We start from the raw sequence: 71,466 nt of genomic DNA, 5'->3' as shown, positions 1-71,466 counted from the left end.
TGCTTGACCATTGGACTGTGGGTGTGCCACTGATGAAACGTCGAGCCGGATGTGCTCTGTTCGCAGAACTCCTTCATGGCACCTTTGGACAAATTGGTACCATTATCTGTGATGATACTGTGTGGAAAGCCAAACCGGAAAATCACTTTTTTAATGAACTGAACCGCCGTGGCCGCATCACATTTGCTAACAGGTTCTGCCTCCACCCACTTTGTAAACTTGTCAACTGCCACCAGGAGGTGGGTCTTCTTATCTTTGGACCTTTTGAAAGGCCCCACCATATCCAGCCCCCAAGTCGCAAACGGCCAAGTAATTGGAATCATTCTCAATTCTTGAGCTGGTACATCAGCACGTCTTGAGAACTTTTGGCAACCATCACATCGTCTGACCAGATCCTCTGCATCAGCATGAGCAGTTAACCAATAGAAACCATGGCGAAATGCTTTAGCCACCAGAGATTTGGAACCGGCGTGGTGACCACAATCCCCTGTGTGGATCTCACGCAAAATTTCACGGCCTTCTTCAGGAGACACACAGCATTGAAATGCCCCTGATACACTGCAATGATGCAACTCGCCGTTGATAATAGTCATGGACTTGGATCGCCGGATTATCTGTCTGGCCAGAGTCTCATCCTCTGGTAACTCGCCCCGGTTCTTGTGCGCCAAGTAGGGAAGCGTCCAATCCGGAATAACATGAAGAGCTGCCACCAATTGAGCTTCCGGATCAGGAATAGCCAAATCCGCTTCACCAGGGATCTTGACCGACGGGTTGTGCAGCACATCCAGAAAAACATTGGGCGGAACCGGTTTGCGCTGAGAGCCCAGCCGGCTTAAAGCGTCTGCCACTTCATTTTTTCGCCGGTCCACGTGGTCCACCTGATAGCCTTTGAAATGACCTGCAACAATATCCACCTCACGGTGATATGCTGCCATGAGTGGATCCTTGGAGTCCCAAGTGCCAGACACTTGCTGAGCCACGAGGTCCGAGTCACCGAAGCACTTAACTCGACCTAAATTCATCTCCTTAGCCATCCGGAGACCATGGAGCAAGGCTTCATACTCAGCTGCATTGTTAGTACAAGGGAACATTAAGCGGAGAACATAACAAAACTTGTCACCTCGTGGGGAAGTTAATACGACTCCAGCCCCCGAACCTTCCAATTGCCTGGATCCGTCAAAATGGATGGTCCAATATGTGTGATCCGGCTTTTCTTCAGGTGCTTGCATTTCCGTCCAATCATTGATAAAATCAACCGGTGCTTGAGACTTAATCACCGTCCGAGGCACATACTTCAAACCATGCGGCCCAAACTCTATAGCCCACTTGGCAATCCGGCCAGTTGCTTCTCGGTTCTGGATGATATCTCCCAAAGGAGCAGAACTGACCACCATAATTGGATGCCCTTGGAAGTATTGTTTAAGCTTCCGGCTTGCCATAAAGACTCCATACACCAGCTTCTGCCAATGCGGATACCTTTGCTTGGACTCAATGAGCACCTCGCTGATATAATACACCGGACGTTGAACCGGATGCTCCTTACCTGCCTCCTTTCGCTCCACCACAATAGCCACGCTGACCGCCCGAGCATTAGCAGCAACATATAGCAGTAATGACTCCTTATCAATGGGAGCGGCGAGCACAGGCGGATTGGCCAATTGCCGCTTTAAGTCCTCAAATGCTTCATCAGCAGCAGAACTCCAGACAAACTGATCCGTCTTTTTCAACATCTGATACAAAGGGATTGCCTTCTCACCAAGGCGACTGATAAACCGGCTTAGCGCGGCAATCCGGCCTGCCAGGCGCTGAACATCATTGATACACTTCGGTTTAGCGAGGGAGGTGATGGCTGTGATCTTCTCTGGATTAGCCTCAATTCCCCTATTGGACACCAAGAAGCCTAATAACTTGCCCACCAGTACACCAAAGACGCATTTGTTAGGATTAAGCATCATCTTGTATGTCCTCAGGTTATCAAAAGTTTCCTTTAAATCACCAACCAGAGTCTCCTTCTCCCTGGATTTAACCACGATATCATCCACGTAGGCGTGTACATTACGGCCAATCTGTTTATGTAGACAATTTTGCACACAACGTTGATAAGTTGCCTGGGCACTCTTGAGCCCAAAGGGCATAGACACATAGCAGAAGGCTCCAAAGGGAGTTATGAATGCCGTTTTCTCCTGGTCCTTAACTGCCATTTTGATCTGATGATAGCCAAAATATGCACCCAAAAAACTTAAACGCTCACAACCCGCCGTAGCATCAATAATTTGATCAATACAGGGGAGGGCAAAAGGATCTGCTGGACAAGCTTTATTAAGATCTGTGTAATCCACACACATGCGCCAAGTACCGTTTTTCTTAAGGACCAGCACCGGATTGGCAAGCCACTCAGGGTGAAAAACTTCAACAATAAAGCCAGCTGCTAAGAGCCTGGCTACCTCTTCTCCAATTGCCTTGCGTCTTTCTTCGTTAAACCGGCGGAGGAACTGTTTCACCGGTTTGTATTTAGGATCCACATTAAGGGTGTGCTCAGCGAGTTGCCTCGGTACACCTGGCATGTCAGAGGGCTTCCATGCAAAAATGTCCCGATTCTCACGGATGAACTCGATGAGCGTGCTTTCCTATTTCGGATCCAAATTAGCACTGATGCTGAACTGCTTGGACGAATCACCAGGTACAAAGTCAACAAGCTTAGTTTCTGCTGCCGATTTGAACTTCAGGGCCGGATCATGCTCCGTAGTTGGCTTCTTTAATGGAGTCATGTCTGCCGGATCAACATTGTCCTTATAATACTTCAGCTCCTCGGTGGCACAAACCGACTCTGCATAGGCCGCATCACCTTCCTCGCACTCCAAAGCAATTTTGCGACTTCCATGAACCGTTATTGTCCCCTTGTGACCCGGCATCTTGAGCTGCAAATACACATAACAGGGCCGTGCCAGAAACTTGGCGTTGGCTGGTCGCCCAAATAGGGCGTGATACGGACTTTGGATTTTCACCACTTCAAACATCAATGTCTCCGACCTGGAATCATGATCATCCCCAAAGGCCACTTCCAGAGCTATCTTGCCAACAGGATATGCTGATCTGCCAGGTACTACACCATGGAACACCGTATTAGACGGTTTAAGATTTTTATCTGTCAGTCCCATACGACGGAAGGTCTCATAGTACAAGATATTAATGCTGCTACCTCCATCCATGAGAACCTTGGTGAACTTATAACCTCCCACCTGAGGCGCCACCACCAGAGCCAACTGACCCGGATTATCGACCTGGGGTGGGTGATCCTCTCTGCTCCATATGATTGGCTGTTCAGACCAACATAGATAACGGGGTATGGCCGGTTCAACAGAGTTGACCGCCTGCCTCTGAACCTTCCGGTCTCGCTTGTCCAAGCTAGTGGTGAAAACATGGTACTGCCCACTGCTCAACTGCTTTGGGTTGCTCTGGTAACCTGACTGTTGTTGTTGTTGGTTGTAACCACCCTGGTTGTTCTGACTATTTTGACCATTATGTCCGCCCGGATTACCATTAAATCCTGGACCGGAACTTCCTCCACCGTAACCCGGCCCGGATCCCGAGCCACCGCCAGATTTGTGATCATACCAGAAATTATTAGAAGTCTTGAACTCCTGCATAATAAAGCAATCCTTCCAAAGGTGGTTTGCTGGCGATTCCTTCGTCCCATGTCTTGGACAGGGCTGGCTTAGCAGATAGTTTAGGCGTCCTGGGTTAGGATTGGGTGCCCCATTACGATTTTTCGGTTTACCCCTGCGTCGCTGGCCATTGTCCTGTGCGTTAGTATTAGCCACAAAGTCCATGTTACCATCCGCTTTACGCTTGCCTCCACCACCATTGCCTGCCCAGTGATGTTGCTGACCCTTGGAGTTGCTGTTCCTCTTTCCCTTCCCTATCTTGTCATCATCAGATTCGGGATCCTTGGTATTATCAGAATCAGCATATTTCACCAAAGCGGCCATGAGGGTCCCCATGTCAGTACAATGACGCTTCATCCGTCCCAACTTCAGCTTCAGGGGCCCAAACCGGCAGTTGCCTTCTAGGGTTAATACTGCGGTGTCAGCGTTGATGCGGCCTGATGAGTGCAACACTTGTGAAACCCGGCGCACCCAATGAGTTGTTGACTCTCCTTCCTCCTGGACGCATGCAGCTAAGTCCACTATCGACATAGGCTGTTTACATGTATCCTTGAAATTGCTGATAAACCGGGCTCGTAATTGGGCCCATGAACTGATAGAATTAGCCGGCAAGCTTTTTAACCAAGTACGGGCCGTTCCTTCAAGCATCATGGTGAAGTATTTCGCACACGCCGCGTCATCCACATCAAGCATCTCCATGGCCATCTCATAGCTCTCCACCCATGTCTCCGGAGGCTGATCCGCCGTGTAATTTGGTACCTTGCGCGGGCCCTTGAAATCCTTGGGCAGGCGCACATTGCGTAAAGTGGGGATAAGGCAAGGCACCCCCAAAGAACTAGAAGTAACACCAGGTTCGATCGAGATGGTTGGACGAACCGGTGTGAGATGCCGAGCCTGATGCTGTGCGGCTAACTCGGCCTCCCTGCGCGCTCGGGCCCGGTTCACCACTTCCTGAGCGTCATTAGCACCACCCATCGGATTGTTGCCACGGGGTGCTCCACGTCGTTCGTTACTCGACACTGTCGGTTCATCCATATGTCTGCTATAGCTCCGGCTTGGACGGGGGGTCGAGTGGATCCGGTCGCGGCTGTACAAGTATGCTTCCTGTAGGACCAAGGCCGTCCTCAGAAGTTCCTTGACCCGTCGCGTCTCTACTGCCTGCGGTGAATCACCTTCAATTGGAATGGCCTCCAGCCGTGCCGCAGCGGCAACGAGATTGTCCATCGGGTTGGAGTAGTGACCCAGAGGTGTTAAAACAGCTTGAGGTATAACGGTGTTTTGACGAGGCGGGTCCATCTGACGAGGCTGAACCGGTGCGCCGGCCCCGGGAGCTTCAGCCCGGTTTCCCTCCATCGGATTGCCGGTCCCTACTCCTGGAGTGTTGAAAAGGTCTCTGGCCTCAAAAACTGGAGGCAAACGGGATCGGTACTTCCTCCTCATGACTTCCTACGACGCACTCTGGTCCAACATGAGCCTGTAGGCTTGTGCGTCTAAAGCGGCCCGCTCCGTGGCCATCCTGGTGTCCTCGGCTGCCAGATCTGCTTTGGCCTGGGTGATTTGTTCCTTCACTTTTGCAATCTTGGCGTTGTGAACGCCCTGATCCGCCGGATTAGCCTCCGCCATAAGCACAGCCAATGCATCAAATAACTCTGATAGAACTTGAGCCGGCGGGCGCACAGGGCCTCCTGCCCCAGCAGCCGTTGCCGCTGCTGAACCGGAGGTCGTTGCCGCAGTGGTCGAAGAATGAAGCGCTGCTTGTGTGCCAGTCATGAATATTCCAACCTGGTTGGGCAGATCAGAGGGGTCCGGAATACTGTCGCCATCGGAACAGCCCCCAATCCGGCCGTCTTGTAGCTGATAAAGAGATTCGGTTTCTCCAGTCGATGACTCGTCATCGAAACAAATGACGGTATTGCCGCGAGATTCCGATCCATCCTCATAACTTCCTCCATGGATGACTCCCACGAAGGCATGCTTCATGGCCGGTTTAACCCGGGCGGATCGCGCACGCTGAGCCGTCTCGACGAGGTCGGTGCAGATGTCCAGCTCGGGGTCCGATTCACTGATCTTGCCAATGAAAACGTGAATGCCACCAAAGGGGACCCGGTACCCGTACTCAATTGAGCCGTCCTCGGGGCCCCAGCCCGCGTCGTCGATGTAGAGCTTGCCGTGACGACTCTTAGTCATCCGGCCTACGGCGTAGCCCTCGAGTCCTTCAAAGCGGCCCTCTAAGAACTTGAAACCATCGTGCGATAGCCCCATGGTGGGCGCCAACTGTCGTGGTTTTGTCACAGCAGATGTCCTAGAGAAAGGACTTAGTCGTGGAGCCATCGCGACGGGTTAGCTTGAAGGGGCTAAAGCGGACACAGGGACGCAAGAGAGTTTATACTAGTTCGGCCCCTTCGATGAAGGTAAAAGCCTACGTCTAGTTGTGATGGAATTGATGGGGGTTTCGATGACTAGGGAGCAAACAAGCTTTGCCTATGTCTCGAGTTGTTGTCTGTTATCTTTGAACCGCCGCCGGGTCGTCCCCTTATATACATGGGTGACTCCCGTCGGCTTACGGAGTCCCAATACCGGCTCATAGATGTGTTCGGTTTGGTCTCTACTTATTCCTAACTTACAATACAAGTTAACTGCTAACGCCGGTTTACGGCTACAGGCCTTGAACCGACCATGGGCCTTGAGCCCTCCTCTGTCTTCTTGGGCTTTAACATACTTAACTACTGACGAAGTTAACCCGGCCCAGATAGGCCGGTTTACGCCCAGTAGTAATATCCCCAACAGTTTGCATGTGCATATGATGTGGTATAGCAGTGCTCATAATAATTTGATTATGTATGAGATGACTATATGATGTAAATTGATTAAACATGACCTATGTCTCATGATCCGGCATGATGGCTGGAGCCATATGATTGCACTTTAATGACCTGCGAGTCAACCTTAAGTAATGCACTTATTTTATTAGCTATAGAGATAGCAATATTATCTGGTGCATCGACAAGGTGGTGGCAATCTTCATGAAGGTAAATACCGACGTGAACGCCGAAAGACGAAGAAATACAAGACTTCTCTGTCAGAAAGGGCTATACCATATCATGCTAATTATGAATTGCCTGAGATGTTTATCCCTTACGATGCACCCTTCTTGATTGCGCGGTAGTCGCTTTTATTAGGATGATCTCTCACAAAAATATCAAGTAGTTAGTGTTCTCCTGAGTGTAGCACCGTCACGGCACCTAACTTTTCGGGGTATCGCAGGATCTCCCTGGGTACGAACGATTAGGGAAGAGTGATGCGGGTGAGTTGAGACCTCGCAGCAAGATCACTTGGTTGTCTTGACGTTTTGGAAGGATCTCCCTGAGCTCGGAACACACCCATCGAAAGATGAACAAGAGTCACATAGAGATGTGATCAGCAAGTTTGCCTACCGATTGAATTTTGCGCCATCAGTGTTCATCTCGTTCAATGGCGTTGAATGGATATGCGGGTCTTGTGTCACTCATAATCAGTTTTGAGAGATATTTATTTGAGTGGGAGCGCACTGTTGAATTAACATGTTTAATTCTCAGTGCAATTAATTATGAACACTGTCTAAGTGTTTCTTGCAAAATAGTTGTAGAATAATGTCCCGCGTTTCCACCTTCCCTGTTAAAATTGAATAGCTATTAAATATCTGGTTAAAACTTTGCGATTGGTAACGTAATGTGAGGATTGTCCTCAAAAGTGCCGAGAAGGACTTTGTCCTATCGCATGGTTTCTGTATCCTCCCGCTAATGCTATGGATCATGTGACTCTCGTCCTTCGATCCAAAAGCTATAATTCTTTTACGGTCAAGTGGAATATGTTTGCTTCGATGAAACCCAAACTTCAAAAGTTGGGATAGTTATATGATATTCATGGAACTGAAAATTATTTTCAGATACAAACAAAGCAATGTTAGTTTGCAAGTATTAGTAAAAGTGTTTACTATGCATTTGACTGTTGGGAAAGGGGTCCAGAAGAACGCTTGTCATATAATGAAAGGTGAATAAAACAACAACTTAAAGAGAAAGGAAGTGTCCAAAGGGTGTTAGTATGACTTACATGCCTAGGAAGTCTGGGGCTAACGCCACTCTTAAGTTGGGTGCTTCTTTTGCGAGTAGGAGAAATACTAAAAGTTAAACTGTTAGAAGTATAAAGGCAGAAAGAAAGATGACTGGAATATCCAGCTCATGTATGAATGTCATACAAGTTTTTGATGTATAGTAGGCTGGTCAAAGATATAGTTCTTGGGAATTATGGTTAAACATGTTAATCACTAATTCTTGGGTATTGTGAGTTAATCACAAAGATACCCGCTCGATTGCATTCTGTTGCGAATCAATGTAAGAGCTACTATGGCCTAAAAAGACTAGCCAGGAATGAGGTTTTAATACGTGTTGGGAACATAGTAAAAGTTATTATACCTTCCATCGGTGTATTACCTATGTATTTTCTTTCATAATTCATTTTAGAGTTTCTTACACTCTAGCCCTTTGCATAAGGTATCTTGCAAGAAGGTTGTTCATAAGAGAACGTTGATGTTCAGTATTATGAATAAACATAAGGGCCATACTTTCATTGTGAATGAGATGTATGTTATGAATAATGATATTAATATATTACCTCTGTGTTTACTTTCATAATTCATTTTAGAGTTTCTTACACTCTAGCCCATTGCACAATGTTTATTGCAAAACAGTTGTTCATAAAAGAACAATTGTTGTTCAGTATTATGAATAACATGAAGGGCCATGCTTCCATCCAAGATGGGATGTATGTTATGGACATTGATGGTAAAATGATACATCCATAATGCTGACACTAAATGTCGCAAGACTATGAGAATACCACACATGTGTGGCACTGCATTTGGTCACATTGGAGAAACCCGCATGGAAAAATTCCATTATGATGGATTTTGAAGTCGGTTGATTTTAAATCACCTGACACTTGCAACTTTCCTCCGAAAAGTGAAGTGACTGAAATACCGTTCACATGCCATAAGGAACGAGCAACAAACTTATTGGTGATCATACATTTTGATGTGTGTAGTTCAATAAATGTTGTTGCAAGTGGTGGATTTATTTATCTTCAGAAATGACTCAAGTAGATATATGGATATTTACTTGATGAGACGTAAGTCTGGATCTTTTGAAATCATTCGAAAGGTTTTCAAAAATGAAGTAGAAGTTATTGTAACAAGAAAATTATGTTTCTGCAATTTGATTGCACAAAGGAATATTTGAGTTACATGTTTAGCGAATGTCTGATGAGTTGTGAAAGGGGTTTCATAACTTGCACCTCCCGGAACACCACTGCAAGTGGAAAGTCCGTGGAGATGTAATCTAACCATTTATGACATGGTAAGGTCAAAGATGACATAAATAAATTTGCCATTATCCCTTTTAAAGTGATGCTTTAGAGACTGCGACTTTTTCACTGAAAAGAGCTACATCGGGTCTGTTGAAATGAAGCCATGGTATGGTACGCCCAACCATGTTATATATTTTCTTAACATTTGGAATATGGGGCTTGTGTAAAAGGTTACAAACCTATTCCAAATCAGACAAGTGCTACTTTGTAGGTTATACCAAAATGTTGGGTATTCCTCCCTCACTATACCGAGGCAAATAGTTTTGCCGCGACACGGTGTGCTTTTAAAGAGAATGGTTCTTTCAAAAAGGTGAGTGGGAGAATAGTGCAACTCGACGAGATAAACAGTATCTTCGTCATCAGATCAAAGGAAAGAGACCTTGGAAGTAATTTCAGAGTTTCCTACTGCGACTGATACGGAAGTCTCTACAATAAAGTGTATGAACTTCGGTCAAACTTGCAGCTGAACCACGTAGGCAAGGCTCGTGCAAACCTCTCAGGTGCGCAAACGAGATATTGTTGTTAGACAACATTATACCTATGATACACAAGGAAGCGTTGATGGGCCCTGACTCCGGAATTGGCTAAATGCCAATACAACCCGAGTTAGTTTCCACATAAGTGATTCAAGATTAAAACCTTGATACACCTTTCGGAAGACTTAGAGTCTAACGAATATTTATGGAACTTAAAACTGATACGTATAAAAATGTTTTATCCATAAAGCTCGACTTGTTGAAATAACAAGTTCAAGAGTTGACTACGATGAGGTTGTTTTCATCATAGCGATGTTTAAAGTCGGTTCGGGTTGAACTAGCAATTAATACATATTTCAATCATGAGATATGAAACATGGATGACAATAGGATTTCCATCTGATGGAAATGAAACCAAGGACTTGCATGTGTTACAGTCCAAGGCATTTTGTCTATCCAGAGGATGCTAGTAAGGGTGCAAACTTCAGAGTTCCAGCGATGGACAGAAGAGAGCAAAATGGAGTTGGAATCTTCATGCTTTGATGAAATGATCAAAGGGGTTTGACTTCATCAATGGGTAACGGAGATGCTTGTAATTCAAGAAAGTAAGTGGGAGCGTAATAATATTTCTAAAAACCTTGTGTGCTTGACACATTGTTAATTGGAAATAAATTTCTTGACACAAATTAGGACTTCATTTGAAAATAGTTTTTTGATGAAGTGGTTAGGCTAAATAGCCTCAATATTAGGCATAATGATCTATGGAGATAGATTTACCTAATAGGGCTAAGCAATGAATACATATTGACAAGGTGCTAAAACCTTTTAACATTTAAAACCGCCAAGGAGTGATTCTTGCTGGAGTCACATGGAATATTTTTTGCAAGACTCGGTGTCCCAAAACACTGATGAGAAAAATACATGATGCAGATTCCACACACTTTTGTGTTTGAATTAATCATGTATTCCATGGTATGTAAAACAACCAGATATGTCCAATACTCCCAAGGTGTTGCGAGTATGGATACTAAAGTGATCAAAGTACTGATCGTGGGACAACAGTGAAAGATGGCATTGAGTACTAGAGTAAGTACTGATGATATGTTTTCTCGCAAGTGGAGATCATGAAGAGTTTGTTGTAAAATGTTACATCGATACAGTCTTCATCTTTTCTCCATGCGATTTTCGATTTAAGTTAAGGGTTTTGTGTAATACACAATATGATGGCACGGTAGTTGGAAATTGTTCCCAACAGGATACTGTGGCGAATTCTATAACAAATGACTAAGTATGTTGACGCTTTAGAAGCGACAAACAAGTTGTTGAATCATATAGTTCATTCATGAACTTAGTATGGTTCCAAGATGGCTTTTGTCAATGGGACACTACTGCAGGTAGTTTCTCCATAACTCAGTCTGAGGAATCCAGGTTCGACTTGTGATTCACATACATAAAAGCCAAGTCCACACAAAATATGAATTTTGTGAAAGCGTGAAAATGCGAGGATATGCAAAGATACACACGGAGCTGAAGTCGTCAGATCCATTGGACATCAGGCTATACCACAAGCGGAGCATTTTTACACCAGAATGCCATAGGTGTAAACTGCATTAGCACTGACTAGATTATTGACTCTAGTGCAAGTGAGAGTCTGTAGGAGATATGCCCTAGAGGCAATAATAAATGTTATTGATTATCTCCCTGTTCATAATTAGGTTTATGTTCCATGCTATAACTGCTATGGTTCTCGAGTCTGAAATAAAACGAGGCTTGGAGGAAGACTCATATGCACGTGTGGAATAATAAACGATAAAATGTATTCCTAGTCTGGCATCTAAGACTAGCTCAAGTGTTGCATGATGGTTCTGTTTTCCTGATCATGGGCATGTCTATGCCAGAAATTTTGAGGGCACAATGTTAGAGGAACATTTGTGTTGAATCGACCCGAATTGATGTTATGCTATGAGATACATTCGTCACAAGTTAATGGTTAATAACACAAGAAGTTTATATTTGCATAATTCCTTAGACCATGAGAGTATCGAGTTTCTTCATGCTTGCTTCATGAACTTTGGGGTTTGTTAAACGTCATCCGTAAATGGGTGGCTATTACGGCGGCTTACGGGTTCATGGAAAAGTATGTTAAGTAACTTGATAGCTCAAGATTGGGATTTGCTCCTCCGTCGATGGAGAGATATCTCTGGGCCCTCTCAGTGTTACGGTATCCATCATCGTCTGGCCAGACACAGGGTGATTTGATCACGGGGATGTCGGAACACGGAACGTGAAAAGAGAACAATATCGGTAACGAGGTAACTGGCATAGTGGACAAGGAGTTGATCCACAGGGATGCCAACATGTCTCACCTCGGGTATTTGTAACATATCGCGAAGCAACAGGAATAGCACACAACAACTGAAGGTTCACTCAGATATTCATTCGTGTGGGTATAGGGGTCAATATGGGTGTCCACGGCTCCGATGTTGATCATTGATCGGAAGGGGTTCCGGGTCATGTTTATACTTCACTAAACCTATAGGGTCACACGCTTAAGGGTCATCTATCTGTTGAATACTAGACAGGGAGTCTGAGAGAAAGTTTTCGGAAAAGGTTTTTCGGAGACATCAGAAAAGTTCTGAAAAGAGAGGTCACCGGATGAGTTCTGGTGAAACCGAAAAAGTTGTTTCGGGGTATGGCATTAAGTCAAAATGGTTTCGGCACATGCCTGATAATTCTTGGAGGGTGCCAAAATCATTCTGGAAACTTTTTGGAATTTTCAGAAATAAAAACCGGAAATGTTTCGGAGCTGCCGGAACCGGTTAAGATGCTTTTCACAGATGAAAATCACTAAACTGGAATTGTTCCAGAACGCATTGAAAATCATTATGGTGGGTACTAGAAATTTTCTAAGCCGACATGAATATTTTCAGTTCGAACGGACGCCGAAAAATGTCGTCATGAATAGTGAAAGTGCTTTTTGGAATATTTTATTGAAAGCCACTATTTTGGGCTTTGTCCCAAGATTTTTTGGGATGACATGGATGGATAGGAAGGTGGTAGAGCCACCCAAGAGGGCTGCCAATTTCGTTGGTGCCATTGGGGGGGCCCCCATGAGGCTTCCTTCCACCATTTGGTGCTCCACCTGCCTCCCCATTTTGCCCTTATGTATGACATAAAGCGTGGGCACTTTGGGTATTTGTGGAGGCATACTATCCCTTGGTTTTCCTATAAATAGGAGGTGAGGGGTTGCCCAAACCATCATCCCTTCTCACATACAAGTGCCATGCATGATCTGGCTTCTCTCTCCCTCCCAGCGAAATAGGTTCGTAGAGCCGAAAGGTTGTCTGGGTTCCGGTGGGAAGTAGTTCTGGACGGCGAAGCCTTGCCGGATAGATGACACCGTATGTGTGCAACCCCGTAGAGAGGTCGTAGTTTCGATCCTTTTGCCCGAGGAGCTGTTTTGAGAGTGCCTCCCGAAGGGCTGTCCAAATGACGGTCCGAGTTCTGTGAATCCTCCCGAAGGGCTGTCCGAGTGACCGTCCGAGTTTTGAGGGTCCTCCCGAAGGGCTGTCCGCGACACCGTCCGAGGGACTATCCGACCGCCTCCCGGAGGGCTGTCCGTGGGGCGGATGAGGGTATACATCCTCGCGGTTGGGAGGTTGTAAATCCTAGTTGCGGGAATCTGCACCATCATTCGTCATCGACTCTACTTCCACTGCGCTACGAGTCGGTAACGAAAAAGATCAAACCATGTATGCAGTCTCCATAGTGGTCCTGGGCTGGTGCGTAGGTCGGAATTTTTTTGTTTTCTGCTGCGTTCCCTTACATCGTCGTCCTCGATGACAGCGACGACGACGACGCGCCGCCGCCGCCACCAGTCCGCCATGGCGACGCCGGGCAGGGGTCCACCAGGGACGGCCGCGTCAAGGAGGAGAAGGCTGATGATGACGACGGCGGTGAGGATGGCGGCGATGACGGCGACTACTCCGCGTTCAACGAGTTCTTGTTTTAGATATATTTGCTATGTATAAGCCGTGAACATGTCTAATATATGCCAAAGTTTGCCAAAATTTAGACGTGTTTAGCCGAACTTCGCCGAACGTTTTTTTTTTAAAAAAAATTAGACGCGTCTGGAGGCGGCCTTGGACCGGCGGCTGGGGACCAACTCGCTCCCAGGCTTTTTTTTTGCGTTGGCTCACCTCCAGACGGCGATTTTAGACGCCCCCTCAGGGGCCAACTGCTGGAGATGCTCTTATGAACTGATTAACAGCTAGATCTTCTTATTAAGTTGCAGTATCTTTGAATCTGAGATGGAGCGCGTCCGTCCACCCCAATTAATCCATCTCGTTCGTCACATGCCATGCGCATAGCTGCTTTCCAATGCCTCGCCTGTTTGTTGAAATGGAATCTCGTCAAGTAGCAGCTAGCTAGTTGCATCACTGCAGGACTGATCCACGCATGCATCACGCGCTTAACCGCGGTACTTAGTTCACTACTCAACTACTTCAACAGAAGCTTGTCATGTGAGTAGTGAACTAATGGAAGCATTTAACTCAACACGTATATAAAAAAACTCAACACCTATATACTGGAAGCTTTTAACTCAACACCTATATATTTCAACTACTGGAACAGGGGCGGAGCCAGGATTTGGATATAGGGGGGGCGAAGAAGCAAGGATCAAGTCTCACACTCACGAACATACATTTTTGAGTAACATCACATGTATAATTTGTCTTAGTTATACAAGTCGCAACAATAAATGTTGTGTATTTCGCAAAAAAAATAAAAATAAATGTTGTTAGACTGTTTGTTTAAATTTAGCTATGCACACATTTATCTATAAGATTATAAAAGTTACTCCCTCAGTCCCATATTAAGTGTGGAGAGAGTAATAATCTGCATTATTCTTAATTCCTCTCAAGGTTAAACTAGATAATATTTTATAGCTAAATGAAAGAACAGATAAATTAGATCTATATCTCATCTCAATAGATGTAGTAATTAACTATTCTTATGAATTAAGTTATTTAAAATTGGAGCATCAAAGAGTAGATTAGCTGTATGTATGTACCTTAAGAAACGATAGCCAGAGAATTCGCTTAACGGCGCCATCTGCGTGGGGAATGCCGGCGACGGCAAAAAGAGGCCGCCGTTGCAGGACTACTAAGTGGACAGATTAGAATACATAGATGCTCACAGCAGGTCTTCAATCTCTTGGCGTCCCTCCGTCTCCGTGTGCTCGTATGTGATTGTGGACGGCGGCGAGGCGAACGGCGGCAAGTGGCCACGGGAAGTGCACTAGACCTAGACTCCCATATAGCAGCGAGACGCAGATACACGGTCGATCTGATCGGATGCCGATCTGATGATTCTGATTGATGGCAGGGCAAAACAAACGGCACAGGGCAAAGCCACGATGTCACATGGGCTGGGCTTTTAGTTCTGTGCGTTGATCAAGCTTGGGCCAATTAAGTTAATTATTACTCCTGGCCATTAGCACAGCAACAGTACGTACGTAGATAGTACCACACTGCTCGCTGAAAGTTGTTGGGGGTGTCTAGCCCCTGCTCGCACCCCCCTGTCTCCGCCCCTACACGTATATATTTCAATTACTGGAAGCTTTTAACTCGCGTGACAGTTTTCATGTGACAGTTTTAGCTAAATCACAACACGAGAGCTGTGCAGCTGGTTAGGCGGCTCGCACATATGCGAGAACTCTGGGGTTCGAATTTCCGCTCATGCATAATTTTATTTTTGCTCTGCTTATGCCTTCCACTCGCTGACAGGCGCATAATTTTATTTTTGCTCTGCTTATTCCTTCCACTCGCTGACAGGTAGGACCCACATAGGCAGAGAGAGAGAGAGAGAATGAGCTGGCAAGATTGTTTGACCGGTCAAATAGATGAAATACGGAGTTATACGATTTGGCAGTGACCGTATAATCACCTCAACACGTATACAGTGACCATATTGACTGTATTCCTGAGTACAGTGACCAAAGTGAGCGTATATGATAAGTCCAATGACCGCCAATGCATTTTACTCTTGTGAACAACATCTACATGGCATACACTTCTCAACCCAGTCTGGTTGAGCAAAAACAGGCCCTAATGCGGCATCTACAAGTTGTTTGGTTGCCTGCATCTAGGATCCCTGCATTAGGTAATACGCAAGTGCACTTTGTTTGGTTGCCTGCATTGGCCCAGGCGGCACATGGACATGGTGTTTGGTTGCACCCATGAGGTATGATTAAGAGCTAGCACTTGCACTTAGCACACAGGGTTACGAGCTAGCAGAGGAAGGGGAGAAGAAATGCGGTGTGCACCGGACCATGGCGACTGCGGTGGATAGTGGCCATGGCGTCGTGTCCGACATGACGAGCATGGAGTCATGGGCAAGTGACACCGCCGGCGAACTAGTTGTGGTGCTCGTGCAAAGACAGTCGACATAGGAGGAGAATGCAGTGCTCGCGTCATGGTATCATCAGTGAAGTGGATGAGAGAGGAGGCCGATATGATCGACGCCGGAAACGACTTCAGTGTAGTAGGGCGAGAAAGAGGAGGCCAAGATGATCGACCTTGTCGGCGGTGCGGTGAACTGAAGTGTGCACAGAGGCAGATGACACAAGAAAGTAGTGTGCGCGCCATTGTAGCGTCAGTGCAGTAGAAGGACGACAGAGAGTAGGCCGAGACGAGCGACGCCGGAAACGACTCTAGTATAGTAGGACGTGGTCAAGGAGATCAAGCGGAAGGGATTTGGCATCAAGAGGGACGAATAGGAGGGCTCTGAGCAGAGGACAGAGGAGCTCGACATGGCGGCGTTAGTGAAGTAGACTGCTGTTCAAACAGAGATGAGCTACGATCGTCGAAACAAAAAACTTACAACATGAATGTTGTGAGGAACTGCGAGATTAGGCTGCTGGTCAAAGGAAATTTCAAATGATCGATCATGCGCGACGAATCTGACAAAATTCGTCCAGAATAGCTCCAAACGGGAACACGAAATTAAGAACTTACAACCGACGAAACTACGAACCGATCGCCTGATGAAACCGTAACATCGAGGTGCATCTTTTTTGTGTAGAACTTACCTCGAATCAAAGCACCGTTGTTTAGATCAGAGGGACAAGGAAGAGAGGAGATTAGATAGAAGCTTACTAGAGGTTGAAGAAGACCTCACATAATCACCTCGCATCCCTCCCGTCTCCACTCGTGCAAGGGCCCGCTAGCTTGCGCTCGCCTGGGTCTGGCTCGCAAGAAACTGCAGATCTAAGCGTTTCCAGCGAGCCAGGCCCAAAGGTGCTTTAAGTTCCATGCTATACATGCCCAACAGTGTATACATGCAACCAAACAGGCCGGATTCTTCCTGCACGAGCCTGGTCGAGGTGTATACAGGCAACCAAACACGTCCCTATTTTTTCGATTCGACATGAATTTCCTTAGAAACGAGTACAAAAACAACACTCACAGACGCATTCATGCAACTTTGACAGAAAACATGTATGTTGTGCTGGACCGGTTGATGATATTGAAGAACAATTTTGCTAAGTCTTGGTCGACTTAGACTTCATTATGTCTCAGTCGATGCTATATTTCTTTGATCTTGCATGTAGATTCATACAAAAAAATATTTTCAGTTTTTTTCTTCCTATATACTATATGCTTGACTGAGACTTGGTTAAGTCTCCCTCGAGTAAGACCTAGACACACCCATCAAAGAAGGCTCACTTGGGAGGTACCGGGTCATGGTCAAGAAGATTAAGGAATGATCATCATTTTTTCTCGATGCTCTTCCTTCCTTCTTCTTTTTTTCTTGAATATGCATGATGTGCATATCATATATTAAAGAAGAAAGCCAAAAGAATGCCTTCACCATAGTTACAAGTACAACGATATATGCTACTCATGATTTTCCCACCTCGCTACCATACTGAAGAAGGGGTTTACATTCTCTTTCAGCAGGCCGGACGACGACCACACCAAACCCTCGGACCTAACTTTACGTAACAACAACTCGGTCGACAGTCGTGCACCACCAAAGACAATGGCATTCCTGTGCTTCCACATCTCCCAAATTGTTAGCCCGAAGATGGTGTGCAGGTCCTTCATGCTCACATTGCTCATCCAAGAAGCAAGAGAGTCATGTTGGGATGGCGCCCACTCTGGCCGACCCAACGCCTCGCAAATCGATGACCACGCCATCCTGGCAAACATGCATGTGAGTAGTAGATGGTTAATCGTTCCCTACTCCTAGTCGCAAAATGGGCACGCGTCCTGATGCGTTAGTCCTCGCCATGCCAGGCGATCCAAAGTCCAACATCTATTCTGTAGAGCCAGTCAAGTAAAGAATCTGCATTGCGAAGGAGCCCGCGACTTCCAGGTGAGATCTGCCGTAGGTATCACTTCCCTACCCCAAAATCTAACCGCATATGCCGATCGTACCGAGAACTGTCCGTTGGCCTCCCAGGACCAAGCAATTTCATCTGGCACATCCTCGGTTGGCTCCCAAGTGACAACTCTCTGCCAGAGCAAGAGGAACTCCTGTAGTGCCTCCAGTTCTAAGTTCAGTCCAATATCCAACGCCTAAGATCCATCCTCCATAGCTCTTCCTTCCTTCTCCTCAAACGCAAAAATTACATGAAAGTCTCTTATCAACACCTAAGGATGGGTTGCTAGTTCATGCAGATTCTGGATATACTGCCATGAGATGTGTATTTGGTCCATCCTAGGCACCATAAAATCTAGTAAACTTCATCTCCCATCAAAACCATATTTATAAAATTTTCAGTTTTATAGTTCAAAAATAACTTTATTTGACAAAATGTGGAAAAAAAACAAGACCATTGTACCTTTCATTACTAGCATAAACACAAGCTTCCTCAAAACCTAATTGTGGCAAAGGAAGCTCCAGTGGTCTGACAGTGGCGGCCAGTCTCTGATGAACGTCGACCAGCAAGGGCGACGAGTGGCGCCGTCGGTGTGCAATGCATAGATAAGTGCCCCTTACCTGTTTGTTGAAATGCCCAGTGAGAAAAAGAAAAAAAATGGAAAAAACATGAACACTCGAGTCATTGACAGGTGGGATCTGGTCCACCACGGTGTAGTCCACCTTCCTCTTGCTGAGCTTGAAGCCCAAGAGCCTCCCAGACCGGAGCGCAGGCGCACAAGCCCCATGAGTGGAAGAAGGGGCAACAGCAGGGCCGGAAGTGGCCCCAGGCGGCGCCGGAACAGAAGCAGCATCCCGGGGGATCAGCGCCGATCGGCCCCTCGTCGGGATTGCCGACGCCTCTCCCTCCTCCTGGCGAGCCCACCTAAACATGCCACATCAGCTAGAAAAGGCGGGCCCCACCTGTCGATTTTGCTATTTTCACGACTAAATTCCAGCATCGGTGCTCCGTGTTATGCATTAGGCGCATTTCTGTTGAGTTTTTGTGCCCTGGCTTGAATATGATACCAAGTTGTTATCCTACTCCCAAGTGTGGTAGTTTTGGGTAAATAACTCCACTCGGATGCATGAAGGCGTGCGCCATCTAAGGCGACGCCCGGTTCGTTGTGCCGTGGCGAAGCGTGCCCATGACGCTATCCTGCGACATCTCCTCCAGCATCTCTTTGTCGTCATCGCTCGACGACCGACTGGAGACGAAGGCGACTGCGGTGAGCGCGTCAACATCAAACATGTCAGGCAAAAACGACCAATCTAACCTGTGGATGAAAAGAATTCACAAAATGAATTGTTGATGAAAAAATTTCATCCAACTAACCCTTTTGTGTAGTGCCCGACAGCTAGACGCCACACTGCACACACGCCTGACGAGCGTTGTATCCTGAACTGTTCAAAAATTGCTAAGTGAGTGTATAACGGCTAAAAACTAGACACTACACTATGTGTAGCGTCCGCTGCACTAGTGTCCAGTGCAGTGTGCGACGCGACGCGCTAGCATAGTAGGATTTGCCGCGAAATGCCCATGGCCGTGGGGGGGGGGCAAAATTTTGTGTTTTGACCCTTTTGTGGTATAAAATCGAGATCTGACCCCCGTTTGAATTTTTTTTGAGGTCTGACCCTTTTGCTACCGCCAAAGGGATCGGCGGTAGGGTCACGCCACCTACCGCCAGAGGTTCTGGCGGTGGCATGGACGGCACCCTACCATTACCTAACGGCCAGCGCAACACCCTACCGCCGTAGGCATTGGCGGTAGGTTACCTGACATTACCGCTAGGATGCGTGGCGGTAGGGTCCTGTGGTTTTGGGTTTTTACAAGTTTTAATGATTGTTTTTTAGTTTTATCACAGGTTTAACATAGTTTCACAAATAGCAAAATATGAGCTCACATATTAATAAAGGTGTTCCACATAGTTTCACAAATAGCAAATATCAAACAGTTTCACAAGTAGCAAATAGCAAACTTGTCCACATAGTTTGACAACCCCAACTAACGCAAGTAGTTTCGCAAAAGCAAAGCCAACAACCGGTGCAACAAGTTCTTAAGACAAGTTTACAGAGCGGGGTGACATCTTCAGACAAGTTTAGAGAGCAAAACTAAACCTAGGGTTCATCAACTAGGTTCATCATGATGCAATCACCTAGGTTCATCATATTAACTAGGGTTCATCATATCAACTAGGGATCCTCATGATTTTGAACATGAACATGAACATGAATGGACCTTTTTTAGGCTACAAAAAAGCGGATTGATTTGACTCAAAGTAATTGGGGGATGGGAGGAGCTTACTTTCCTCTTTCCGGAGCCATCTCGATCCGCAAAATCCGTGAAGAAACGAAGAAGATCGGAGGGGGGAAGTGGAGGAGATGATAAAAGGGGCGAGAGGAAGAAGAAGGCGGCTGGGTGGGTGGGTGTCGGTGTCAAAACCGGCGGATCTCGGGTAGGGGGTCCCGAACTGTGTGTCTAGGCGGATGGTAACAGGAGACAAGGGACACGATGTTTTTACCCAGGTTCGGGCCCTCTCGATGGAGGTAAAACCCTACTCCTACTTGATTAATATTGATGATATGGGTAGTACAAGAGTAGATCTACCACGAGATCAAGGAGGCTAAACCCTAGAAGCTAGCCTATGGTATGAATGTTAGATGTCCTACGGACTAAAACCCTCCGGTTTATATAGACACCGGAGAGGGTTAGGGTTACACAGAGTCGGTTACAATGGTAGGAGATCTACATATCCGTATCGCCAAGCTTGCCTTCCATGCCAAGGAAAGTCCCATCCGGACACGGGACGAAGTCTTCAATCTTGTATCTTCATAGTCCAGGAGTCCGGCTGAAGGTATAGTCCGGCTATCCGGACACCCCCTAATCCAGGACTCCCTCAGTAGCCCCTGAACCAGGCTTCAATGACGACGAGTCCGACGCGCAGATTATCTTCGGCATTGCAAGGCGGGTTCCTCCTCCAAGTACTCCATAGAAGATTTTGAACACAAAGGATAGTGTCCGGCTCTGCAAAATAAGTTTCCACATATTGCCATAGAGAGAATAATATTTACACAAATCTAATCTGCTGACGTATTCCGTAGCGTGACATCACACTACGGCCAAGCTTTTATTCGAATTGTTTTTACTCCCCCACCTCAGCGTGTTTCGCGAGGCGGTTCCTTGGCACGTCTTGTCAAAGCAGAGATCGTGTCCCCTTTATTTACGGGATTCTCATCAATACGGACATGGGTAACCCAACCGCGCCATTGATTACGGTGCTTGTAAGATAAGCGAGTTTTATCAGACTGGTGGGGACGCATAGCCGCATCCGTCCATATAAGGGGATAAGGATCCACCTTTTCACCTACACCTTCTTCCTCCTTTGCCTATCCATTTTCCGCGCACTCGAGCTCCAGCGCCCAAGTCCGTACTTCCCACCTCGACCTTCTCCAGCCATGTCCGGAGCGGGAGGCAAGTGGATGGTCTCCTCCGTCACGGAGGGACACATAAAAAAACTGAGGAAGGCCGGATACTTGTCTGACGACATCGCGCACTGGCTTCCCGAAGAGGGGCATCTCCTCCCCATCCCAAGGCCCCATGAGAGGGTAGTGTTCCTTCCCCACTTCCTCCGCGGACTAAGCTTTCCTCTCCACCCATTCGTCCGGGGGCTCATGTTCTACTATGGCCTGGATTTCCACGATCTGGCCCCGAACTTCATCCTCAACATCTCAGCGTTTATCGTCGTGTGCGAGGCTTTCCTCAGCATCCGCCCCCATTTTAGCTTATGGCTCAAGACTTTCAATGTCAAGCCAAAGGTGGTGCGTGGCAACCAGGCGGAATGCGGAGGTGCCATGGCGTGTAAGATGGCCAACGTCCTATGGCTCGAGGGCTCCTTTGTGGAGACCCTGAAGGGGTGGCAATCGGGGTGGTTTTACATCACCGAGCCGCGCGACCCTAAGTGGGTCGCAGCCCCTGAGTTCCGGTCCGGACCCCCTACGCGGCTCACGTCTTGGAAAGAGACGGGCCTGTTGTGGGGCAACAAAGGAGAGGTGACTGGACTGCAAACATGCATCCAAACCCTGGTGAACAAGCAGCTCAAGCTTGTCAACATAGTCCAGGTTATGCTCATCCGCTGGATCCTCTCGTGTCAACAACGGGCCTTTAACCTGTGGGAGTTCGACCCGGCGCAGCACCGAACTCTGAGCAGGCTCTTCGACACGACGTACGAAGATGCCTGGAAGGTGCTATTCAAGGGCGTCGAGGCTCCCGCATCCGCTTCCGAGGACCGCGGATTCAGCACGCAGCGTTACGCTAGTGCGGTAAGCTATTTTTACCTTTTACAGGGTATTAGTTTTTCATAGTTTGACTCTATGCGGGATCTAAGCTCCCTCACCTTTGACAGGATTGACAGGCAAAGTCCGGACAGATCAACTGTCCGGCTCCTTTGCCCGAAGACCCAGCCGATGCTCACTTGGCGAAGCTGCTAGTTCCGGCACCCTATGTGGTGCCGGAGAAGAAGGCCACGAAGAAGGCCATGGGGACTCGAAAGAGTGCCCGGCGCCTGGTGGTGTCAGATTCATCATCCGACGACTCCGAGACGCACTCCTCCTGTGAAGACGAGGAGGAGGAAGAAGAAGCCTCTCCCCCTCCAGTGGGGGGAGGAAAGAAAAGGAAGGCCGCCCCAACTGGGGGGGCCAAGGGGTCCAAGAAGGGGAAGACCCTTCCTCCGGACTACTCCACCGACGCCGACGACGGCGAAGAGGAGTGGCCGCACAGGGCCAAGCGCCCGGAGAAATCGTAAGTATTCGGATACCAGAGTAATTCATAGTATTCCTTTAGGGCACAACCTTTCCTTATGTCGAATATGATTATGCAGTCTGCCCTAGGCCGGGCTCGACGAGTCGTCGAGCGGCTCCCTGGATTCGTCGGATGTGAATTCACTTCTGACGGCTACCTCCCCCGCCCTACGGACGACACCGAGGTGGCGTCCCAACAGGTTCCAAGCCAGGAGAGGGTGGTCCTGGAGGAGCCGCGAGGCAACCTCCCGGACTCCAGGAGTAAAGGGGATAGATCCCCCCAGGGCTCCAAGTCCGGCTTTGAGCCGGACACCACGCCGGAACCTTCATCGGTTCCGGACTCCGATAGGCAGCCTCCTTCCAAGAGGAGCAAGCCTACCGAGCCGGTGACCTCCGTCCAACCGGAGGCACCGGACAATTTGCTGGAGGTGCTTAATGGCGCCTCCATCGACGAGGAGCACCGCACTATTATGAGTGCGGTGATCCAGAAGGTTCAGTCCGCCAAGAGCGGACTGACTGAAGCCTATGCCAGCCTTTTAACAGGCTTTGAGGTAAGTAAAGAATATGTAAAAATATTACCGCATAGACAGTAGCCCCTAATGCTCTGTTTGGCGTTCGGAAAGAAAAGCCGAATAGATGATCTAATATAATTCGCAGGAGTCTAACAAAAAATGAGTCAATATGCGTATGCAGGCTTCGCTGCTAGCGACCGCCGCACTGACTGCGGAGGTAGGCACTGAGGGAGTCCTGGATTAGGGGGTGTTCGGGTAGCCGGACTATACCTTCAGTCGGACTCCAGGACTATGAAGATACAAGATTGAAGACTTCGTCCCGTGTCCGGATGGGACTTTCCTTGGCGTGGAAGGCAAGTTTGGTGATGCGGATCTCCTACCATTGTAACCGACTCTATGTAACCCTAACCCTATCTGGTGTCTATATAAACCGGAGGGTTGTAGTCCGTAGGCAATCAACTCCATATACAACAATCATACCGTAGGCTAGCTAGGGTTTAGCCTCCTTGATCTCGTGGTAGATCTACTCTTGTACTACCCATATCATCAATATTAATCAAGCAGGACGTAGGGTTTTACCTCCATCAAGAGGGCCCGAACCTGGGTAAAACATCGTGTGCCCTGCCTCCTGTTACCATCCGGCCTAGGCGCACAGTTCGGGATCCCCTACCCGAGATCCACCGGTTTTGACACCGACATTGATGCTTTCATTGAGAGTTCCTCTGTGCCGTCACAATCAGGAAGGATGCCTCCTCCCATCTTTAAAGACGGCGCCGTTGCTAAGGGAGCCTTGGCTGTCGGCCAAACCCTCCGGCTAGGTGGTTTCCTCATGACCGCCTGTTCGGCTGTTGCGCCGACGGTGACCTCTCGGGTCATCAAAAGCAACCTACACGTCAGCTCGGAGCTCGTCGAGCAGTTAGATCCAATGAAGCTCTCTTCCGTAAACGAGCTCTTGGATCGCATCGCCGCCCTGGGGGTCGCTACGGATTACGACCAGGTTGGGCTTAAACCCGATCTAAGAGAAATTAACTCTCCCCAAGTCACCCACCACGTTGCCATGGTAGAGACGCTGTGCGGCGACCCTTCATCTATTTTAAGGACTAGTTACGTCCGAATTCCCGACCCCTCCAAGCCGGATACCCGCGGAGGGGGAGATATAACTCAAGACCTGAGCTTAGGATCAAGCAACGGGCCAGATTCACTGGACAACATCCAAGAATCCGAACTTCAGAGTTCGGAAACTCTTCGGCCTCCGAATCTTGGATTGGGTGAGGTTTCAGATTCAACGACACCCGCCCACCCAATCATAAGCGATCTCTCCCAAATTAGGCAGAGGCCCGAGGAAACAGTACATCATTACTGGGCCAGATTCCTCCTGGTTATGAACAGGATAAATGATTGCCACGAGGAAGACGCAATCTCAATTTTTTGCGGTAATTGCACGGACAAGGGAATCCTTAACGCCGTAAGTCGTCGTGATATCACACGCTTCGCTGACTTGGCGTCCATAGTACAAAAATACTGTGCGATGGAAAGCGCCTGGAAAACCGAAATAATTTTTTGAGATAATCCGGCCTTGAATAGTAATCCCGTCCGAACTAAGAGGGTGCATCATCACAGGACACCCGGGATAAACACCAAAAAGCCAAAACCCTCTACAGGGCATGGAACCGTACTGGAAAGATGGCTTGATGGACCCTGTAGAATTCACAGTACAGAGGACGCCACACCAACTCACAGCCTTAGAGCATGTTGGATACTCCGGCAGGTGGCCAAAATCGGCGAGGACCTCTTAATTCCGGAGGCCGCAGAAAGCCAGCCCAAGGACACCAGTACTGTTCTCACAGTCTTCGAGACTTTCGCATCAAACAATGTGCGAAAAAGAACACTCCGCAGCCTCGCCGAAGTCTATCAAGTTGCAACAATAAATTCATGGAGCGACACTGCCATTACCTTCAATGCAAGTGATGAACCTAGATTCCGAACAGCCCGAGCACCAGTCGCATTGGTCCCCAGTCCCATAGTGGACGGCTTTCGCCTCACCAAGGTGCTCATGGATGGAGGCAGCGGACTGAACCTCATTTATGAGGAAACCCTTCAAAAAATGGAAATAGACTGGAACCGCGTCGAGCGAAGCAGCACAACCTTTAGAGGAATAATCCCCAGTCGGGAAGCGCGCTGCACAGGAAAAATCACACTAGATGTGGTGTTCGGCACGCCGGATAATTACAGGTTCGAAGAAGTCACGTTTCAGGTGGCCCCGTTTAAGAGCAGATATCACGCTTTACTAGGGCGGGAAGTATTCACAATCTTCCAAGCAATACCCCATTATGGGTACATGAAGCTTAAGATGTCTGGGCCGAATGGAATCATCACTCTAGCTAGTGATCCGGATATAGCACTCCGCGCCGAAAACAAGACGGCCGCATTAGCCCTTGAGGCGCTATCCGAAGCCTTATTGAAATTTTATCCGATGGCCGAGGTTGATCGGGTAAATATCCAATGACCCACAGCGATTTGGGTCGAGATCCGATGGTCTGTGTCACAATGAGATTCCGATCTGACAGCTGAAAATCCAAAGCGCCGAGGAGGCTCCATTTTGATTCGGTCTCTAACAATAACAATGGGATTCCTTCACGAGATTCCTTTCCGATACAACGTCGAATCATTTTTTTTCTGAGGGGTGGTACAACGTCGAGTCGTATATCTGGTCTCCATCCACTGTATGTCACGAGACAGTCGAGCAATCCGAGCCGTCAAAACCCATCTCCTGCGGCCAGGCGGACTCCTCCCCGGTCACCGTACCGTGCCTGACCTAAAAAAGATCCAATCCCGACCCAACCCTTGCGGCTCTAAAATCTCTCCCCCGTAGCCTCGCCACCGATGTGCCCTAGCGGCTAGAGCTCCCGCCGCGCCCGCCGTCGCCGTCGCCGCCCACCCCCAAACCCCCACGCCTCTCCCTCGCCGCCGACGCCGAAGCCTCACCCCCCAAACCCCGCAAACCCCGCTGCACTCACGCCCCCCAAACCCTCGCGCCTCACCGCGCGCGTCGCCGCAGGCGCGTCTCGTCGCTGCCATCGCCGTCGGGGCTCCACCTCATCGCTGCTCCCCTGGCCTGCCGTCTCCACGGCTGGGGTTTTGAGGTACGAACGAGCTTGTACTCATCCACTGTTTATTGATTTCCTGGCTGTTTAATCCCGAACTAACCCTGGCAAAATTTCGGGCGTGCGCCGTCTAGATCCGCCGCTGGCCATGGCGGGAGCAGAGGCTGCCGCGGATTCATCGGGCCCGCGGTTCGCCCCTGACGACCCGACGCTCCCTGCGCCTTGGAAAGCACTAATCGACGGCGAGACGCTCTACTACTGGAACCCTGAGACCAACCTCACTCAGTATGACAAGCCGGGTGCGGCCGCGCCTCCCTTGCCCGCGGCTGCGCCCACGCCAGCGCCCGGGGCTTTTGCGCAGCCTGGCATGCAGCAGCAACAGCCCCCGCAGCAGCAGCAGCAGCCGCAACAGACGGCACAGCAACCGCCGTTTCAGTATCAAGGTCAGCAAGCACAGCAACCGCCGTTTCAGTATCAAGGTCAGCAAGCACAGCAACCGCTGTTTCAGTATCAACAGCAGCAAGAACAGATGCCGAACCAGCAAGGGTCACAACAGCCAGTAGCTCCTCAGTACCCAAACGCTCATCAGCAGCCAATGCCATATCAGCACGGTCATTATATGCAACCCCAGCAGCAATATTCATATCAGGTGGGCCAGCAGCCACAAATGCCGCAAACTCAGTATAATCAAGGCCAGCAGATGCCAATCCCGCAAGCTGCCAATCAAGGTCAGCAGCCAACGATGCCACCAGGAGCTTACAATCAAGGTCAGCGTCCACCGATGCCGCAAGCTGCCTACAGTCATGGCCAGCGCCCCCCTATGCCACAATCTGCCTACAATCAAGGCCAGCAGCCACAAATGCCGCATGCTTCTTACAATCAAGGTCAGCAGTTGCAGGGAACAAGGATGCCTCAGACTCAAGTGCAACACACACAACAATCACCAGGCTTTCATCAACCTGCCCAGGCTTCACAAGGCTTGCAAGCTTCACAGCCTCAAGTACCTCAAATGTCCCCCCAACAGGGCCAACTCCAGCATGGCTTCCAGTTCACCCCTCAACAGGGAAAACAACCACATCATGGTCATCTTGTCTCCCAACATGGGCAACAAAATACCACGGTGAAGGTTGATGCAGGAGCTCATCATGAAGGAAAGCAGACTGGCTTTTCCTTACCGCTTAGTCAGCAGCATGGCCAAGTTCCTCTTCCAAACCAGACGTTGCCTTCAAGTCATCAACGTCCTGAAGCCCATAATCAACTAAATATTCATGGAGTCGGAGGGCCACCATATCCTGCAAAGCATCATCTTGGTGGATCATCCCCAGGTGAAACTAATAACGTTAGTTTCTTGAGCGCGCCTGCTCAAACACATCAAGGCGGAGTGGATACTAACTACCGGCAACAACTGGCTAGTAGCCATGTAGTTCCCAATCATATTGCTCCTTCACCGGGTCGACCTCCAATAGGTTTCAAGAGGGGCAATAGTGAAGATCAATTTGAAAAAAATGAGGCTCTCTCCTCTGGGAGGTTTGATGGAATAAATGCTCTCCATCAGCAGCCAAAACCTGCCGCTCTTCCACCCCCACAAAATCACCTGGTAATATACTATACAATCCTGTTTTGTCAGGTGTTAATGAGATCAGCATTCCTTATTTTGTTACTAAATTAATCTGCCAAAACATCTTACATTTGTGGACAGAGAGAGTAGTACATTGTGAAGTTCCTTCGTTTGTTATATCTTGTTTCATGAAATATATTTTCTATCAGAATATTATGATTGGTATGGAGATTTTTTGTAATGAAATATAAAAAGTCTCACAACTGTGTTTTTTCTTCTGCATACAATTACATTCTTTATGGTTTGAATTCTTTCTATCAGTTCTATACAACAATCTCTCTGTTTATGAAATTGACACCACTAACTCTATTATTCATAATCTTGTACAGCAGGATATGAGGAATGGCCCACCTTATTCCCAGCCAGATAATTTTGGGGGTTATAACATGGCACCTCCACATTTGGTACAAAACCCACTTAACAATGGTCCATTTCCTATCGGAGCTTTAGCGAGGCCACCATCCGGAACATTTTCTCCTCCTGATTTCCCAAGTGTCGCTTCAGTAGATGCATATCGTCAACACCATGAAGTAACTGCAGTGGTAATGACTCAATTGCATGGCAATATTATCTTAAAATAACTGAAACATGGTTCACAGCTTAACATAATCTCCATATAATGATGATTCTCCTTTTCTCTGTCCTGTTGTCTTCTGAACTATAGTTGAAACGCTATTCCAAACGCAACTTAACAGATATTCAGTAATTTGACCCGATTGTAGGAAGATAATATTTTTGTAGAATACATAATTCTGTCATTTATGTGATGCATATATCTCCCACCAAATAATACAGGAAACAGATAGATGGAATATTTCTAAAATCCTATCTGGATATGCTAGTATTTTCATGTGCAAATACATTCTGTTTGAAATACTATGATGGGAACGAATGCCTTGTTTGTTTGGCAAGGTAACTCATGATATCTGCAGTTGGCCATAAATTGATGTGATATGTTGTTTTATGTACTATTCAGTAAAATTTACAGACAAGGAGCTTCAAATCCTTGTGGGGCTTACAAATGCATGCGCTTTACTGCCACGACATCACCTGTTGATTTCTAGTTGAATAACCAATCTCTTATGTTTTGTTTTCATTTACTATAAAGCTTTGTCACATGTTATCCCGTTTCTTAAAAATATTCAGGGTGAGAATGTTCCTCCTCCATTTATGACATTTGAGGCTACTGGATTCCCCCCAGAGATCCTGAGCGAGGTATGCTTTCTCTTGAGTTGTATTTTAGTATTGGTGCTTGGAATATTATGATGTTTGTTTCTTATATTTCCTTGTCTGTAACTTGTTAGCATGGGCCACAACAAAGACTCCTTAGAAGTCAAAACTAGAATTTTCGGTAGTAAACACATTGCATGTCATATGCTGTCATGCTGGATACCCTAATTTAACTAGTGCCGTCATCTGGGCAGTGTAGTGACATACTTGTTGCTATTTTCTGCTGACAACTATCGGAAGAATTGATGTTCTTTCAGAATATAAAATGTGGCTGAGGTTTCCTGCTTCTTGTCTCTGCCTCTGAATCTACAAAGAGCCCCTTCTTCATGCCTTGAGCTGCTTAAGTAAGCAGCCATATTCATTTAGGGTAGCAATTAGCTTTTCTTTCTCATCGTAGATAGTGTCTTTCTGCAGATGCATATGTGCTTATGATTCTTCATTTTGCCACTCAGGTTCATGCTGCTGGCTTCTTAAACCCCACCCCAATTCAGGCTCAAACATGGCCTGTTGCACTTCAAAGCAGGGACATAGTAGCCATTGCCAAGACGGGATCAGGGAAGACACTGGGGTACCTTATTCCTGCTTTTGTACATCTGAGGAGATGCCAAAACAATCCAATGTCGGGCCCTACAGTGTTGGTTTTGGCCCCTACTCGTGAGCTTGCTTCACAAATACAAGATGAAGCAATTAAGTTTGGTCGATCATCTAGAGTATCATGCACAGTAAGTTTGGACCTTTACTATGCTATATGAATGCACATGGTTTCATTTATATTGAGATACACTGGATGACATCTGATCATAATCATGGGGATTACATATAAGTGTTGCCTCATAGGAATATGCATATAATTGTTAAATGCAATGTAGACAGTTGATTCTCAATAAAAGATACTGTTAATGTAGAAACTGAGCCTTGTCTTGGAATGGTCTTCTATGAACCCGTATGCCTTGTCCTTTTTGCCTTTTAGGAAAGCATATAATTGTTAAATGCAATGTAGACAGTTGATTCTCAATAAAAGATACTGTTAATGTAGAAACTGAGCCTTGTCTTGGAATGGTCTTCTATGAACCCGTATGCCTTGTCCTTTTTGCCTTTTAGGAAAGCATATAATTGTTAAATGCAATGTAGACAGTTGATTCTCAATAAAAGATACTGTTAATGTAGAAACTGAGCCTTGTCTTGGAATGGTCTTCTATGAACCCGTATGCCTTGTCCTTTTTGCCTTTTAGGAAAGCATATAATTGTTAAATGCAATGTAGACAGTTGATTCTCAATAAAAGATACTGTTAATGTAGAAACTGAGCCTTGTCTTGGAATGGTCTTCTATGAACCCGTATGCCTTGTCCTTTTTGCCTTTAAGAAATGTGCTGTATTTCATGGGTTCTGTTGCTGGAGTGCGTGTTGCAATCTTTAATATATGTTCATTTTTTTGTTTATTTTTTCAGTGCCTGTATGGTGGAGCTCCAAAGGGACCTCAGCTCAGAGAACTTGAGCGTGGAGCAGATATTGTGGTAGCTACACCTGGACGACTCAATGATATCCTGGAAATGAGGAAGATTAGCCTCCATCAGATTTCATTACTTGTGCTTGATGAAGCTGACCGCATGCTTGACATGGGCTTTGAGCCACAAATACGGAAGATTGTTGACGAGATTCCTCGTAATAGACAAACTCTGATGTACACTGCCACTTGGCCAAAGGAGGTTACAAAAATAGCTGGGGATTTATTGAGAAATCCTGTCCAGATCAATATTGGTAGCATTGATGAACTTGTTGCCAACAAATCCATCACACAGGTATTCATATGGCTTCATATATGGCCATGCTTTTGTTTGTTTGCCATACTGGATGTTTGATATATCATATTTAGCCATTTTTATGGATTGTCTATTTCTAAGGTTCACCCCTTGTGTATGGTGTAGTATGTAGAGATGGTTCCACCCATGGATAAGCAACGTCGCTTGGAGCAGATTCTTAGAGCGGAAGAAAGGGGCTCAAAGATCATCATATTTTGCTCAACCAAGAAAATGTGCGATCAGCTTGCTCGTAGCATTGGTCGTAGTTTTGGTGCTGCAAGCATTCACGGCGACAAATCACAGGGTGAAAGGGATCATATTCTGGGTCAGTTTCGGACTGGTATTGTGCCAGTATTAGTGGCCACAGATGTTGCTGCTCGTGGACTTGACATCAAAGACATCAGGTGAGTTTTTTTGGTTGTCCCATGTTAAAATCTTCTGGTATTAAATATCGTTTCATTTCAAGCCTAGTGATGTTTGTTGATTGTTCTGCCATTTCTCAATATTGTCGCATGTTTTGTTTAAAGAGTGGTGATCAATTATGACTTCCCAACTGGGATCGAAGACTATGTGCATCGCATAGGGCGTACAGGAAGGGCTGGGGCTACTGGAGTTGCATACACTTTCTTCTCTGAGCAAGATTGGAAATATGCTGCTGATTTGGTGAAAGTTTTGGATGGTACTGGTCAGCAGGTACCTCCAGAGCTGCAACAGATGGCTGCACGGGGTGCATCTGGTGCTCCAAGAAACCAGGCTGGTGGCATGAGCCGTTGGGATAGTCCTGGTGGCGGTAGTCGTTTTGAATCTGCTGTTGGCGGCCCTGGTGGTTATGGTGGAATTAGGGAGGGCCCTGGAGGCTTTGGTGGTCGAGATGGGCCAGGTGGATTTATTGATCGGGATGGCCCGGGCAGATTTGGTGATCGAGATGGCCCCGGCCGCTTTGGTGGTCGAGAGACTCCTGACGGCTTTGGTGGTCGGGATGGCCCTGGTGGCTTCGATGGACGGATGGGCCCTGGTCCTGGTGGATTTGGTGGAAGGGAGGGGCCTGGTGGATTTGGTGGAAGGGAGGGTCCTGGACCCAGTGGCTTCAGCGGGAGAGGGGGGCGTGGGTCTGATGGCTTTGGCAGGAGAGGTGGAGCGAGCCCTGGTAGATTTGGTGGTCACGGTGGCAGGGGTGATTCTCCTGGTTTTGGTGGTCGTGGTAGGGGTGATTCTTCTGGTTTTGGTGGACGAGGCCGGGGTGATTTCTCTGGTGGACGTGGTGGAAGAGGGCGTGGATTTGGAGGACGGGGACGTTCTGACCGAGGTCCACATGATCGTTTTATCTCAGATGGACGTGGAAGGTATGATGGCCGTCGAGGATTTGACAAGGGTCGAGGCAGGAGCTACAGCCGTAGCCCAGATAGAAGCCGCTCGCGAGGCTATGACAGAAGAAGTGATAGCAGGAGCCTAAGTAGTAGGAGCAGAAGCCGTAGCAGAAGCTGGTCACGCAGCAGGAGCCGCAGCAGGAGTTGGTCACGGAGCCGCAGCCGTAGTCGCAGCAGGAGCAGAAGCCGTGATCAGGGTCCAGTAGAACGCAGGCCGCGGGTAAGATCTGGTTTTGATGTGCTGCCACCTGCAACTGAAGCTGGAGCTGCTGTAACTGGGCCACTTCCTGTACCACTACCTGGTTCAGTGTCTGATGGTACTGCACCCATACCTAGACAATCGCTGGCGGACGCATCTGATATGTCACCTATGTCGCCTGGTGGCTTGGTCCATGTCCAGGAGGGTGCACCGTTCATGGGTGGGAACGATGCCAACATTAGCAGCAGACAGGCTGACCAGCCTTCCCAAGCGACTGATCTAGCAATACCACTGAGCTTCTCTGCAACTGCAAATTTTCCAGGGCCGGCAGTTCAGCAGGATGCCCCATGATGTAACCTGGTAAGAATCTATTCAATTTTGCATTTTACGAGTTTGTTCTGTCCATTATGTACTATTTTCATACCCAAAACAATTTAAGCTTATCGCTGCTAAGTTCTACCGTCGGATGATCGTACTTTCCTAGATTTTACTAAACTTTTAGATGGTGTACTGAACATAATCCAACCAAGTACAGGTTGAACGAACTGCAATGCCATGTACAAGTCACACTACTTTGTCATTTTACTTGCTATCCATGATGAAGCATGGGCGGTAGTTTACAGGACATTTGTCAAAGCTACTTGGTCTGTCTGTTCTTTCTACATGGAAGACAATAAGCTGGACAGAGCAAATTGTCAATCCATTTGAAATTTGAAACGCATAAATGGTGATTATGTGGGTACAGATTGTTGAAGTAGCTCAGGTACAGGGAAGTGCGTACTTATGCTACTGCATCTGCACTGAAATATTGAAATCCTCATGTTTTTTTCCGCAAATCTTGTTCTGTATACTATATAATATATGAGTTGTTTGTAGCAACGAGGAAGAGTAAGAGTTGGGCGTTTTCTGTTGAGTAGCTGTACCTTTACCTTTCAAGTTCTAGATAGCGAATATAATGGTCATGTACTAGGTTATGGTATAACGAGAAGAGTTGGGTATGTTCTGTGCCCATTCAATCTAGAATATCATGGTTCTTGTGCATGATGCTCGTATACAATTTCTTTACTGCGTCAGGTGGTGCGCAGAGGTGGACGAGTTGGTGCCTATGGCGGGATAAGACGCGGTGGCGCCTATGGTCCGTGACAACGGGCCATGCTGAAAACACTGATATAATTACAAAGGTTGCCAATCCGCGGAACCAGCTGTATTCCTGTTTTCCAAGACTTGCACTCATGCAGGTGCCTGATTATGCTGCACTCATGTTCCATTGTCACACACCCATGTTGGTCGGATGTTTGTTTGCTTGTCCAGTAGTGGTGATTTGTTCTATGATGTGTAAATTTCCCCCTAAAGGCAGATGCATAATTGCTGTTACATTTGGTTTGTTGTGAACCTGCAACTGCTGCCTGTATGGTCTATAGCTCACTATCTACGCGTATAATATTTCATTTGACATTTTTTAAACCTCTTTCAAAGAACACAAAAGAACACATCAACTGTCATTCGTGTAAAATTCAAGTTAAGTAACTATTTGATGAACATGTGTGGTTGTACGCTTGCACCGACACTGATAAAAACACCGGTTCAAAGAGAAAACAAATATGAGATGTTTCAGATCACTACTACAAACGGAGTAATCACTATCTTTTTCCCCCTGGGTTCTTTTTATTGGAAATATGTGTACAAGATAAAACCATGTGATACATGTGGTAAGGAATCCAAACTATTTTTAAAAAATGTGTACAAGAAAAACACAATATACTGGTAGCAGTAGTTGGTGTTGCCTGATCCAATCGAACTAACGTATTCGAAGATCAGAAGATCAATATAAAGTCACTAGCTTTTCCATTTGCATAGGGTGGCGCAATGTATGCATCTAAGTTTGTGGGTGCAGGTTTGAGTGTTCTCATTATTTCTAAGTTATTCATGCGACATCAAGCTTTAACAGTAAAACAAGTGCAATTCTGTTGTGCTAGTTGTTTGCTATTAGCATCTGAAGTTCATCCTTTCCAACTTTAACAATGAAGAAAAAACTCATTTGCGCGGCATGATCATCCCGCAGGCAGCCAGATTGCAGTAGTGTGCAAGAGAAAAACTTGAACCAAATTGAGATCAAGCTGAGGTGATCAGCCACTACCTAGCCCACCATTCGCCCTGGCACCGAACCGCCGCGTACCAACCAACACCTCCAAGAAGGAATGCGACGCTGCTGCCCGGACAAGTTCTAGAGTTTCCCCCGGCATGCGGAGGGGAGCGGGGGATGGGTAGCACCGACGCCCTTCGGGAAGGAATGGCGGCACCCACTGGCGTCACCGCGTCGGAGCCGGATGAACCGGCAGGGATTTCTCCCGCACCCCCATGCCCCGACACCCACTAGAACGGAACCATCCCACCATCTTGCCACCCGCAAGCACGCGCCACCACGGTCTTGGACCCATCCACGTCGTCCCACTGCGAACACCACCATGAGGTCTAAGAGAGCAGAGGCAAGAAGAGCACAGATGGTGCGGGTGGAAGCACTGGAGCCGAACGGGAGGGAACCGCCTCCACCACCGTCGCGTTGGAGGCCTCTGCCTCCAGCACCGACGCGAATTGCTGACCGGACGCCGCATACGAGGCAAACCAGGCCACCCGGGCCTGGCCGGGCCCATATTGGGATCGCAAAGCCCCGGCCACCGCGCTGTTGCACGCAGGCAACCGAGCCACCAGCCCAACGCACCGCCACTGCCTCCCGAGAGCCACGCGGACACCACGCCTTCCGCTGGCCCGTCCAAACCCACATGGGGCCCGAAGTCCGCCCCCGCCTGCGCCAGGAACCCCTCCCCCCTCCCCCCCCCCCCCCCCCCCCGCTGCCGCTTGAAGGCACCACCTGGAGCCGCTCCATCCCGCGCCGGAGAAACCCTAGAAGGGAAAGGGCCGGAGGCTAGCGTCGCCCGGACCAGGCCCGCGGCGGGGAGGTGGAGGAGAGAGGGGGCGCGCTCGCGGAGGAAGAGGGGAGGCACGGCCGGTCGCCCGCGGGGGAGGCGCTACCGGTCGCCCATGGGGGCGATGCGGTCGCGGTTGAGAGAGTGTTTGTTGCTTTCTTAAGGAGTCTAGTTGGTTGTGGTTGGAAGAATCTGTGATCAGGGCCGATCCTAGCATTATGGAGGCCCTAGATCGATTGAGGCACAATAAACCTTATAATAGAGTTATATCTCTCTCTCTCTCTCTCTCTATATATATATATATATATACTCTTAATAATATATCATATATCATGAAAAATATAAAGGCATAAACATAAAAAAATGTAATTTTAGTTAGCAAATAAAGTCTCAATACACCAACTATATGTGATTATAATGTATTCAATTATAAATAACTATTGAATAGATACAACACGATGAAGTGCGCCGAGGAGGGGGAAGGGGGGCATATGCCCCCTGTCCATGTTGATTTTATGTTGGCAAATCAATTTTTTTTATAATTTTATTTAAGTATGCAGATATATTAGACCCTTATTTAAGATGGGCCTAGGCCGCCACACCTTTTGCCATGGCCTAGGGCTGGCCCTGTCAGTGATGTCAAAGGTGGCAACTAGTGTCTCCATGCAACGGATTCCCATGATTATCATGCTGCGCAGATGAGTTTTGTTTACTGTTAATAAAGCTAGCTTCTTACCACCAGCATGCAGGAGCGAGCCTATCTGTACATGTTCAGAAAACAATGCATGTGCTTCAGAGGCTAATCGCACACACATAGTGATATAGTAGTATAACAGAACTAATAGACCAAGCTAAAACAGGGATTTATAGCTGTTTTCAGTGTTATATGAAGGTTGCTGCCACACAGATACCGTAACTTGGAAACGATGGGAGCACTCAGACCTGAAAGGACATGGCCCAAATCGTTTTCTGGACTCGTTTTTGTCTGAAGGAGCACTTGCACTAGTTGGTTATATGCCTAGTGGAAGGAACCGGAGAGAACCGACGACGACGGCGGCGACACCACCACCACCACCTGCTTCTTCTTCTTCTTCCCCCTTCCTGATCCGTGGGGCTGACAAGCAATCACGCACACATGGGTGAATGCTGAGTTTTGCTGAGTATGTTATGAATTACTACTAGAGGAAAACGGAAGCTGCAGCGAGCTAGCTCTACATGAATCGTAAGGAGTATGGAACGATCCGTGGTTTGCACCATCTTGTCAGTAACAAGGACGCCATTAAGTCAACAAGTGGGGTGGTGGCGCAGTTGGCTAGCGCGTAGGTCTCATAGCTGAATTTGCGAGTGATCCTGAGGTCGAGAGTTCGAGCCTCTCTCACCCCACCCAAAAAATGACCATCGTTGTGATGAAACCGCTCAGTGGCAACTTGGGTCGCCGCATGTACACACACCTGATTCATCAGGTGAAACCGAGCAAATCTGAACTTGGTCTACTTTTTACGTTTTTTGCTGTTACGTTTGATGCCTCTCCTGCCTTGGCGTGTAACCTCATCTTGCTCTCTGATGCTTCTGTTGCATGTAGCAAAATGCTTGCTTTTTCAACGAAGTAGACCACAGCTCCGGAGAGCAAGGCCTCTGGGTCCATTCAAAGATGTCACTAGCAAAGACTTCTGGAACCACAACTCTGCACTGCAACTCAAATATCCAACGGCAAGCACAATTTCTGCAAGGCTAGTAAGCACAGAATTTTTATCAGAAAAAAGAAAACCCCGTAAATGTTCAGAAAACATAAAGAAAATGCGGTGGAAATGGGAGCTTTATTAATTAAGTAACAGGATTACAATCGGTAACCAGCAGGCTAATCAGAGCATTTGGGGCATCCTGCAACCACAAGTCGGTCGGGTGCTCCGCTCTCGACAAATAGGCTAAGCGATCTGCAGCCCTCTTCTGCATGCTGTCAATCTTGCTCAAAACAAGCCCCCTCTCTCCTAACATCTCCCTGATCTCATTAATTAGATGGCTTCATAATCCTCTGAGGCCTCATTGGTGCTTCAGATTCAGGGACTGATGCCGCATGCAGTTTGCGGCCCCGGTTCTCTTGTTCGTGGAGAAAGAAGGATTTCTAGTAGGACATAATGCAGAAGCCACAGCGTAGGCTTCGCTTTCTTCTTGGATGGCATCTTCTTCTTTTGCGCTGTTGGTTTTTGCAACCTTCCAGACTTTATCCCGACTGTTCGCATGTTTTGAACCATCTTCAAGAGCAAGCAAGAATAAGACTGTGAGCACAAGATTGAAGAATAATTATCCCTTTTTCCCCTGAAGTTTATTTCAGTCTTACAGAAGTGGAATATTGAAGAATGATTGTTCTTTTTAATTTCAAAATGTTTATTCCAGTTATATATATAGAGCCAAACATCCAATCATCGACCAGAAGCATGCTAAAATGGATACAAGTGTCGTACAGACCCGACAGGTGCAAAAACAGTTTTGCATATATAGTGCGAGTTTCGTGCCAGATTAAGATCAAACCATTGCATCACGATTTTCCAGAGTTACAGTAAACACCAGTTCATCAAAATCAGATCCATGGAGGGAAAACAGCGCTGTAGCTCCGATTTTACAGCATAGTTAAGTAGATGTCTAATTGTTTGGTAAAGTAGAAGTATCAGCCATGTTAACATTATGCAATTTCTGAGAAGGCGAAGCATATCATATGAAAACGCAGGTGAAGATAGACTCATCATGCCAGCATGATCCTGGACACAACAAATGATTTAATTGTCCATCAACAGTTGACAACACTCTTGTAGATTCACATGACGGCAACCACACCAAACGGGAGCTGCTGCTGCTGTTTCTGTCAGAGAGTTGTTAACTAGGGAATGCAACTCTGAATCTATGTTATCTCTTGCTGCTATGAAGCCTCCAAGCTTCTCCCTTGCTTTCCTCACTACGTGTAATAACTTACAAAACCTGTGTTTTATACTTGTGGCATGACCTCCGAAATTGCTTTTTGCTATAGCTTCATCCTGGTCTGTTATGGTTGCTCTTGGCATTTCCCCTCCCATTCCCTTCTATTTTTTGTTTCGAATGACACACAAGATAAAATGCCGCGCCAAGATTTCATTTTCGTGTGAACATGAAAACCGCCTCGCACTAAACTACGCAAAGCTACACTGGCACAAGGCATGTTTCTTCTCCGGTGAAAATTTCACCATGAACCGAAAAAACAAACTAAACTGGCAAAATCTCTTCCAAAGATGCGCATACATTTTCATCTTCTCTTGCTCTTCAGTTTACTCTTTACTTCAAATCTCCTGCCTCCTGTCTTTCCTCCTCTCTGCTTGAGTTTCTTCTGCTCCTTGCTGCGCCTCTCCTTCCCTTTGCCCTTGCCGGCCGCGTCCCCGTCCGAGCCTTCACCGTCTGAGCCTCCAAACCCAGTGAGCTTCTCGTACTCGTCTTCATCGATCACTCCACGCTTCAGCTTCTTCAGGAGGCGGTACTCGTTTGTCAGCTCATCCATGTCCTCCTTTGTCTGGATTGTCTGGCGCTGCTTGCCCGTCTGCTTGCGCTTCGGCTTATCGGGCCTCTCCCGAGGTACCCTCTTCTCTGGGACTGGCGGCTCATTTGCTAGTTCTTCAGCTTTTCTTTTCAATGCCTTCTGGCGCTGTTTCTCTCGAGTTTTATCCCTGCAGTGAACCAACACAAGAAACATGTCAACCCCCACTGCTGATACTAGATAAACTAGACTCTTGACATCCAAACATATGAAAGGAATTTGACGGTTTCATTTTGACAGGGTGAATGTTTGGTTGTGCATGTTCTGTACTAACACTAACATAATTGCTCGAACCAACACAAGTTCATATCACATATCATCATTTAATGGCCTTTTAAAAAAGAAAATGGGCCAGCTGAGACGATGCAAATAATGCTGTATTCATGGACACGGTTCTTACTTGAACTTGATTTGTGAAAAATCGATGTTGCCAAGTGGAAAAAATCCCTTTAGTGAAAGATTATTGTGCTTCACTTCTGGCATGGATGGGATCTGGAGTAATCCATACTCCATGGCCAGCTTTCCAACTTCAAGCCCTTTCCACCTGAAAATGAACGAGCAGTGATGCTCCTTGTATGACCGAACAAATGAGACAAAAGCTCGAAGCCCTTTTTCCATGATATTACGATCTTCCAATGCAGCTGCTCTAATCTGCAGCACAAAGGTTAGACATTAGTCAGTAGTCAGCATGAGCAAATGATATTTTAGTGGTACCTTGGCTCAAGTGGGGACCTAAATAAATGACCAAAAAATGATACAGAAGAAACTAACCTGTGGCACAATATCTACAATATCTGGGGAACACTCCCTTTCCACGAGAGGAACACCTCGAAGCTTTAAAAATTCAACGTAAGCATCCTCCTGCAGAAAAAGTAAGCCTAAGTATTTAACTTTCAACACGACAGCCAACGGAGCTATAATTGCAGCATAGACCAACAAATCCTTTAACCACCAACTTGTAATTAAACATAAACAAGCTTAACATAGATTACATTACCGTCGGTAAGAGAAACACGATAGCATCTCCTTCTTGATCATAGCGGGCAGTACGACCTGCTCTATGTACGAACACATTGGGATCTTGAGGTGGATCATACTGGAAAACAGAATAACAAACTTTGCAATTGATTACTAAACGTAAAGAAATAGTTTCGAAGGGTAAGACCATAGCACTACAACGTAACCTGCACAATTAGATCAACATGTGGTATGTCAAGACCCCTTGCTGCAACATCAGTGCAGACTAAAATGCCACTTGAAAGAGCAGAAAATGATGCCAGAGCTTTCTCACGTGGGCCCTACATATGAAAAAACATGGTGGCAATCAATACAAATAAATACTACGAAAGTATGTCAGTATAAAGCCAGCATATCTGGCCATTTAATAGTACAACAAAACACATATTGTGCTATAACCTGTTTCATCTTCCCATGGTAAGCTATCACTGGAGAACCTTTAAGTAAGTTCAGCATTGGAAGAACAACAGACCAATAATCTACACAAGCACATGTTGCAAAGTAGCTGCATTCAAGGAAGACCAAGGTGCACAAATTAGCACGATGCAAAATGCAAAATAATGAAACAGACATGTTGAAATTTGCACGCATCATGTACTTACACCATGATTTTCTTTCCAGTGTTTTGCACAAGGAAATCAACAAGCTGTGATGACTTCTTTGCTGGTTCACATATCATATACTGCACAGAAACAACATTGTTTTTCATATGCAGTCAATATTCACAAAATCATGACAAACAATAAACCATAAGAGGTCTACTGTAATCAGATAAACTGACAGCGGCAGCCATCAATAAACGGCCAACGGTTGTACAAAAGCATCTTGCCATACCTCCAACCGGAGCCCCAGCGGCGTCTTGGATGGACCAAGATCTTGCCGAGCAGCATCCTTCGCCTCTGTCTTAACTTGGACCCTCACAGGATTCCTCAACCCCGCTTTCGCAAGCTCCTCGACTGCCTCTGTCTGGGTAGCCGAGAAAAGGCCAGTTCTCCTCAGCTTTGGCAACTTTGAAATAATTGAGGTAACCTGCTTCTGAAAGCCCATATCCAAGAGCCTGTCAGCCTCATCCAGGATCAGAATCTGCACCCAAGGAACACGAAAACCAAAATAACATCAACACATGTCACGCCTGCGCCAAAGCAGAAACCAATCAAACACAGCTCCATTGTTCCCCAAAGCAACCTCGAGATGCTTGTACTCCAGAGTGTCCAGGCGCTCCATTATGTCGAACAGCTTCCCGGGAGTGCCCACGAGTATGTTTGCGCCCTCTTCCTCCACTTTCTTGAGCTCCACCTGAATGTCCAGCCCACCAACCAGTAGAATGGAGGACACGCCCTTCAGCGTCGCGAAGAAGGGCTGCGCCACATTGTATATCTGCGACGACAATTCTCTCGTCGGAGAGATGATGATGGCAAGGACCTACAGAAATCCGTCTCATCTCTTAATCAAAACTGAACTACTACACGGGATTTCGTGAGCAAAACTAAAGAACAGTAACAGAGAAGAGGGCAGGGAGCAGAGAGGCGACCTGGTGGGGCTTGGGGGGCGAGGGGAGGCGGCGGAGCATCTCGACGACGGGGACGACGAAGGCGAGGGTCTTGCCGGAGCCGGTGGCGGCGTCGACGGCCACGTCCTTGTGCGTCAGCAGCAGCGGGATGGTCGCCGCCTGCACCGGCGTGCACCGCCGGAAGCCGCCGCGGTCCAGGGCCTCGACCACCTCCGGGGACAGGGCCGGGGCGAGCTCCGAGAACCGCTGCTCCGTCAGCGCGCGCTTCCTGGCCGCGGCCGTCGCCGGCGAGGGGGAGGAGGAGGAGGAGGCCATGGGGAGCGCTGCGTTGCGGCGGCCGGGGACGAGTCGGGCGACGGTCCGAGGGTTTAGCTAGCAAAAAAATGTTTAGGTCATGTTGGCGGCTTTTACAAATACGTAATCTAAACCAAGAGACGCCTTTGCAAAAATTGTTCAAGCCATTTGAAAAACAATGTTCATGACATTTTATTTTTTTCTCACATGTTTTTAAAATGTCCATGAAATGTATTGTCCACGTAATTTGCAAAAATAAAATAAAATTATACCATTCAAAAAAGGCTTCATAATATTTAAAATATGTGTGTGCATTTCAAAAATATGTTCATGAAATCTAAAATTTTGTTCATCTGATTTTAAAAAATGTCAACATGTGTTTTTAAAATATCCACCATGTATATAGAAGTGTTCAATGTGCATTTTACAAAAATGTTCAAGATGTATTTAAAAATATTTGACCTGTTTATTATGTTCAATGTGTATTAAAATTTTTGACATGTATTTTGAAAATGGAAAATGAAACTGAATAAAAGAGAACCAAAAATAAGAAAAATCAAAAGAAAAATCGATGAAGAACACAGAAAAATGAAAAGAAAAAAACATGTGGAACCTTCCCAAAACTAGGTGGAAGGTTCCACGAACCTGTCTTGGAAGCTTCCCGAAAAGGCTCGGTATCACACTTATTCAGCCAGCACACTTCGTCGTCCCCATAGGTGAGACCGACGGATGCCTTGCAGTAAGCGAGATTTAGCTTTTTTGCGGGTTGCTGAGTTTTGCATGGCTGTTTGTTGTGAGCTTCGTTGGGCTTCTATGTGTTGTAGTGATGTGTGCCGGTCAGAGTGTGGGCTAATCTACCTATTGGCCTCCTTTGGTTTGGAGGAATTTCATAGGAATTCTAGAGGATAGGATTTTTTCCTTTAGAGTCCTTTGGTTCATAGGAATGGATTCCTATTCCTATATAGGATTGGTTCCTATCCTCCACATTTCATAGGAAAATAAAAATGAGCCTAGACTCAATGGAAAAATTCCTTTGGTGTCAACCAAATGGCATCTTGTTTCCTATTCCTACTTATAGGATTTGAGATACATGTCATCTCATTTCGTACAAGATTCCTATTCCTACGATAATCCTATCCTATGAACCAAAAGAGGCCTAATATTTTTTTCCTCCAACCTTAGGCGGCCACGAACCAAGTTGGCCCTCCATAGCTCCGTCGGTGTCAAGATACAACTCATATGACACTACACATTTAGCACCTGATGCGCCTATGACACTATCCACCACAAAAGGTTGAAGATGAATCGATCTCGGTTCAAGAACCTTCCTGTCGGCATGGTCGATTCTCAAGCGAGCAGAGTGCTCTTTGTTAAAGCTCAATTAAATTTGTGTTAATTATGGGGGAATCTCCCCTTGTACCAACCGCAGCCAGTTTGCGTTGGCAACTGTCGCGTCGGTTCCTGACATCTCTTCCGAACGGATGCCTCTTCGATGCATCCCTTCTGCCTGTATAAATACCTACAATCATCTAATGAAAGGACACTTATTCACTTTTACATCTGTGCCGAGGCATCTCTCCCGAACGGATGCCTCTTCGATGCATTCCTTCTGCCTGTATAAATACCTACAATCATCTAATGAAAGGACACTTATTCACTTTTACATCTGTGCCGAGGCATCTCTCCCGAACGGATGCCTCTTCGATGCATTCCTTCTGCCTGTATAAATACCTACAATCATCTAATGAAAGGACACTTATTCACTTTTACATCTGTGCCGAGGCATCTCTCCCGAACGGATGCCTCTTCGATGCATTCCTTCTGCCTGTATAAATACCTACAATCATCTAATGAAAGGACACTTATTCACTTTTACATCTGTGCCGAGGCATCTCTCCCGAACGGATGCCTCTTCGATGCATTCCTTCTGCCTGTATAAATACCTACAATCATCTAATGAAAGGACACTTATTCACTTTTACATCTGTGCCGAGGCATCTCTCCCGAACGGATGCCTCTTCGATGCATTCCTTCTGCCTGTATAAATACCTACAATCATCTAATGAAAGGACACTTATTCACTTTTACATCTGTGCCGAGGCATCTCTCCCGAACGGATGCCTCTTCGATGCATTCCTTCTGCCTGTATAAATACCTACAATCATCTAATGAAAGGACACTTATTCACTTTTACATCTGTGCCGAGGCATCTCTCCCGAACGGATGCCTCTTCGATGCATTCCTTCTGCCTGTATAAATACCTACAATCATCTAATGAAAGGACACTTATTCACTTTTACATCTGTGCCGAGGCATCTCTCCCGAACGGATGCCTCTTCGATGCATTCCTTCTGCCTGTATAAATACCTACAATCATCTAATGAAAGGACACTTATTCACTTTTACATCTGTGCCGAGGCTCTCTCGATTGTTCTCTTGTTTTCCCTTTCAACACGTTATCAGCACGCTCCCGGCGGAGCGATTCCATCTCGCGACGATTCCCCCTACAGCATCGCTCGCTCACGTGTTCGTCGGCGTGGTGGTGCCCGCTACTGCGGCCGCCCTCAGGACCGACGTTTCTGCAGCGCGCTGTGGCCATGAATTCCTGCAGGCGAAACAAGGCCATGAAGAACAGAAAATGAATGAAGAACAGGGGAGATGGCATCCATCGATCAAAAGATTGGAGGTTTAAACTGAGAATTCATTGTCTCCCATCACGGCAAGAGTGTAAATCGAGATCCACCAATGAACGGATCGGGAAGAAAATGGAAAAGGTACACGCGTTGATTTCTTAAATCGCTTTACCTTTGTTTCCTCTATGAGGGACAGTCTCGTCGCGAAGAACGGCGGCGGTCGAACCCTCGGGCCCCATCGGCAAGGCGCCTCATCGGCGTCCAATGGTGGGAGACCGCCCTCGGCCGCGTGATCCGGCGCACGAGCAACGGGCATCTGGCGCAGAGGCGAACCGGCCCCGGCGCTGACACTTGGAGCCCAGTGGCGCTCGGGCTCGCGAATGGCGCTTCCAACGGCGTCGTATCTGGCACCCACCTCCCCGGTGACTCCTACTCCGAGGACGAGCGGGACGGGAGGTCCTCTTGCCGCCGGTGGTGCGGCCGACCGGTCGTGGGCATCTTCGCCTGTGCCCAATCGGGCCGGCACGCCCTCCCCGGAGTCCTCTGGCGCAGCCTTCTCCGGCCTCCAACGCGAGGCTCGGCGGCGCTCCACCCGGGTCGTGGTATCTCCATGAGTTGCCGGAGAAACGGCCGACCGGCCATGGCAATCGCCGCCCGCGTCAGTCGTGGGGATTGGGGATGGATGCTGGCAGGGGATCGCTATCCCTGGCCGCTTGCTTCTTATCCAACTAGATCGGGTTCGCGCCATGGCGCAAGGATGCCGGTCAGAACGTTTAGACAAAACATGTAACAATTTGTCGGTAAGAACTCAGGAATAGCATGTGTAGACAACCAATTGTGTTAGAAGCAAAACATAATGGGACTGAAGATGAACATCAGGTTATAAGACAGAATCAAGCTCGGTGCTTTCATACAACCAGAGATAAAACACAGGACCATACATTACTTTTTACGACAGAGAGATAGGAGTTAAAATCTGAAATCTATACATGCCTTGTTCAGAACAAAGTGAAAATAGCAACATACCACCAAGTGGTACCTTCCACTACAAAGACAACAACGGGAATCTAAAGGCAGATATCGAGGTTGGAACAAGCAAACCATCAAACAATTGTAACGATGAATTAAAGGTAACCGTCACAGGAGACTTGCTGCCCAGACATGTCTTGTGATGGTAAATTGCAGGGGCAGCTTTAGAGCTTGCAACATGAGGGCAAAAAATGTGGGAATAGGGAATCACCATTAGATAGTCATCATCCTGTAGAGGAAAGTCAAGGATAAAATAATTGTTTTATAAAAGGATATGCAGGCAAGAGTACTGCTGCTGTAAAACTACTGAAACTACTCCATAGAATTAACAGAATTAAGATGATCTTCTGGAGTAGTTCAAGCAATACTGGAATAGTTCAAGATACTGAATCTTGGTGTAGCACTAAGCATGAGATACAATACTCCACAAAATTAACACAATCAAGAAAGTATAAAAGCAAGTTAACAATCTAACAAGGCAAGTTTCAGTACTGCACCAAGTCAAAATCTACTGCAATCTTTAAGCTACTGAATATTCCAAAACAGTGAAGTGAAGTTCCATTTTAAGCTACTGCAATCTTTCTCTTAAATCTACTCATGCATCTGTGGAACTTAGCAGTATTCGTTTAAGAATGGAGTAAATTAACTTGGCAGTATGCAAACTTTGAGTAAGTTGACTTGGCATTATATTGAAATTCCACTGCAGTCTTTAAACTACTGTAACCAGTCGGAAATCTACTGGAAACCCCCCCAAAAAGTTCATCTTTTGTACTGAGTACCTTGCCGATGGCGTCGCAGCCGGCGAGGACCTCCTCGATCTGCATGCACTTCCTCGCCGGCTTATTCTTGTCATCCTCGCTGGCTTCCTCGAGCTTGGTCTTGGCCTTGCCGGCGGCACCGGGCTTGGACTTGGGCTCCCACTTCCACTTGTGATCAAAGCTGACGTCGTTGGGGGGAGGCGAGCTCCGCCTCCCACTTGAGAGCCCGGTCCCGCCGTGCGGCTTCTCCTCGGCCGTCCACTTCACCTTGCAGCTCCCTGGGGAGGCGGCGGCGTAGGTATACTTGCGGCGAGCCGGCTGTGCGCCTTGGTGCGAAGGTGCCGGTTCAAACGTTGTAATTAAGCAGGTAATGGTGAAGTTAGTAGGAAGGTTTGAGAAACTATTTACATCTAAAAAATCAAAGTAACCATCCATGATAGATGAGTTTACTATATCACAAACAGCAAAATAAACCCAATGCAAGGTAAGCAAGGCATAGTCAATCCACAGGATAATTGATTTGCATGGTCACGACAAAAGCAGTAAGAGAATTGGCAGTGAACTGGACACTAAAACTGAACATTTTTGTGATATTCTAAAAACCAAGGGTTTCCTCTTCAGCCCCCTCTGGAACCTATAACAACACCAAAGCATAGCACTTTCTTTCAGACAGACGCCTTCGCCTACTTCAAAAGATAGCATAGAAAAACCATATAAATTAGGGATTGGTTCATAGCAGGACACTTCTGCTATGCCATAAAGAAACATATAAATCAGTGATCCATATAAATTAGGTGGCAAATGAGTAAGAGTTGTATCCCTCTGTTCAAAAGATAGTATGATACACCAAAGGCAAATCATAGCGGTAGTCCAAGATAACTTATTCATATGGTTCTTCAATGGCATACAATGGTGCAAACCATATAAATTAGGCGTCAAATGAGTAAGAATAGTAGACCTTTGTTCAAATGCAAACGATTAAGCAGAAGGATTTAGCAAGTGCAGCAGGGCATAAAGTTCGGTACAAAGCAAAAGCATTTAGCCTGATTATTAAGAGCAACAGAGCATATAGTTCCGTGCTAAAGAGTTTCAGAAGCAAGCATAGTGGCAGTGAGGTCAATATTGAGTAAGCAAACCACATACAGGGCCAACCCAAAATGGTCCAAGTACCCTATTTTCCATACATCTTAGATAGCAAACCACATAAAGCTTGATGCACTATTATCTTTGACTCAGTCAGACCCAAAATAAAGTATTGATTACATCTTAGATAGTAACTTGGGCATTGATCACATCTTAGATAATAACTTTGGTAAACAGCCTTTTTTAAAGCAATAGTGTAGGCTGGTTTTTTAAATCTTTCGGCCATTGATTAGATGCAATAGTCTAGACTGGTTTTCTAAATCACCTCTGTTCCATATTAAGTGTCGCTAATTTAGTACTAAATCAACGCCACTTAAGATGGAATGGAGGGAGTAGCTTTTATCACATCTTCACCAATTTCCTGGTGCCATTCTTATTCTATAGCACCAAGTCAAATGTTGATCCTTATTTTTATAATATGCCCATCCATATTAGAAGGGCTACATTCTACTAATTCAGTTAGGCTCTAACCATCCAAATTTTAGTAATCAGTGTTATTGACTTTCTTATGTCGTGTCCTCTGCTCCTAAAAGACGACATGCAATCAGAGATGAGGACTGCGCATGTGAGGGCAACAATTTCACCATACAGGGCTACATCCATGCGCCAACTAAGTTATGCACTTCTTTACTTTCACCTAGACTATAGAAAAAATGGGCAGATCCACCTGGCACTATCGCTATTAGAATTAAAAGAACGTTTCTCTGGTACCGTTGTTCTGCATGCCAAGTTTAGCAAAACTTATTTGTCTAATGGATACATAATAACATGTTTGTTTATCTAACTAATGCCATATGAATAACCGACAGTTTTAAAATCGACTTTGTATTTTAATTCATACAACATACAGTCAATCAGGCAACATCCTAAATTTATTTTGCACATAGGAAGATCGAAAGAAGAAGAGGAAAGAGGGAACGGAGAAATCAAAATTCAAGGAACAAAGAACCAGAAAGCAGCCACAGTAGCCTGAGAAAAAAATCCTCCTTTCAGCAAGAAGAAACAGAAGAAGGAACATGAGATCCACTTCCCATAAATATCCGGACCTCTTGGATTATTTTTTTCTTGGCTTATCAAAATAGAGTATACTAATTTAGAAACATCTGTATAACAGATAGTATTACACAATGCAACGGGCAAACCTTTCCTAAAAATTAGACATGCACAAACATGGGGTTCGAAAGAAACTGCAAGATTTGGGATTTGTGTGCAAACCGAAAAAAGGAAACTTGAGACCCACAGCAAGATTTTCTTTTTATGTATATGCAAGGCTCGTCCTATCTATTAGTTTCTTCTTCTGAATCCCCAACTATCAAGTGCTTTCTCTGAATAAAAAACACTATAGTGTTCTATGAATCATATTGTGTGATACTAATCAACCAATTAGCTAGAATTAACAATATAAAGAGCCATTGCCATTTTAGTAAGGTAAATACCATCCCTATGACTATGGAAAATATCATGCACCAAAGTGAACATCCATGATGAGAATTGTACACGTAATCCCTCCGTTCCGATTTACTCGTCGTGGTTTTAGTTCAAATTTGAACTAAAACCACGACGAGTAAATCGGAACGGAGGGAGTACTAAAGAAGGCACTGACTTCCCAATAAAGAAAACAAATTGCTAATACATAAATCAAAAAACTGATCCGACCTTGATCTCTAATTACAACTGCAGCACACATTTCTACCTAGAGATATATTTGTTTTGCATATACTCCCTCTGTCCCAAAATAAGTGACTCAACTTTGGGACGGAGGGAATATAAATCAATTCATAGCCTTTCTAGAACAACTTTAGAGTAATCAGCACCCTTGGTAATATACCAAAACAGGTGCTTCATCACTTGTGACTTATTACTCCACTCCACATTTATATGGCCTTGAAACATTCTAAGTAAAATGTCATGTTATAAGGTACTACCAGTCTGTTGTTGAGATAATGGCCATTTTTATAAATTGTTCGACCATCATCACGACATCGGTATAAGGCAAACCCATGTTCATCAATGATAGTTGAATCTCTTAACTATTTTGGAAAATATTTTGAGCAACAACATTTTTTCATGCAAATGCATTTATCATCCATCTCACTACACTGACCATGCATCATGAATTCAGAAACTGAAACATATCCTAGAGGATCACCTAGTGGATTAGGTATCTCAAAGGAAATAAATGACTCGATACTTTCAACACCGACCTCACCTTTGTCTCATTTACGCCAGACGAGTATATGCATGTGTGGCAAGCCTCGTTTTTTGGAACTCGGCGGTATACAACACTGCAGAAAACATGTTGAAGTTCAGTTAGCTAGAACACCAACCGAAAGAAACATAACAACATAGAATAAAAAAACTGTGCATTTGATTTAAACTAAATAGAACATAGTACCAGGCTTAATTGGGCCAAAAGCTCGCCCAGACTTTATCTAATTTAAGCTTCATATGATAGATCCCAACAACAATACCCACCCAATCAGAAGGCCTCTGCCCTGGCTCTAATGCATCCTTAATCTCATGCCATTTGGGGTCAAGTAAAAGTGGTAAATATTTCTAGTGCGCCATGCACCCATCACAAAAAAACCCATCCTGGAAGTAACGACAACCACTGTTCTAACATCCAACCATCAAAGTGGGATCATCACTTAATGCAAAACACATATTAGGGCTATGGGGATCAAAATCAACTCCATTGATTCATACTTAATCTCAAGTTGTTTCTGAAATAGAATAAACAGGTTCTCCTGAACACCCTTGGTAATAAACACCTTGCAATTGGTGTGACAGAGTGGAAAACACCCTTAAATCATAACATGCCTCTTATATCATTTTCGAGATCGATTTCCCCCCTAATGTATCTGTGAAAGTGAGCATCATATGTGCAATGAGAAGAGCTGGAGTTGCAATTGAGGAAAATAAAACAATTTTTCTGGCACCATAAAAATGCAGTAATCTGACCTCTCCGACATCGAATGCGGGCGTGCGGCACTCATAAAATGTTTGATTTACTCCATAACGGCCCCTTGCCTCCTCCACGGTGCTCGGCAGAGCGAGCAAATATGGCACTGCAGATTTTCAAGTTACCATGGCCATGAGAAAGAGACATACATATGTGGTTGAATAATACAAAATAACAAACAACATTGCCATTGGGACCAAGCCGACGTACTGCTGCTACTCCTCACCATGATACGCACAAGGCAGTCATCCCTGGCATGCACGCTAATAAAAGGAAAAGAAATAGTAACATCATTGCCCCCCATTTATAAGTTGCTTCCTCTGAATTCCTATCTATCAGCTGACAATAACCTGAAAGAATACCAGGCACATGAACCTTACATGTAAGCACAAAACACGAGCATGCAACAATTTTTTAAGATAAAGGGTGAAAACAGATGTGCATCAATTACCAGGTCATTTAAGTTAAAATAACCATTAGCCAAACAATGAAGTTCACTATATGGAAACCATTTAACTTTAGACATTGCTACCTTTCAACTGGAAAATACCACATCTGTGTATGCAGTTGCAGGGCACTAACAAAACTTCCAGTACTATAAGAAAAAATCTGGCTATTTTAATTACCTCCATGGTTATTGAACAAGAGCAAGATTGACTTGATTTGCACACAAGCACTTACAGCTGCGCAGGGGGATGAGAGGAGAGGAGAGGAGGGCACACCTCAGTCGGGTCCTTGTCGGGAGCGGTGGTCAGAGAAGCTGCAGGAGGCCGAGGCACCGGATCGACGACCAGCAGTTCGCCGGCCATAGGTGTGTCTCGCCATCATAATAAATAAATCCACAACCCAAATGGACCGACAAAGTGCAACTTACCCTTTATCGGATTAAATTAAGAACCAACAACAAACAATAAAAGATCAAGAACAACTTATATGCAGTGAAGATATGAGAGAAGAAACCTTTACATAAGATGGCTATAAACACTGGAGCATAAATAAGCAACACCTTTAAATACAAATAAAAAGGGTTCAGGGTTCATTGCATAGTGGGCTCAGATTAACCTTTCCTCGATCATATAACCTGCCCCCGTCATCTCTTATCACCAGCTCAATCTGTTTATACAGTAGAGCTGCCCTGGTTATCACTCAACAAGAATGACCATCCAAGGACAACAACAAGCATCACAGGATCAAAAAGGATTCTAGAGACACGAGGGAGGATCCAACTTGATACCCACAGGTGCCTCGATTGCTCAAAGGCACACTACTTTCAGCCAAGGTAATCATCATCGCCCATTTTGTTGCCATTGGAATTTTATCCGACGGCTCACAACGATCTGGTAAATATCCACGTGAGCCGAGCCCGAGATCCGACGCCCGAAAACACATCAGGAAAACGATCGGACGGCCAGAATGCTCTAATCACTGAGAACGCTCAGGTTTCGATCCATCTCATGTTTCTGGAAGAAAGGATTCAGGGTTCATTGCATAGTGGGCTCAGATTCGCCTTTCCTCGATCATATAACCTACCCACGTCATCTCTTATCACCAGATCAATCTATTTATACAGTGGAGCTGCCCTAGTTATCACTCAACAAGAATGACCATCCAAGGACAACAACAAGTATCACAGGATCAAAAAGGATTCTAGAGACAAGAGGGAGGATCCAACTTGATACCCACAAGTGCCTCAACTGCTCAAAGGCACACTTATTTTAGCCACAATTAATCATCATCGCCCTAGCACGAACGCCACTGATCAATCTAGCAAATCCAGGATCATAGGTATAGGACCAGGGCATCCACATGTAAACCAGAGCATCAAATGAGCTCCTATGATGTCACGCCCTCGATGCGACTATAGCTCCCACGTGTCGAAGCACGACTTAGAGATATAATTGCATTGAAGGCATATGTCGCAAGTGAGGTAATCTTCACACAACCCATGTAATACAATAGGGGAAAAAGATACATAGTTGGCTTACAATCGCCACTTCGCACAATTAAATGAATAAAGCATTACATCATCCAAATACAATCAAGGCCCGACTACGGAGCCAAAATAAAATAAGAACCCCAAATGCGACAAAGGTCCCCGATTGACCCCAACTGGGCTCCTCTACTGATCAACTAGAACGGAACAACACGAAGGACAAGGTCTTCAACGAGCTCCTTCTGAGCTGGGTTGCGTCATCTGCACGGACTCATCGGCACCTGCAAGCTGATTTTGGAAGTATCTGTGAGCCACAGGGACTCAGCAATCTCGCACCCTCGCGATCAAGACTATTTAAGCTTATGGGTAAGGTAAAGGTATGAGGTGGAGCTGCAGCAAGCGACTAGCATATATGGTGGCTAACATACGCAAATGAGAGCGAGAAGAGAAGGCAAAGCATGGTCGATAAAAGTATGATCAAGAAGTGATCCTATAGCAACCTACGTCAAGCATAACTCCAACAACCGTGTTCACTTCCCGGACCCCGCCGGAAAGAGACCATCACGGTTACACACGTAGTTGACTCATTTTAATTAAGTTAAGGTTCAAGTTATCTACAATCGGATATTAACAAATTCCCATCTGCCCATAACCGCGGGCACGACTTTCGAAAGTTCAAATCCCTGCAGGGGTGTCCCAACTTAACCCATCACAAGCTCTCACGGTCAACGAAGGAATAGACCTCCTCCCGAGACATTCCGATCAGACTCGGTATCCCGGTACAACAAGACATTTCGACAGGGTAAAACTAAACCAGCAACACCGCCCGAATGTGCCGACAAATCCCGATAGGAGCTGCACATATCTCTTTCTCAGGGCACACTCAGATTGTCTTAGGTACGGGTAAACCATCCCAGAGTTGCCCCTGGTGGCCACCGGCAGCTGACAGGTGGACCAACACTCAGAGGAGCACTGGCCCGGGGGCGGGGGGGGGGGGGGGGAAAAAATGATGACCCTTGGGCGCGCGACCCCCAAGGGAAAAGAAAAGGCTAGGTGGAAAATGGTAAAACCAAAGTTGGGCATTGCTGGAGGAGCTTTACTTAAGGCGAACTGTCAAGGGGTTCCCATTATAGCCCAACCGCATGAGGAACGCAAAATCCGGGAACATAACACCGATATGACGGAAACTAGGGCGGCAAGAATGGAACAAAACACCAGGCATAAGGCCGAGCCTTCCACCCTTTACCAAGTATATAGATGCATTAATTAAATAAGATATATTATGATATCCCAACAAGTAAACATGTTCCAACAAGGAACAACATCACCATGTTCCAACAAGGAACAAACTTCAATCTTCACCTGCAACTAACAACGCTATAAGAGGGGCTGAGCAAAGCGGTAACATAGCCAATCAACGGTTTGCTAGGACATGGTGGGTTAGAGGTTTGACATGGCAATTTGGGAGGCTGGCAAGCAAATGGTAGGCATCGTAGCATTGGCATAGCAAAAGAGCGAGCAAACTAGCATAGCAAAGATAGTAGTGATTTCGAGGGTATGATCATCTTGCTTGAAATCCCGCAAGGAAGAGGAACGAGTCCATGAAGAAGACAAACGGACGTAGACGAACGGGTCCTCACAACACGACGTTACCGGAACCAACCCGAAGAAGCAACACCGGAAAGAAACAAGCAATCATGGTAAACAACCATCACATAATCATGCCAAGATGCACAACCAAGTATGATGCATGTCCGGTTTAATTATGCATGGCAAGAGATGAAGCATAAAGAAACTACACATCTAGTCAAGGTTAAATGAGGCCGGAAGCAACGAACAACAAATCCGGAAACTCCTCATGTGCATATATTAGGTTTGGTCTTGTTCTGCCCTAAACCATATTTTAGAGTTGTTAAACATGCAAAGTAAGGCCACCATGTTAAACTAGGCATTTTTCTACCCCATTTACATATAAAGATTATTTAATTCGGAGCTACGGTTGAATAGTTATGAATTAAATCATTTTAGCATGGCATAGGAGCAAATTTAAACAACCATCATTTTAGACATTTTAAACATGGATGAAAATGACATATTATTAAACTAGACAAAATTCTAAGCAAGTTTCATATATAACTCATTTTAATCCGATGCACGAATGGTGAGTTATTATATGCATGACAATGAGGGTTTTTCTGTAAAACTGTAATACTCTGGATAAATAGGAAAATCCCAGGCGCTGAGAAAAAACATCACGCGCCGAATCCTAGAACAGGAGCATGGGCACGGAATAGCATGTTGCGCCCAGTGCGATGTATAGGTGGGGGCAGCTCACCATGGGCTTCGGCCCAGCTGGAAGCAGAGGAGGCCGGCGATAGCGTTTCTGGGCCTCGGGCCGTGCGCTGGGTCGGATGAAGCTGGGGCGGCGCTGGGCCTTGGCGCCTGTCGATGGAGGCGGCCCAGTTCGCTGGATCTAGAGGCCGACTGGCTTGGCGCTGGGCCTTGGCGCGCTGCGGCTGGATCCTGGGCCGCGCAAGCGAGGCAGCAGCTCGGGCGGAGTCAACGGGCGCGCAGCGGCGCAGCACCGCGATGCAGAGGATGCAGGCACGCGCTCGTCTCCATGGCTCGAACAGAAGGAGAGGCCGCTCTGCTCCTGCGGCTGACAACGAGGGGATGGCGGCGCTGGAAGGCAGGTCAGGTGCACGGCGGGGAGGGCGTGGTCAACGCGGTTGAGCGGGACAGGCTCGGTTCCATGCACAGCCCGATGCAGGGAAGAAAGGCGACGCGGCAGGAGCTTGACGTGATTCCGGCGACGCGGACGAGGTGAGGAGGAGCGGAGGTGGCCTGCTCCGGGTGGCGGCTTGCGAGGACTTGGCGCTGGCTTCGGTGGAAGCAGAGGAGCGACGCGACAACGAGGGCGGCCCTGGAGGCTCCTGGCGGCCGGACCCAGCGACGCGGCGGGGCCGACAAGGTCCTGGAGGCGCTCGGGCAGAGGTGCGAGCATCCTCTTTTGCTCGATCTGAAGTAGAGCAGCGACGGTGACAGCTTGCAGGCAGGATCGCGGGGCACGGCGGCGGCTGCACAGAGCAGGGGAGGTGCAGTCAGGCAGCGGCGCAGCTGCATAGGGCTCCGGCGACGCGGAGGCTTGGCGAGGCGGAGGGCGTTCTCTGGATCCGTAGCGGCGCTCGGCGCAGGAAGACGAAGGACGCCGACAGCTTGCTCCGGGACGAGGCGGCCATGTCGGGGCATGCTGTTGACAAGCAGAGGGAGCGAGTTGAGAGAACGAGGAAGACAGAGGAAGGGCGGCGATATACTCATCTACTAGCTATGGTGAGCTGCGGCTTGCTCGGGGGCAGAAGGACGGGCGCCATGCTCGGGGTGAGCTGCGGGAGGAGGAGCCGGGGAACGAGAGGAGTGGTGGCCGCTGCGATCTGATTGGGTGGAGATGGATCAGGAGGGATCCCGAGGTGGAAGAGGACTGGCGGCGGCGGGTGAGGGGATTTGGTGGATGGGACAAGCCCCTAGGATCTAGGGTTAGATAAAGGGGAACTATATATATAGCAAATGGATTTTTGGTTAGGGGCAAATCTGTCCCTCCGATCGTAATCGGACGGTCAGGAAAAATAGGCTAGGGAGCCCAAATGAGAAAACGGAGACGTTTTGTATATGTTTGGGGATGATCTGGATCCAACGGTGACGAAAGTCCGGTTCGGGTCCGGGACAACTCTCGGACGCGCGCGCGAGGAGGGCCGCGGGCTGACGAGAGAGGTTAGGTTGGGTCTGGCGGTAGGTAGTGGGCTATGCGGAAGTCCTCAGGCTGAGAGAAGAGAAGAGAGAGGCCCGCCGACTGTTTCCGGAGACCGAAAACGTCCAACGAAAATACCGGCTATATTGCCGCTATAGTTTAACGGTTGGGCTATCAAATGAGCTCCGAATTTGATGAAACTTGGCAGGCGACCTACTAACAACATAACAACACCACATGCCAACTTTCATCCCATTCCGAGAATATTTTCCCGCCACTTATAAAATACTATTTCGGACATGCCGCGGGCGCGTGCGAGTGTGTCTGGGCTCAGAACGGACAACGGAAGGAACTGGGAGAACCCGGACGGATGCAAGTTTTGAAAACATGATGATGCAATGCACATGATGACATGGCAAGATGCAACATGCAAGTAAATGACATGGCAACGACAGCGAATAACTGAACGACACCTGGCACATCGGTCTCGGGGCGTTACATATGATAGCAACTAAACATGAAAAGCAGCCTGTAAACACTAAGATAGCATGGATCCACAACTATAGAGCTCAAGTAGGAACCGATGCATGAGTAGGGCATAGAGCATCAACCAGACGAGCACCACATCAATATTGCCACGGCCATGTCCCATACAGTAGCCGAAGCAGAGGAGCAGATGGAAGATTGAGCTCACCGAGGGAGGTTATAGCTGAGACAGTACTCAGTGCGTGCCGGGGTTGCGCCTGAACGCCATCCAACCGGCGAGGAACCGCGTCAGAGTTGCGCCTTGCACCGTCCCGCCGACGAGCACGAACGCATCAAACAACCAAGTGACTCTGTGCACGGAATACATGTCACACAATATAAACAATCAGATATGCCATCACAATAGGCGAATAAACATCTAGTAAAAACAGAACAATGTAAGATCCACACTCACCTAAGATGAGCCGGGGCATGCCTATATGTGCTCCATTCAAATGCTTAACGCTACACAGATCAAGATGGAAAGAAATAAATCAGGTAGAAATCAACTCACCCACATCAACAATATAAGAAACAAACAAAAGATATTTCCCCCTGATAACACGAACCTGCAGCCACAGCACAAAAATCCTCCTGGAAGTTGAATTTGGCATCGACCTGGACTGCGAGCTATGAGAAGGGCTGCTCGAAGATCACGTCTCCTCAGCGACATATACCATCTTAGGGAGTCTAAACACCTCTCTCCGGGTCATAGCTGACACCACTACAAACAAAAGGGAAAGGTTTCGATGAGTACAGGTAAAGGAAGAAAAGGCCAACAACAATTAAGTAAGTGAATAGTTGCCATACTTTGAGGATACTCTTATCAGAAAAAATGAAGCTAAATATGTAAATAAAAGTTTCAGACCTATCGTATGTGCAATTATCAAAGTTGTTATTTTTAGTAAGCATAGTATCATTGGCCTCAAATTTGCATATCTGCTTTTGCAGCTGTATCGACCACAAAACAACGAGCCAAAAATTTACCATTAAAGACATTCCACATCACACGTCCATAAATCATGAATCGCACAAAAGAACAAAAAAGACGGGAGGGAGGTGGTATACCTGAATTGGAAAGGTTTTCGACAAGGAATTACAACTCTGTACAACGACAGCTACACCATTGGGATAGCCGTGCTGCACACAAAACATGCTCATGTCACATAATTGAGCGCCATGGAGAGGAGAGGTGGCCAGTAGTACGACAATGAGAGAACACCTACAACAATCGGCGAGTGAGCATAGGCCTAAAATTCATCTAGTTGCATTCTGCAAGACCTAGGTTGTTATTTGAAACTCATAAAGTGATAGGCCTCACAAATAGATGATCTATGAAGAGTAAGAGCGTGTAGAAAGCATCTGATCTATACATATAGGAAAAGCACCTACAAACCGGCGCCATGTCAAATTTTAAACTTGTTCAGAATAAGAATTCATGTGCCTAACAAAAATATGCCATCCCATAGCAAAGCTTTTCTCTTCTCCTCTCTGTTACCTCGAGTAGCTGCATTAGCTTATCATATAATTATTTCTACTATATGAAGAGAAGCACTATTTTAATAGATATGTTTGACAGAATTGGCAATAATTCTTTCAACTCAAGACATAAAATAGACAAGCCTTCTAGTATGGGGACTGGTATTTCCTAGCTGCAAGTATTTAGAACCATTGACAGAATTGCTAGTCTATTTAGTCACAGAAATCAGCACATATGTAAACAACATATCTAGATTTAGGAACACTACAAACACACGAAGCATAGACCGATAATATCTAATAATCTGTAAATCATACTTGCTATGGTGTTATCTTTAAGAGATGCATGTGATCTGATTGAGAAAAACACCTTGTGTGGCCATTCTGCTTGTGTGACCACCCATGCTCCTCACTAATGCAAACATCAATTAAACCATAATTGCAATTCAATATTTGGAAACTCAGATCATCACACCCTTGCCTCGGTTATTGTTGAATCATAGGAGCATAGTAGAAAGAAACAATAAATAAAACAAGCAAAGGAACAAAATAACCAACATTCCATGCACAAAGGTGAAAGGACCAACAATCATAGGCCCTACAAAGATCCAGACAAGGAACAAAAGGCATATATCTAGGCTCCACTAAAAACAAGCAGTGAAGGAAGGAAACGACAAACATCCAATGCACAAAGACAAAAATACTTTTGGCCTTTAACAGAAAGGACATGATCTACAAGCAGAACGGAGCGAGGCAAAAAATGCATACTGCCATACAATCCTACACCTAGGTCTGGAAAGAAGAGGAGGGCAAAGGAGGAGAAGTGGGGTTGACCCGCAGATCCGTGAACAAAGATGGACGAGGTTGCTAATAGATGATGTGCACGCACAGATCGAAGGAGTCACCGACCAGGGGATTGACCAGAAGGTCATGAACCGTGGACCAATCTGGATGCAAAAAAGATGAAAAAATAAAGATTAGCAGTAGCCAATAACCAAAACGGAACAAAATAGTGACATACCTACGAATCGACGAGTGCAGCAGAGGTGGAGCACCATGGTGCGATGTGCTTGCGGCCCGAGCTACGGCGCAGCCGCGGCACCGAGTGGCAGTGGCAGCCTGTGCTCGAAAAGCAGAGCAACAGACGAGGACTGAGGAGGAGGGGCACCCCTGGCACGAGCAAGGGACCGCGCTGCTCGGGTCGAGCACTGGCGCATCTCTATAGCTCGAGGCCGGCGATGGGAAGTGCGAGAGGAGATGGGCCGGCGATGGCATGAGAGATACAGCAGGGAAACGAGCGCAAGAGAGGAGGGGCTAGGAGATCGAGTGCGGGATCGAGTGGACGGCAGGAATCCACCGCCGCCACGGACGCCATCGCCGGCGCCGCTGATCCGCCGCCCTCCTCCGTGGCCGCTGCCGCCGTCGCTATGGTTGGTGGGAGCCGCCTAAGCGTGCGGGGCCACGCGGTGGCGTGTTGGGGAAGGAAGAACGCGGGCGCCGGAGCCGTTGCCGCCGTCGCCGGATGAGGAGCGAGCGAGGGAGGAGGGAGGCGGCTGCGTGGGAGGGAGGGAGGCGGCTGCAGGAGCGAGCGAGGGAGGAGGCTGCTAGGTCTCCGTTGAGCGGCCCCCTTTTATACCCCCACCACGCGAAATGACCGAAATGCCCTAGTGGGGGCATGGTATTTACATTTTGTTGCCATTACTATTCATTCCAGCAGTGATCGTCTCAGATCCAACGGCCCAACTTCCTCCAGATGTCGATCCAACGGCCCAAAACTCATCAAGCCACACGATCCAATGGTCCAGAATCGCGATCGCTGAGGAGGCTGTGTGATCCATCCGTCTCTTATTTCTGGATTGGTTGACCAGGCTGGCCCTAGGTTGGCTTCCCCAGCGTGGCCCATTTGCATAAGATGGGGCCACCGCTTTTCAGCTCTTTTTCTGTTGAGTTTTAATTTTCCAGAAAATATGTGGTTATTATGTGGCATGTTCAATATGTTTGCTTTTTAGCAATCTCTATAACATGTCTTATTACTATAACGACATTGTTTTGCGATCGAGATTAAGTTTTCTCGCACAACAATACTAGACCATAGTGGCGCGCGTTGCCGCGCCCGTCGGTTTTTTCTATAAAATGATAGGAATTTCTATAAATATATTAAGACATGAACCATAAAAGTAAATTTGCATTAAGACCAATAAATATCTCCAGTAATTATTTTTTGTGGGCGATTAAATATCTCAGTAATTAAACATATAAAATTAGTTGATACTGAGCGAAATAGTGCAAAGTCGGTTCGAGCCTTGTGGGTATTTAGTTAGGACTGTCCATGGATAAATGTTCGATTTTTGTTATGCATCCTACCCGCCACCTTGTTAGCCTTTAACTCCAGGTGCATACGGCCTCGCAACATGCTCCAACTTACCCATTTGTAAAAAAGCACACCATTATAGTATTTCCCTACTAATTTTTCTTGTATTTAAGCATTTACAGAGCTATAATATATTTTCTTAATAGCACAGATTAACACCTCTTGAAGAATCAACAATCCAAACAATATACCAGTTTAGGGGGTATTCCTAAATTATGAACGCAAAATTTTAGGATGATTCTTAGTCTTCACACCATGTATATTCATAGTAACTCACCACAAATACTTCACTCCATATATATTCAGATAACTTTACTCCATATTTAGATAATTCACATGACACAAATTTTGAGTATATGGCACGACATTTGATAAGACAGTTGGTGAGTGCAAGTCTGTTTCATCAACCAATGCTACCTGCGGATTTTCAACCTTACACGAGGTAAAAGATATGGACCAAACATATAATTATTGGCAGTGGGATTCCTTACCCCTAATCAACCATTAGTTGGAAAGCCTATAGAAAAAAAACACTGGGGCAGAGAGGAAAGTAATTTGATAAATTTGGAAGAAAAATATAATTCTGTCAGTACATAGTTAATGATTTCTGTTGTGAGAATCCTTTTTTGCCTATAGTTTCAGCTATGTGTTCTGCTATAGATAGGAAAGTAGAAAAGGCACCTCAAGTTTCAGTTTGTCCCAAACTTATGCAAGTTATGCAACAAGATATCTTCCTGCAAAAAAAAGCAACAAGATATTACACTTTTTGTGTATATATAAAGTCAGGATAAATAATTAAGAAGGAAATATACCTTATAAGGTTTGTTCACAATTACCATCAAGAAGGTCGCTGAGTTTCCTTCTACTCACATAACACCCTGAAACAATTCTTCTAGAGCCCTATAATTTTTTCCACAGACGTAAACCATCCACAGTTGGTCTCATGGCTGACAGGCTATTGGCAAATAGAGGATCCGAAGAAAACAGTAAGGACTTTTGAGCCATTGAATCCAACACCCTGCAGTAATATAATCAAATCTTGACTGGAATTAGTATGGCAAGATATAGCCTCGTGCATGATATTATACTCCACATCAAGAAAATGGTGAATCAAGGAGAAGTTGATGTATATGCCAAGTAGAGTAGGAAAAATTATAATGCCTTGTTCATCACACTGCCAAAACATTATGAAAAGTAAGAATCTTCCTATCTTTTTAGATTGAACATAATTAAGCTTAGTCTCAATCATTGATCAAAAATTCAGAAGTGATGTGAGATTCTCACCTGACAGAAAAAAGGTTGTCGTGGGACAAATCAAGAAACCTATTATCCCAGTTTTAAATCAATCCAGAAGTAAATCAAGCAACAACGGACTGACCTTGTTTGAGGATGCAACCAGAACCACCGTCCGTTGCACATAGAGAAGGATATCGTAGGCAAAAAGGAGTGTGCCGGCGGCAGACAACAATGTTGGAGCAGATGATGCCAGGTTGCAGCCTTGGAGTGAATCCAAGCTGCAAAGCCAATGGAGGCCGGGAAAGTCGTCGAGCGTCAGGACCAGGAAAGGCATGAGGAATCAGGAATTCAAAATCTAAGTAGAGAAATTACATATAATGAACCAAAGAATATAAATAGGCTTATACGAAGTAAGGAGAACATAGGGAATAAGGCCACTAATTGATGCACCACCATCGAACTTGACTAGGGAACAGACCGGCGACACAATCAAATCATACAGGAAAGGGGGAGCGTAGGGACGAAGTATATATACACACCTCCATTAATTGCCGTCGGCGAGTGGCGCACATCACCCGCGATGAATTCTCCATTGAACTGATAATTGATTGCCTCCTTCAATCCCGGCAAATCCGTTTCACTGGTATGGCTCACGAACAGTCCACCACCGCTTCGCCTGATCGCATCTACCTGCGTAGTAGGAGGCTAGAACCCGCTTGGTCGCATGGTTCGCTGCGTCTGCGTGACAGGCAAGGCCGCGTGATCACATCGCCAAGCTTGGCTCGCGGTCGCTATGCGGGTCTTCATTCATGTCCACCATACATCATCATGCCAGGGTTGCAGCCGAGCGAGCGTAATAAGGGTCGTGTAGAGGCCTGTTCTTTTCCTCTTTTTTTAGGCAAACTCGCGGCCTGTTCTTTTCCTCTCGCTATGGATAAGGGTCGTGTAGAGGATGGGAAGTTGGCCAAGTAGGCCCGAAATAACATCAGTGGCCCAAAATTGTCACCGGAGTAGCATCCCAGTACGGATAGCGGCCCACGCGGGATTAAAAGCTAGTCGGACGGCCAAAAATGCGTACAAGTGATGATCCAACGGTCTCAAACGCAGATAGCCTGGGATGGCCGGAAAAGTGTTCGGTTATAATGTTTCTAAATTGATTTGCGATTGAGAAATATATTTTTTTCTCGCAAAACAATCTCATTGCGATTGAGATTAATTTTCTCTCGCAAAATATTAATTCACCCTGTTGAATTATCTTGCAACTTGATACATGATCATCTCATTTAATTTGAGGTCTATACAATTCAAGTTTTTTTCACTTGAACATCAAGTTTGCAATATCATTACTATTTATTATAATAGTGGTGTATTTCCGTTGAGTGCAATGTATTCTAGAAGGTGCAAAATTTAAAGTGATTTCTTCAAGCTGATGCTTGGGATCACAAGATAGTCATATGGATCTAATGCCTACGCAGATTATCGATGACTACTGATAAAGTCTACATTTTGTCGTTTCGACATTATGATTGCTTTACAAAGTGCTCTCCCACACATTTTTCTAAGTCATGACATAAGGCATTATGAGTGAGTATTTCCTGATTTCATCAGATTATACTCCCTAATGTTGCGAGATCTACTTCATTCTGGAGATTATCTTCAAGGTGTCATGCTTAGCAATTTGAGATTCGCATTAATGGTTTCAAGATAACTTCTTGAAATATCCATTAACTTTGCAACATTACCATGATGATCTTTAATTTACTAATCATAAATTAATTATCTCTGGTAACCGATGGCTAGAGAATTGAGGCATTCGCCCTTGATGGCCACCACTGCCCTACTTGGGCCATGGACATCATGATCGCTCTTATGTCTCGTGGGATAATGTGTGCCATCAAAGACCTGTCGGATTCTCCTACGGTTAGAGTCACACCACTAACAGAATAAACATGTTGCTTTATGCATCATAAGACATTATATCGATCCAGATCTCAGCATCTGGTTATTCTGTATTAGCAATCCCTGGGATACAAAGAACCTCAAGGGCAAAAGGTTTGAAGGTCACTTCTTCAATCTGACATCATCATGGCAGTCTGTTGTTTGCATGACGTTCTTCTAGAACCGAGCAATAAAATGACTATCCAACTGTCACAGGACCCTATGAGCACGGAGAACATGAAGGTTGAATATGCATCAACTGACATGTTTGGAGACTACATTTAGTCCCTCAATCTCGTTAGTGATCTATTTATTTATGTCCATTTCTGATGTTCTAATATGAACATGATTATTGTTGTTATCATATATTGTATCAGCACTTTGGTACAAATACATTTGTATGTATTCTATATATCTGACACTGATTTTCATATTGAGAATCTTCATGTCTATATATATATATATATTTCTACGGGAGTCAATCCGATGAAAAATGATATGTGCCTTGTGGACATATGCACCACAAACTTTATTCTCAGGGTAGTCCAATGTTTCCACTCTCGTTGAGAGAAAGAAGATATTTAAATTGCTAGGCGCGATGAGGTATTTGTTGGCTCAACTCGAGTCATATTTACTATCCCTGTGGGTACTCGAGTAACGTCGGGATGCTTTATTGCTTCCCAGGTTTAACTCGTACCCTACTAAACTATGGAGGTATCCGTCAAAATAGTTTCCATAGTGAAACTTATGATGACAACAAAGAGAAATAACTTCTCTTTACCATATGCAAAGGATATGGAAAACACATTCTATGTGTATCATCTGGATTGTACTACACATACGACACAACCCGTACCACATGTTGTGTACGAGATAGCTTTCCAGAGTGTCTTGTACATGACAAACTTGGCATACTTGCCTTGGTCATCGAGACATTGGGTTGAAACAGAAACTATCAGCAATTCCAATAATTTATGATTATTATGATGCTAAATTCTAATAACATTTAGATTTTATGTGCACTACAAGTGACAAAGGGAAGCTAATTTTAAGGCTTGCACACCTTAAAATTCTACGATGAACCACTCAGACTCCTTGAATGCATCAAGTCGAGGTAAGTGGCTCTTTCCAGCCATTGAGTAGACTATTCAGGTATTCCATGGTTCTAAAAGACATATCTACATGATGGTCTTAAGTGTGTGCTTTATTCACACGAAACCATTGGCTCATTATCCTGACATCGATTTCAAGCAAATCCAATGGGTAACCAAAATTCTCCTTGAAGGCATTCTCTATGGCCTTTGGATTGAAGTTTAGCAATTTGTCCTGATGTCTAGACTCAAAATGGTTTGGTAAAATCATATCCAAAGAGTTAAGCTCATTGCATTATCTTTATTTTGGAATTGCAACTTACCAACTTTACGTTGGAGTCATGTAGTTTTACACGCTCATGACCAAACTGCATAATATTATTCCCCTCTGTCTTTGATACATGGAAATCTATCAAGTATTTCTTATCTGCGGTAATTCGGTTGCATACCGATATCACCACCCGGCATACATCATTGGCCCCTCAACATATAGTTGGGATCTATGTGAGGAATAACTATATTTCCGTCAATACCTCAAGCCCCTCGCATGGGGAGTTATTCAATGCCAGTATGCTGATTTAATGAGGAACATTTCCAGGCATTAGGGGGAGATTTCATTTACCATAAAAATGCCAGGAAATTAGTGGAATGTTCAACACATTTCCGCCTCAAATCCACGTACTCAAAGATCTGAACCATGCATTCAGAAGTTTTGCAACACATTGCAAATAATCTGCCAGGTTCATTTACCGACTATAAAGGTGTCACACAATCCTACAATCCTGCAAAGTACGGATGAAAGAGTGGAGGTACCAGCAAAATTCACTCCACTCCTCGTTCAAAGCAACAGGGGGAGATGTATGGCAGAAGTACATCAGGATTCAGCTTCTCGCAAGGAAGGATATCAAGGCATGTGAATCAGTAAATGCAAGTCAACTTCACGTTGGCAGACACCTAATGGGTAGTATACACCCAGTGGATGGGAAACCTCCACCAACCCAGGTCATAGTGCACATAATGACCGGGTCATCGGAATACCCGACTCAATCACATTGGGAAATCGCGAGCAGTCACCATGGGTAATGATGTTTCTATCAACTCTATATTCGAATATAAATTCTGGAGAAAGATATAACGGAAGTCTACAAATGTCGACATACATTTCTCAACTAGATTGCAAAAACCTTTCAAATGATTCAGATCCAAAGACCATGGCCATGGCAAAGTGTGAACAACATTCGGACTGAACTCAAGCAAAGGGTATAATCTAGGTAGAAATGATCTTGCTCAATAATGGGAAGGTATTCATAAGCAATACCTACACCAGTTTTCTTCTGGAAACAAAACTGAGAACGAAAAGGTGGTGAAACATAGAGCAAGTATTGTAGCACAAGGGTTCATGCAGATACCCAACTATTCTCCAGAGGTGGAATCTCATTCCGATAACTTATATCATTGGCAGTTCAAAATCATCTACCTCTGCAGTTGATAGATGTAGTGATCACATGTCCATGTGGATCACTAGATTCAGACATATATGATTGATTTCCGATGGAATCTCAATTCTGAATCGAAGTACAAAATGCAACATACATTGTGTAAAATAAATAAGTCATCATATGACTTATTATTATCGTCGGTACATTTGGTACAACCGACGTAGTGAGTTCCTTATTCACAAGGATTACTCCTACAATGATGATTATCCATGTTTGTGTGTCTGCAATGACGACACATGTAATCATCTAAATGACGGAGTTTAAAATGAAGGATTTGGGTAAACCAAAATACCGCTTGTTACTACAACTTGAGCACCTTCGTTCATACATTATGGTATACTATGTTGTCTATATCCAAAATATATTGGAGAAATTCATTGTGGACAAATCTTATCCATCCATAACTCTCATGGTAGTTCATTCTCTAGACGTAGAGAAAGATCTATTTAGACCAAGAGATGATGGAAATGAGATATTGGGACTCAACGTTCCATAATGCCATTGGATCCACCAAACACAATTGGTTGGGACTCAAGAATATCTATCGATATCTCCAAAGGCATCAAACATCTTGTCCTGGTTTTTCAGTTTCACAGAAATGTGAACACCGATATCATTGGATACATCGATTAGATCCCCACTATGTCAGATCGTAGACAAGCTTAGTGTTCATACTAGGTGTGGTAGCCCTCTCATGAATAGTCTTCCAAACAGACCTCATGGCTACATCCACCAACCATTATCTCAAAGATAATGTTGCTTGTGTTGCCCAGATGCAAACAGGTTACGTAATTAGCAATATCGTTATATTGCATATCTTGCAAGTCAATCATGTGAACGATTTGTTCACCAAGTCTCTACCAGCTTCTACATTCCAGAGATACGTTCATGGAATTGGTATATGACGACTTCGGAATATGAAAGAATCAGGGGGAGTATCCTTCTAAATTGTTCCTGTTCAATGCATCATATTATACTCTTTTTCCCTTCATGAGTTTACTATACAGGTTCTCATAAAGGTTTTTAATGAGGTAATATCAACATGAGATCATATGTCATACTTTCTGTTTTCCCCACCGGGGTTTTTGGGAAAGTATATACGACATATTTATTGTTCTCTAAACTCTACGAGTTTTCTTGTACTGAGTTAAAAGAGACAATAACCATTATATGTTGCATCATTTTCTCCTTATTTTTCCCACTGGGTTTGAAGGAGTTTAGCAACATATCAAACGGTATACTCCTCACATTTTTCCCACAGGGTTTTTGGAGGAGACTTTTTCAAGATGATGATATTACATGGACAAGTGTAGATTAGGGGGAGTGTTAAAGCTCAATTAAACTTGTGTTAATTATGGGGGAATCTCCCCTTGTACCAACCGCAGCCAGTTTGCATTGGCAACTGTCGCGTCGGTTCCTGACATCTCTCCCGAACGGATGCCTCTTCGATGCATCCCTTCTGCCTGTATAAATACCTACAATCATCTAATGAAAGGACACTTATTCACTTTTACATCTGTGCCGAGGCTCTCTCGATTGTTCTCTTGTTTTCCCTTTCAACACTCTTCAAATTGGTCTGGAGTGTAATTATGTTGGGACAATCATAACTCTCCTTTTTCTTGCTGGTGTTACAGTCGTGACTCGTGATTAAAGTGTGTTGTGCTAAACATTTTTCTTTGGGAAAACTTTATTTTTGCCACTCTAGTTTTTTACCACTTTGCATATGTCACTCTAGAATTTGACATTTCACTTTTGCCACTCTTAGCTTTTTGTTTTGAATCTAAGTGATTGATTGATCTCATCGATGGTTACAGGATGCCATTTATATGGTCTGGAGGGATACGACGGTTCGGACAAGACATCGGTTCCAGACCAGATGCGTCTGTGCGGGAGGCAACCGCACGACGGTTGGGCAAGGGGAGATTTCCCCTAATTACATTTGTAATTAATCTTAACACTCCCCCTAATCTACGCTTGACCATGTAGAATTGCCTCACGATCTTCCAGGTAGGGCTATCATCTTCAAAGATTCTTCTCCAAAAAGTTCTTCATGAAAACTTGATGAGAACCTGGAACATAAACTCACAAAGAGATAGCATAATATGATGTCATAAAATAAGGATATCTCAAGAAGTGACTTCTCCTAATCACCGCTTGTCATAAGAATCCATCATCTTGATTAAGTCTCCTCCAAAAACCCTGTGGGAAAAATATGAGGAGTAGTGTAGGATATGTTGCTAAAACTCCTTCAAACCCAATGGAAAAGAAGAAGAAAAGGATGCAACATATAATGGTTATTGTCTCTTTTAACTCAATACGAGAAAACTCATAGAGTTTAGAGGACAATAATATGCTGCATATACTTTCCTAAAAAAACCTATGGGGAAAAGAGAAAGTAGGGCACATGATCTTGTGTTGATATTACCTCATTAAAAACCTTTATGAGAACATGTATAATAAAATCATGAAGGGAAAAGAGTATAATATGATGCATTGAATAGGAACAATTCAGGAAGATACCCCCCCTGTTTCTTGCAAATTTCAAAGCCGTCACACACCAATTCCAAGAACATATATCTGGAATGTAGAAGTTGGTAGAGACTTCGTGAACAAATCAGTCATATGGTTTGACTTGCAAGATATGCAATATAACGATATTGCTTATTATGTAACCTGTTTGCATCCGGATAACACAAGAAACATTATCGTTGAGATAATGGTTGGTGGATGTAGCCATGAGGTCTGTTTCAAAGACTCTTCATGAGGGGGCTACCACACCTAGTAGGAACACTAAGCTTGTCTATGATCTGCCATAGTAGGGATCTGATCGATGTATCCAATGATATCGGTGTTCACATTTCTGTGAAACTGAAAAACCAAGACAAGATGTTTGATGCCTTGGAGATATCAAAAGATATTCTTGAGTACCAACCAATTGTGTTTGGTGGATCCAATGGCATTATGGAACGTTTAGTCCCAATATCTCATTTCCATCATCTCTTGGTCTAAATAGATCTTTCTCTTACGTCTAGAGAATGAACTACCATGAGAGTTATGGATGGATAAGATTTGTCCATAATGAATTTCTCCAATATAATATGGATATAGACAACATGGTGTACCATAATGTCTGAATGAAGGTGCTCAAGTTGTAGTAACGAGCGGTGTTTTGGTTTACCCAAATCCTTCATTTTAAACTCCGTCATTTAGATGATTACATGTGTTGTCATTGTAGACACACAAACATGGATAATCATCATTGTAGGAGTAATCCTTGTGCATAAGGAACTCACTACATCGGTTGTACCATATGTACCGACAACAATAAGTCGTATGGTGACTTACTGATTTTACACAATGCATGTTGCATTTTGTATTTCGATTCAGAATTGAGGTTCCATCGGGAATCAATCATATATGTCTGAATCTAGTGATCCACATGGATATGTAATCACTACATCTATCAACTGCAAAGATAGATGATTTTGTGCTGCCAATGATATAAGTTATCAGAAAAAGATTCCACCTCTGGAGAATAGTTGGGTATCTGCGTGAACCCTTGTGCTACAATACTTGCTCTATGTTTCACCACCTTGTTGTTCTCAATTCTGTTTCTAGAAGAAAACTGGTGTAGGTATTGCTTATGAATACCTTTCCATTATTGAGCAAGATCATTTCTATCTAGATTATACCATTTGCTTGAGTTCAGTCCGAGTGTTGTTCACACTTTGCCATGGCCATGGTCTTTGAATCTGAATCACTTGAAAGGTTTTTGCAATCTAGTTGAGAAATGTATGTCCACATTTGTAGACTTCCGATTATATGTTTCTCTAGAATCTATATATCAATATATAGTTGATGGAAATATCGTTACCCATGGTGACTGCTCGCGATTTCCCAATGCGATTGAGTCGGGTATTCTGATGTTCCGGTCATTGTGTGCACTATGACCTGGGTTGGTGGCGGTTTCCCGTCCACTGGGTGTATACTACCCATTAGGTGTCTGTCAACGTGAAGTTAACTTGCATTTACTGATTCATAGGCCTTGATATCCTTGCTTGCGAGAAGCTGAATCCTGATGTGTACTTCTGCCATACATCTCCCCCTGTTGCTTTGAACGGGGAGTGGAGTGAATTTTGTTGGTACCTCCACTCTTTCAGGCGTACTTTTGCAGGATAGTAGGATTGTGTGACACCTTTATAGTCAGTAAATGAATCTGGCAGGTTATTTGCATTGTGTTGCAAATCTTCTGAACGCATGGTTCGGATCTTTGAGTACGTGGATTTGAGGCAGAAATGTGTTGAACATTCCACTAATTTCTTGGCATTCTTTATGGTACTTGAAATCTCCCCCTAATGCCTGGAAATGTTCCTCATTGAATCAACATACTGGCCTTGAATAACTCCCCATGGAGGGGCTTGAAGTATTGACGGAGATACAGTTATTCCTCACATAGATCCCAACTATATGTTGAGGGGCCAATGATGTATGCCGGGTGGTGATATCGGTATGCAACCGAATTACTACAGATGGGAAATACTTGGTAGATTTCCACGTATCAAAGATAGAGGGGAATAACATTATGCAGTTTGGTCACGAGCGTGTATGACTGCATGACTCCAACATAAAGTTGGTAAGTTGCAATTGCAAAGTAAAGATCATGTAATGAGCTCAATTCTTTGGATGGGATTCTACCAAACCATTTTGAGTCTAAACATCAGGACAAATTGCTAAACTTCAATCCGAGGGCCATAGAGAAGGCACTCAAGGAGAATTTTGCAATGCTATCCATTCGATTTGCTTGAAATCGATGTCAGGATAATGAGCCAATGGTTTCGTGTGAATAAAGCACACACTTAAGACGATCATGTAGATATGTCTTTTAGAACCATGGAATACCTGAACAGTCTACTCAATGGTTGGGAAGAGCCACTTACCTCGACTTGATGCATTCAAGGAGTCTGAGTGGTTCAGCATACACTTTAAGGTGTGCGAGCCTTAAAATTTGCCTCCCTGTGTCACATGTAGTGCACACAAAATCCAAATATTATTAGAATTTAGCATCATAATAATCATAAACCATTGGAATTGCTGATAGTTTCGATTTCAACCCAATGTCAATGATGACCAAAGCTAGAATGCCAAGTTTGTCATGCAAAAGACACTCTGGAAAGCTATCTCGCACGCAACATGTGCTACGGGTTTTGTAGTATGTGTAGTACAACC

The 71,466-nt window shown here is 45.6% G+C and overlaps 3 protein-coding genes, 3 long non-coding RNA genes and 1 other non-coding gene across 8 annotated transcripts; 3 read left to right on the top strand and 4 right to left on the bottom strand.

Annotated features, from left to right (window-relative positions):
* The first annotated feature begins 12,818 nt into the window (after positions 1-12,818).
* Positions 12,819-13,611, top strand: LOC125547956. Its single transcript, XR_007300854.1, has 2 exons — positions 12,819-13,293; positions 13,388-13,611. It is a non-coding gene; the product is annotated as an uncharacterized LOC125547956 (long non-coding RNA).
* A 12,492-nt stretch (positions 13,612-26,103) lies between these two features.
* LOC125542855 (DEAD-box ATP-dependent RNA helicase 40-like) lies at positions 26,104-34,049 on the top strand. 2 transcript variants are annotated; one of them, XM_048706082.1, is made up of 9 exons: positions 26,104-26,420; positions 26,516-27,978; positions 28,332-28,541; positions 29,146-29,214; positions 29,682-29,951; positions 30,678-31,028; positions 31,155-31,432; positions 31,556-32,954; positions 33,669-34,049. In XM_048706082.1, the coding sequence occupies exons 2-8, from the start codon at positions 26,530-26,532 to the stop codon at positions 32,943-32,945; spliced, it is 4,017 nt and encodes a 1,338-aa protein (XP_048562039.1). In that variant the 5' UTR covers positions 26,104-26,420; positions 26,516-26,529; the 3' UTR covers positions 32,946-32,954; positions 33,669-34,049. The 2 variants fall into 2 exon arrangements, with proteins under 2 accessions (XP_048562039.1, XP_048562038.1); XM_048706081.1 differs by having other exon boundaries at positions 26,106-26,420; positions 28,329-28,541.
* Positions 34,050-36,811: 2,762 nt separating this feature from the next.
* Positions 36,812-36,901, top strand: TRNAM-CAU. The gene is given in 2 exon segments: positions 36,812-36,849; positions 36,866-36,901. It is a non-coding gene; the product is annotated as a tRNA-Met (tRNA).
* A 1,718-nt stretch (positions 36,902-38,619) lies between these two features.
* LOC125542854 (DEAD-box ATP-dependent RNA helicase 18) lies at positions 38,620-41,972 on the bottom strand. Its single transcript, XM_048706080.1, has 10 exons — positions 41,626-41,972; positions 41,280-41,516; positions 40,929-41,177; positions 40,697-40,776; positions 40,494-40,599; positions 40,262-40,375; positions 40,075-40,173; positions 39,849-39,938; positions 39,478-39,728; positions 38,620-39,207 (listed from the first exon to the last, which is right to left on the bottom strand). The coding sequence occupies exons 1-10, from the start codon at positions 41,917-41,919 to the stop codon at positions 38,793-38,795; spliced, it is 1,935 nt and encodes a 644-aa protein (XP_048562037.1). The 5' UTR covers positions 41,920-41,972; the 3' UTR covers positions 38,620-38,792.
* Positions 41,973-43,406: 1,434 nt separating this feature from the next.
* Positions 43,407-45,485, bottom strand: LOC125542852. The gene is made up of 2 exons (XM_048706079.1): positions 44,704-45,485; positions 43,407-44,503 (listed from the first exon to the last, which is right to left on the bottom strand). Exons 1-2 carry the CDS (start codon positions 45,277-45,279, stop codon positions 44,291-44,293), a joined length of 789 nt encoding a protein of 262 aa, XP_048562036.1. The 5' UTR covers positions 45,280-45,485; the 3' UTR covers positions 43,407-44,290.
* Positions 45,486-50,250: 4,765 nt separating this feature from the next.
* Positions 50,251-50,743, bottom strand: LOC125547955. The gene is made up of 3 exons (XR_007300853.1): positions 50,634-50,743; positions 50,423-50,529; positions 50,251-50,322 (listed from the first exon to the last, which is right to left on the bottom strand). It is a non-coding gene; the product is annotated as an uncharacterized LOC125547955 (long non-coding RNA).
* A 10,030-nt stretch (positions 50,744-60,773) lies between these two features.
* On the bottom strand, positions 60,774-62,562 carry LOC125547954. The gene is made up of 4 exons (XR_007300852.1): positions 62,252-62,562; positions 61,855-61,990; positions 61,289-61,494; positions 60,774-61,210 (listed from the first exon to the last, which is right to left on the bottom strand). It is a non-coding gene; the product is annotated as an uncharacterized LOC125547954 (long non-coding RNA).
* Between the last annotated feature and the right edge of the window lie 8,904 nt (positions 62,563-71,466).

Source organism: Triticum urartu, chromosome 3 (genome assembly GCF_003073215.2).
Source record: "Triticum urartu cultivar G1812 chromosome 3, Tu2.1, whole genome shotgun sequence".
In the NCBI taxonomy this organism is placed as follows: Eukaryota; Viridiplantae; Streptophyta; class Magnoliopsida; order Poales; family Poaceae; genus Triticum; species Triticum urartu.
The sequence above is the reverse complement of the archived record's forward strand: the minus strand, read 5'-3'. Positions and strand labels throughout refer to the sequence as shown.

Excerpts from the sequence above, each read along its gene's own strand:
- LOC125542852 (XM_048706079.1), bottom strand. The coding sequence starts at position 45,279 with ATGGCGCGAACCCGATCTAGTTGGATAAGAAGCAAGCGGCCAGGGATA. Across the intron at positions 44,504-44,703 it reads CCCTCATAGAGGAAACAAAG|GAATTCATGGCCACAGCGCG; the intron begins GTAAAGCGATTT and ends TTTCGCCTGCAG.
- LOC125542854 (XM_048706080.1), bottom strand. The coding sequence starts at position 41,919 with ATGGCCTCCTCCTCCTCCTCCCCCTCGCCGGCGACGGCCGCGGCCAGG. Across the intron at positions 40,777-40,928 it reads CGCTGGGGCTCCGGTTGGAG|TATATGATATGTGAACCAGC; the intron begins GTATGGCAAGAT and ends GTTTCTGTGCAG. Across the intron at positions 40,174-40,261 it reads ATGTTGATCTAATTGTGCAG|TATGATCCACCTCAAGATCC; the intron begins GTTACGTTGTAG and ends TCTGTTTTCCAG.
- LOC125542855 (XM_048706081.1), top strand. The coding sequence starts at position 26,530 with ATGGCGGGAGCAGAGGCTGCCGCGGATTCATCGGGCCCGCGGTTCGCC. Across the intron at positions 27,979-28,328 it reads CACCCCCACAAAATCACCTG|CAGGATATGAGGAATGGCCC; the intron begins GTAATATACTAT and ends AATCTTGTACAG. Across the intron at positions 31,029-31,154 it reads CCAACAAATCCATCACACAG|TATGTAGAGATGGTTCCACC; the intron begins GTATTCATATGG and ends TGTATGGTGTAG.